We start from the raw sequence: 72,089 nt of genomic DNA, 5'->3' as shown, positions 1-72,089 counted from the left end.
TTATTATATAAGATAAAAATTTTTTACTTATAAGGGAAGAACTTGACGAAACCAATTGCTCATTTGACAAAGAAATGTCCTCACTAGGCAGGCTAACGCCATTTTCAAAGGTATCCATAGCCTATAAATAATAAAATACAGATTGCAACAATATATATATACACACACACATATATATATATACTTATATATATATATATATACATATATATATATATATATATATTTATATACATATATATACATATATTTATATAAATATATATATATATATATATATATATATATATATATATATATATATATATATATATATACATATATATATATATATATATATTTATATACATATATATACATATATTTATATAAATATATATATATATATATATATATATATATATATATATATATATATATATATATATATATATATATATATATATATATATATAATTAGTAAAAAACACTTATCTAACTTTTATCTTCGACTTGAAGTTTCACCATTGCTGGATCATCAGGAAGAGAACTCTTCCTGATGATCCAGCAATGGTGAAACTTCAAGTCGAAGATAAAAGTTAGATAAGTGTTTTTTACTAATTAATTATTGCTCTGTTCTTTAAGAACATTGAGCACTCTATTTGTAAAATACACTAACATAATTTACATATATATATATATATATATACTATATATATATATATATATATATATATATATATATATATATATATATATATATATATATATATATATATATATATACTATATATATATATGCATATAAATATATATATATATGTGTGTGTGTGTGTGTGTGTGTGTGTGTGTGTGTGTGTGTGTGTGTGTGTGTGTGTGTGTGTGTGTGTGTGTGTATTCAGACTAAATCAAAACTCTTCCAATTAAAATATATTTAACCCTTCTAAATGCGTGTATGAAGATGCTCTTAAAAAAGCCGATTTAAAAATTTGAGCTAAAATTTGAAACAAAAATTGCAAAAATGTGAAATAGAAATATAATTTGGTTCCACCCTCTGTACAGCGAAAATGTTTCAACAAATATTGGTAAAACGTTTTTAAAATTAATAGACAAACATTTCTCTCCATCTAATAAATTGCACAAAATTTTTAATAGAAATACAATTAATGTAAAAATATTGAAAGAATTATATTAGGCCATAATTTTTATTATAGAGTCAAATCATTATATTTCAACCAATGGCTTGTGGGGTACCATCTCTGATTTTCCTGATTTTTACATATCATTATCTAAATGATGTAAAAAGGTTAAATGTGCAATTTCAGAGTTCCAAGTGCAACGGTTTAGAAATTATAGCCTTACAAACACTCTCAGGTAGCTCCCCTCGGTTCCTCGAATGGTAAAAATAGACAACTTTAAGGCCTTATAACTTTTTTCTAACTTTCAGCAAGTGGCTCATTTTTTCTAGAACTATTTTCTAGATATTTCTGTCTTAAAATTTGTGATTTTCATTAGCTTGTATCATGTTAGAAAAAAACTACAGCCTCCTAAACTTTGGAAAAATTCTGAAAAATGCTAAATAAAGGCAAAATGAAGTTAACCGTAGTATTTTTCTATTCATCAACAAGTCCTTACATGTTAGTTTTCTAATTAGCTACAATGGTCTACAACAAATTGGCAAAATATAAGCAGCTTGTTACATTTTAGAAATCAGTTTTATCTAAAAATATATAGTCCACTTTACTAAAAAGTCCCATTTTCAGCCATTTGGGGATGGCTCGTAAATTTTTCTAACACTTTGTATTGATCTGATATTAACAGCAAATAAGGCCATTAGATCTAACTAAAAATTAAAATATAAAGATTATATGTATATAAACAAGAAGCTAACATTAAGAATGGGTATATACTTATGTAAACAATAAACATATATAAACTAGTATACATCAAGAAAAAGGTATAGACAATAATAATTATATCTTATATTAAAAAAAACTTTAGAAACATTAAGTTAATGCAAAAATGTTAAGGGAACTATATTTACGAAATCTCAAAAAATCTATAATGATAGTGCTAAGATCTAAACAAGAAGCAAATATTAGACATGTTTGTATAATTATTTAAATAATATTTATAGGAAGAAGTAGTCAACAGGAAAATAATAAAAGAAGATGAGTGTAATTTTTATACCATTTTTAAACTAAACACCAAAAAATATGTCTGTTAAGAATAAATCAATATAAATTCGATTTATAGACTTCTATAGAAATTAAAAGAAAAGAAGCAAATTATACAAATCATAAAATAATTTATTTTTAACAAAGTATTTGTTAATATACAAATAAGTATTATTAATACTTATTTGTGTATTAACAAATTTTTATACTTATATGATGTTTTAATGAACCTGTGAAATGATACTTTAACCTATCAATAAAATCAAAACAGTTTTAATTTAATAGTATTAGATTAAAACTGTATTATTAAAAATGTATTACTAAAAATGTATTAGTAATACATTAATCTTTTTATACTTAAGATTATCTTACTAGGATAAACAAAAAGAGTAAGGTTTTTACATTTATGTTTTTGTTTTAAAAATAGTTAGCAATAATATAATTATGAAAAAAAAAATTTGCTTACTATCTGTTAGAGAATCTATATATTTTTGTAAGTCTTTACCATTTTATCTGTTTTTCTGTTATCTGTTATCTAATAATGAAAATAATGCAGAAAAAAAAATTGTTTTTCTAAGAACTGGCCCCCCTATCCGCCCCCGTATTTATATAGTTCGCTGTTACCGAAAAAAAATTCATTAAAACAGAAATTAGGTACCAAAAGTGCTGCACTTAGTTATATATCTGCTCCCATTTTTTTTTGGCTGAAATTTGGCAGGTAAAAAGAAAATACATGTAGAAAGTAGAATAAATAATAAAAAAAGCGGGCTCAACATTTCTTTGATACGAAATTAATGTGAGAACATCGACTAAATTTTCATAGAAAATTGTCAGCAAAAAAATTCATAAAAAAGTTAGGCAACCATACTTAAAAATAATATAAGAATCAAGCTTGACCTTTCTTCTTTCAAAAAATATCCTATGTTTATATGTGTTTCTAAAAAGAAACACCTCAAAAAAACGTTTGCCTAAGGCTACCTAAAAAAAGTGGTATTTGTAGAATAACACATAGTAAACTATCTGCTCCCTTTTTTTTTTCTTTGAAAATTGGCATTTGCTTAGAAAATGCATGTAGAAAGTTAAATCAATAATAAAAAAAGCGGGCTCAACATTTCTTCTACTATAAAATAATGTGAGAACATATACCGTATTTTCAGGACCATAACAAACCATGAAAAATTAGTAACCATACATTAAAAGCCACATAAAAATCAAGATTAACCCTTCTTCTTTCAGAAAAATATCTAGGCTTATATATGTTTCTAAAAAGAAACACCACAAAAAAACGTTTGTCTGACGCTACCTTAAAAAAAGTGAAAAAAACGTGGAACAAAATTTTAGCACAAAAATCGGCTCCGTAAAACGCGATTTCCGCGTACCTACCTTAGATATTTAAATCGAAATAATTACCGGATAAATTACGTCATAAATACGTAACCTCCGCGTACAAATAATGTTTATATTTATAGGTTCATTATTTGTACGCGCGTACAAATAATGACTTCGATAAACAATATTAAACAAATAATTTATAGTAAAACTAAAATTAAAAGAAAGTAGTTCATTGAAAAATAAACAAAATATGAATAAAATTATTTCAGTTTTTCAAACTTAAAATAATTATTCGAAAGTTGTTTGAAAATTGTTAACTTGTATAACTACTAGTTCCTTATTTGTTCTTTACTAATGTTAAATAAACTAACTCTTAATTAAAAAAACTAAAAATTTTTATCTTATTTAATAACATTTATTTATCTTTAAAAAAGCAAGATATTATACAAACTTATTGTTTAGAATATATTTTGTTAAACAATAGAGAAATTTACGTAAATATGTAATATTGCCTTTTTTTTTTTTAATTATTGTTATGTAAAACCAAAAATTATATTTGAGGCATGTACATTTCATAATATTTAGATATGTAAATGACATATAAGTTCGTAACAAAAATTTCTTCATTTGTAATCAACCGAAACCGTCGCCATCTTGGGAGGCCAAAACTGGCTTCAAAAAATTTGCCGCATACGCTATCCAGTTATATTTTGAGATCAGTGGTATATGTTTACATCAGAGACGCGGTGGCACCTGAAAAGCAGGTACGAATTTCCAGAAGCGGTCAAGGAAAATTATATTTATACTAAAAAATGATTTTCATGGATACAAAATATTACGTAACTCATTTGTATCAGCATAGTTTTTTTTATGTCTGAATGGGTCAAATTCCACATTTTCTCATGTTTCTTTGACAAGAGAACACGATCCCCAATATGCTCTATTTTCTAGACGAGTTTTGGCAAATTTCAGTTTGCTGAAAACTCTCTCACACTCTGCTGAATTTGTTGGAATTGTACTAAATATCTTGTTTAGAACTGCAACAGAATGGAATACAACATCTAACATAATCTTCAGCATAAAATTGTAAATGGTGAGGAAAGAAAGCAAAATTTTGTTATCCTTCTCTGAAGCCTTTCTGTAGATCTCCACCAAATTAACCATTTCAGAAGTGAATTCATTTAAACTGATGCCAATTTTGAATTTTTCAAGCACTGATTGAGTATTTACATGTGAATTAGGGTTATGAAAATTATGAATAATATCTTCACTCATATTCTTCAATAAAAGATGTCTATGCTTTCTAAAAATTTCCGCTATGAAGAAAATTTGTCAACAAGAACTGCAGTTGCTGAATCCACTACATTTTAAATCACTTCTGCCAGCCTTTAATCTTTAGCCATAGTAAGCCGCGCATCTTCTGTTTCATCAAAGTCCAGTTGTTTCTTTTTGAGAGTCCTATTCTCAACAAATGTTTGCTATTCAAGCTGAGCTTAAGTTGCAATTTTAACAACATATAAAATAGCATTTTGAATATCACTGCCCCCCTTTATACCAGTGATACGTCGACAGACATTATAGCAAACAAAAAATCAAGTGTTTCTCCTTGAAGAATTTTATTTAGGGGACCCAAGATAGTAAAAATTTCTTTGAAAAGACATAAAGTCGCAATTTTACATATTATTGAAATCGGGATAAAGACCTTGTGCTTCACTTCAAATATTCATTTTAAGTTCCATGTCATTTAAAATTTGTTCGAGGCAATCAATTACTACACGGTATAGTGTCAGCAGTCGGTCTGTAGCCTTTTGTAAGGCACTGAAACGAACACTGTGGGTAACAGCCAGTTTAATAGACTGATTCCCATCCTCAAGACGAGATTTGCACTTCTCAAAAATATTACTTCGTTTCATTGAGTTTTCCTATAGAAAATTTTTAATTTCTGCACATCATCAGACCTGTTTTCTGTTCCAAAAAAGTGAACAAAAACAACAGAAGATTTTGCATAAGCTTTCATAACCAGATTTGTTTCATGAGATCCACAATAAATATTTGTTGCCATGGGAGAAAACTGCTTCAAGTGTGTTGCAACTCCTTTCTTTATTTTCTTGCAAATCGCTCGCACCATCAAAAGACATACCTACACACTTTTAAATATCTACGATAATTGATTTAATTTTATCTTTGATTTTTTCACTTATTCCTTCATCAGTAGTTGTTACAACGGCCTCTTTTGCAGCAAGCGTAACATAACGTAATACAATAGAAGTTTACTTACAGAGTGTAATACCATTGGTGTCATCAGCTGATGGGGAAAAGAATACTGAGTTATTTACCTCGTCTGAAATATCCATCTTGAATATCTGTGTCATAGTATGAATTTAGCTTGTTTTGTGTATAATTAAAAAGAAGCGTAATTCTTGCACCCCTTCAAGCAGATTGTTTTTCAGTACTGCGAACATTTGAAAGTTTTTCATTCAGCACCTTATCATACTGACTAAGTAAATTTAACAACTTTAAAAATTTACCCGCGCCACATTGAAAGACTTCACTTTTTTAGAGTCATTGTAAAATTTAGATTCCTTATTTCCACGTAAAGAAATACTCTCTGCGATCAAATACCGAATAGCATCAACTTGTATTAGGTATTAAAGTATTTTCTCCGCTTCTTGACGTTTTTTGTTCAGATGTCTCATGGTTTTAATATTTAATATTTTATCAATTGTGGAATCTGATAATGCATGTACCATTGCTTCAGCAGCAATTTGATGGCTTTTTGGGGTGCAATGCTTTGTTAAGATGTGACTTAAGTTTGACCATTAATCAAACCCATCACGTAAAGAACTTTTGTCCTCTCTTGATCCAAAGCATAAAAAAGCAATAGTACAGAGTAAGTTAGCCATGACCTTTTCTGCGCAATTTCAGTGTCATTAAGTCTAACTGATTCAGTGTAATACTTAGATAACCTTGAATGTTTTGTTGGCTGTTTTGGTCCTAATAAATTAAATTGCTTTTTATCAATCGTCTTTGTATTTTTCAGCTATAGAAATTTAGCTTGATCATTTCATTGACACTTATATCGTTGTCTGATTGCTTCTGAATAATCTTTTCTACTTGCGTTAGGTCCGCCGCTACAGTAACAGGCACTTTTTAGTTACCCATTTCTACAGGCACTCTCTCAGTAATGTTTCGGTTTCTGAGTGTGTCTGAAAATTGTAGTTCTGCTCCTTCATCTGCTGCAATTATGACATCTTGATTATTGTCAGTTTCTTGTATAGATGATTGGTCACTAATCTCTGTTATTGGCTCTGTTTCAATATTAGGCTTACTTGTTATATTCACAATGGATGTTGATGTTAATTCTGCATCCTCTGTTGCTGTAAGTGATGTCCCAGCTTTTCTCTGTATTTGTGGCACTTGCACTGACGCAAGACCTACCGTTAGCTTTAATGGTTTTGGATCGTTACCAGCTGGTTTCAATTCATGCTGTTGTTTTTAGCATTTTTTTCAGCACCAGATTAGTATTTCCATGTTGATTCTTTCTTTTTATGTTCCTTTATTTCACCGGAAACATAAACAAATATAAAATTAAAACTAGTCCTATGATAGAAACCAGGGCATTGGTTTCTTTCGTTTGAGTTATAACAACTATTGGGTTATGGTATACATAGTTGCACTATTCATAAATTCCATGGACCGATAGGAAGTGGACTGGAGCATATTGAGTAGTAGTGAATGAAAGTAATAACAAAAATTCATTAAACACACAATATTTTTATCAAACATATATTAACCATATTTATCAATGCAAAGCAAATGAATTCATGAATTTTATATATTTGTTGTTTTGAACTTTTCAATAACAATTTTCACTTTTTTTCACAACCTAATCGATCATTTTCATTTTCCAGCTTTCCTTTTTATATTTAGCTTTCTTCTTTATATTTGTATGTTGATAAGATATATATTTTTTTACTTATTTACTTTAAAAACTTTAATTATTATTTTTAATTACTATTTATAAGTAAAGCATTAAAACAATTACTTTTTTACAGTATAAAATCTATCAATTTTAGGTCAACAACGTTTTTTGTTATTATTATTTAACAGCGATTTTATTTATTTACGCTTAACAAAGTTTGTGTCGTGAAAGCAAGTTAAATAAAATGTTGTAAAATATGTCCTGATAGAAAATAATAGAACTAAAATAATTTATTTCTGTTTGAGGATAGCAGTAGGGAGTCAAATAGTGAAATGTGATGGAAATCAAACTTTTTAAGGGTTTTTTAAAACGTCTGACATTTCTAAAAAGAACCAGGCTAACCATCTATATTTATGGTTTTTTTGTTGTTTGACTTTTTTCGACTTGATCAAAAACATTAGAAAAAATTGACTAACCGAAAAAAAAAGAAGTACTTATGAATATTTTTCTGAACATAATTTTTATGAAAATGGTTTTAGAAAAAAGCTTGTTTTGAAGAGGAGGGGGAGGGGGAAGGAAAGGCCTCCGACCCACTAAAAACAGCTTAATTATAAACTGGAGCTTGCCATTATTTGTGAGCTTTAAAAAATCTTTTAAGGAACTAGATCAAATTAACTGTGACGTCATAAATTTGTAAATACCCCTTCCTTCTGTCGCAAAGTATCACAAAGTCTAAGAGGTAACCCCACCCCCCTGCCTCTTTAAACGTGACGTAATTTGCACGCGAGCCTAACTGCTAGATTGCACTGACGTCAATATTTCTAAAACTGTGATTTGCTTATGCCATTTTTTACAAATAGCTTGCGCTTATGCGGGGCTTTAGTTTTTGTAAAGTTTTTTGCCACACTTATGTTTGATTGTGTTTTTGCTGGTTTGTACTTCGTGTTTGTACATACGCAAATTTTTGCTTATGACTTTTGCATACACCTTATTGAAACATTCTCCCATTGTGTATTACACACATAACAAAAAGCAATTCAAAATAACATATAATAACAACAGCAAAATAAAATATATTGTAATTTTTTATTTATCAATTTCATATAATTTAAAAATGATGTGTTATCTGGATATGTAAGGATAGATGCTTTTTATTTAGATGTATATTTTTTTAAATTGAAAGAAAGTTCAACCAAGTTTTGGTTTTATGTAATATAAAACAAGAAATTTTGTTAGGATTCTTATTATAAGGGTTATTGAGTATAATTTTTTAATGTAAAAGTTTTGATAATAGTATTTAAAATAGAAAACTCCTTTTTGAAAGAACTTTGATAAATTTCAGTACTCCCAAAGTGTGCTTGAAGTCGCAGCAATGCCAATAGCCTTAATAACTCCGTTATTGTCTCCTTGCAAAAACTTTCCATTTTCAGCGCAGATTATCATCTTGTTTTTACCATAAAGTCGAAAATTAAACAAATCACCATTGCCTTCATCAGCAATTAAACAAAAATCAGCATCAATCTTCCAGGATTTTCCAAAAACAGTTTTTAATCTATATTTTCCAGAACATTCAAAAACTTGCATAGCATCATGAATACCTCGATTACATTGAATCTTGTTTGTTGACGAAATCATACCAATATAACCGTTTTCTCCACGAAATACAATTATTGGACGGTTTACAAGCACCAGAGTAAACAATGAATTTACATCACTAGGACTCTCACCAACCGGTGATAGTTGACCTCCTGATGAGGAAACTAAGTACTTTCCATTAAATGACTTTAAGGCAACTTTCTCGCTGTTCCATTCGAGTTTAAAAACACTGTTTGCAGTTATTTCTGTTGCTGTTGCGGTTATACTTTTTTCAGTAGCTCTCCAAAATTTGGCTGTTCTTGCGAGAAACGTTACCTTGTCAATTTCACCATTACAGAAATCTATTTGGAAAGTTTCTGTATCTTCTGGTTCGAGAAACTGGTTAGCTGTGACATCAATTCCTTAAATTAAAAATAGACATTATAATTATTATATTTATAATATAACTGTTAATTAAAAATTGATATATTTGTTAATTAAAAATTGATATAATTGTTAATTAAAAATTGATAAAATTGTTAATTAAAAAGCAGTAACAATGTATAACAGATTGTAACAAACAGTAAATAACGTTGAAAAGTTTAATTATAAATATAAATACAAAAGATTTGAAAAGTTGAAGTGGAAGTTCAAATATGGAAAGTTCTTTTTTGACTCTCAGTGAAAAATAAGAAATAAAAGTTTTGCATATTAAGTATATTTGACCAAATAAAAAACACTTAAAAAAAACTGACTAAGTGTTACGTAATGTTAAAAAAAGTAGTTATTGTTATCTATTTTCAGTTATCATAATTTGTTGTCAGTTATTGTAATTTTCTTTTTAAGTGCCCCAAGAAGTCTTATCAGTCCTATCACAGAGCACCACGGAAGAGCATTTAATAGGAAGCTCGCGCCTTCTTTCAAACCGATGTCGCTGAAATTTCCCTGTGATGGGGTTCGAACTACGGATCTTATGTTTCTGAGGTAAATGCACCGCGGCTGCTCATAGTCAGTTAATATGTTGTCACTTACCCTAAGGTATTATTGTCAGTTAACTTAATTAAAATATTGTTCAATTATCTCAACCGCTAAAACTTATTTCACTTTGTTACTAAAGATTTAATTTTCAATGATTTATTGAGCTCTAAGCAACCACTTTGTTTTCTCTAACATTACAAATAAATAATACCAAAACCAAACCTTATTTTTTTACATAATTGAAATAGTTAGAAGAATAATTTAAATAAAATCTGAACAAAGGTTTAAAAACAGTTTTGTATCCAATGGTTAAACTTCTTACCTTGTTTGTTGATTATTCTAATATTTACTTCTAAAGTTTAGTAAAAAGTTAAAGATAAAAAAAAAAATTTAAAAAAGAAACCTTGTCTTATGGACAGTTTTTTTCCATTGCTAGCTAATAACAAACACTGCGCTTTGCTTTCATTAAATATAAACTGCTCATCTTTTCCAACTACTTGTTTGGAAGCGATTAGTTTTCCATTAGGTCCGTGTGTTGTCAAATATTTTCCGTTGGAAGCTCGCAATCCAAACATGTTACTATAGATATATATTGTAAACCAAGAACTTTTTGAGAATTTATCATCTAGCTTTCCTGTATTTCCATTTAAATATCTCCCAGAAGAATCTCTTAAAGCGTACTTCCCACATTGAAACTCAACGGTAATAACTGCATTTTGACCCCATGCAATATCTTCATTGGCACACAACTCTCCATTTTCTGATACAACATATCTTTTTCGACTTGGGCTTAAAATACAACACTGAGGATGACTGGCAATATGTATACTCCACAACGCTTCGTCTAAAATTTTAGGTTGTGTATAAAGTCTTTCAGAATTTCCGCAAAGATATTTACCAAAACAATCTTTGAATGTCCATTGACCTTCTTCATTTATATCTACATCAAAAATAAAATTGTTTGATTTTTCTTTGCTCTCGCACAACACATCACCCATTTTTGTTGTTTCTAAATAGTTCGAGTTTGGACTTTTTATATAGACTTTAGTGCTTATTTCAGTCTGCTCGAAACACCACATTTGTTTACTTCGAAGAGAAGCCCCAGTAACATTAATTTGATTTCCAAACTTTTCAGCTGTTAGGTATTTTCCTTCAAAGTTTACCAAACCCAAAAAAGTAGCATTAAACTGATCTATCGAAGTCATGCTGATGTAATTTTCTTTTATAAAATAATACACAAAAACTAAGAAATCAATATTAAAAATAAAAACAAAAATTATACTTTGTAATGAAAATAATACTTTGTAACTTCTAATTTTTATATTATATGGCAATTCCCAAGTGAGTTATTTTGATAAAAAAAAAAATTCAAACAAAACCAAATTATCATTGGATTGCCATATGTTTAAAATTTTTAAAATTTGGTTAATAATGTTATGTGTTATTTTTTTGTTTTTAATTCCAAATTAAAGTCTTGCGTCATACTTTCTATATAAATGGTAGCTAAAACTATATTTTGATAAAAGCGTGGAATTGTCCTCTCAAGTAACGATAACTAATTTGATTTAAGCTAATAATTTAATAAATAGCTAAAACAATCTTTTGAATAATTTTACGCAAAATAATACTTAATTTATACAAATATAAACATACAATTTATTATCATAAAAAATATATATCTAAAAATGTGACGTTTCGAAAATCAAAATGTCCCGTAAGTAACGGTGGAATTGCCCTATAATACTTTTATAAAAATCTAATTTGTTAAAAGTTATAATTATTGTTTTTGTTAAAACTCAAGGAACTAAAGGCAATTTAAAAGAAAATATGCGAAGCAAGAAAATATGCAAAATAATTAATACAATGAGTCTTTTTTTTTAAATAGGAGAACGGTATTTTAGCTAAAAAAAACTCTAAATATTATGCAATATATATTATACGATGTAAAAAAACGGGCAATTCGGCCTTTTACACATAAGCAAAAATACTTAACGATAAAAATGTTGTCTGCTTAGTAATTTAATAAAGTAAATAGTAATTATATATAGTAAATGTAGTAATATATAGTAAATGTATAGTCCTTAAATATACATTTAGAAAAAAACTTTTGAAAACAGTGAAACGTTTAAATCGTGAAAATTTTAACATTTTTTTTTTAAGTCGAGTTCTTTTATTTAGTCTTTTAAATAAATTTTATTAAAAAAAATAATAATAAGCGTTATAATTATTGAACAAATTCTTATATTTAGAAAAGTATTGAAAAAGTAAAAAAATATTTTGTTATTTTAAAAATCAAGAACTAGCGTAAACGCCAGTCTTAAAAAATGCTTGACTTGCTTTAAAAATGCTTGACTTGCTTGCTTTACAAAATAAGTTGTTTGTTGCAGAATCGTTCCTTCCATTGCAAGTTATTCTTGGATGTTTTAAAAAAAAACTGTTCTGCTTTTATTTTAATAAAACCACGCCAAAATTACCACATGTTCGTTTTAGATAAGTCAATATATTCAAAATTGATAATGGCTTATTTATTTGGACTATTCTTTTAAAAAATTTTGTTTTTACTCTCTCAGATTTTTAAAACAATGGCCTTTGAAATACATATAAAAGCTAGATTTGTAAAAATAAGCTAAATTACAGTTATAAATATTTATAACTCAAACTTAATTAAACTTTATTTTTACAAGTTTGGATTCATTTTAGGTTTGAAGTATGATAAGATAGATTGCGGTTTTAGGACTGGTGTATCGTGTGATAAGGTAGATTGGGGTGTTAGGACTGGTTTATTCAACATAAGTATTATTATGAGCGTGATAAAGACATAAAAAAAGATTCACATAAGATTTTTAATGACGTGAAAATGGTATCTTCACCTGAAAAACTAACTTTACGCATGTGTGAAACATATTTAATGCATGGTTTTCATTTTTGACGCACACGCTCACACTTTACAAATTGTTTGTGGATGATCTTACAAAAAAAAGCCGCATGGTTGTTGATATATAAAAGTTTTCATTTATGCGTTTCTTCTTTATTTAGTGTGATTAAAAATGAAGAAAATTATTTTTGTTTATGGCTGTTCTACAAATTACTTATTACAGAACTAAAAGTTGAACGAATCAAAAACAATTCTTTTTGCTGCTGCTAGATTTCCAATAGAAAGAAAGAGAGAATAAAAAAACAACATAAAAAATAAGAAATAATAAAAATATAATAGAAAATAAAAAGGAAGGAAAACGTATTGAATAAAATTACGCGAACTTAAGTGCCAACTAACCGTGCACCATACTCTAGTCCAAACTTTTTTGAAAATGATATTGATTTATTTTATCACAAGATTGTTTTCACTTCAAGATGGTTTTTGTGACACATTGCAAAATTAAAAACGTATTTTTTTTTTGAAATTATTGCTTTCGTTTCGGACAGTAAACTTTGCGACTTTAAAGACTTTATTAACTATGTAAAATTAAAACCCAATCCACAGTGAGCCATAAAGACCGCCAGGTTCAACTTTTCCCCACCTCTAATTTTTTTTTCATATTAAGACAAGTGCTGGTTAGATATGTTATTTTTTTGTATTGGACAAATCTAAAGTCGATCAGAAGTAACATAAAAACTTATTTTTTTACCCTATTTACCCCCCTTCAAGTGATAAAGTTATCCCCTTTATGATAATATTACCTCCTTTCAAAAAAAAAAAAAAAATTAAAATTAATCTTTCATTATCCTCCTTAAATCATTACTTTTTCTTACTAATCTTAAATTGAAGTGATTTAAACTCCTTTTACACTATTATACCAATAGGTAAAAGAAAAAAAATACAATAAATGCAACAAAAATAACACAACTACTTTTATATTACAATATTTACATTTTATCCAAGCAAAAGGTTGCAACAGCAGATTTCAATCTTTTAGCATAATCTTTATGTTCAATCCTTCGCTTGTATTGAGACCAACTTGGTTTGAAGGCACTATGAACAGCTTCTCCAGTCTGTTCAGCATATGATCCCAAAGAACAACAATTAAACTTTACAAATGGAAGAATATGACAGATAACTATATGGACTTTCCAGGTAACCTTCAGCTCTGTATTTAAATGCATCTTTGCATACTGCTGTAGGTCACAAAATGATACTTTAAACTCTTCAATAACTGAAGAAGCATTGCTTCCTAATTCGTATCCAAAGGTGCACTCTTTAACCTTTTCAAACTTTCTGAGGCAATGAACTATAGGCAATAAATTAGTTTGAGATGCTAACACATCTCTCTCTAAAATATCTACTTTTTCCAGAAGTTTATTGGAATTGTTCCCATCAAAGCCTATCCCATGATAACCTCGAAGTAAGATATAATGTTCTTTGAGCCAGTTTTTAAAAAGAGGCCAATGATCTAAAAGTAGTCTACCAAGTAATGTCACAATCCCCATAAGAAGATGTAACTCTGGTGGAGGGACTAAGTGATTAATTTCATCTTCAGCATTTTTGTCTAAATAAACAAGTCGAGGACTAATAACATTTTAAAAATCTTTCATCTCTAACCGCTTTGCCCCATTTTCAACAAATAAGTTGTACCAATGATCAAAAGAACCTAACGTTCTTGGAGTACCACTTTCAAGGGAACATTTGCCTTCACACCACAAGCAGGCATATTTACTTGAATGAGAAGACAAACCAAAGATGCTGTTAGCACATTTTAAGTCAAATGCAAGGTGATATGTAACATTATCCAGATTTAATCTACTCAAGATTTTCTGCTAATTCCCATTGTCTTCACAAACATCTTCAACAATAGCAAGAATAAAACACCTTATAACTCCACTGTCAATGTAAATCTCATTTTTATTAGTTTTATCAAAGACATTTACAATTACTTTCAGAAATCCTTGACCTCCATCTATTGATATACGTATCATACTGGAGAGAGGATCAATTCCTCTTTCAATTAAAATACTTAGAATAAATTCAGAAGTGTCATGGATAAATACTACATGTCTTGTTACAATTTCATCATTCCAAATAAAGTTCTCTTGTTCTATTTTATATTTAGATTCAATTTCTTCTTGTAATGATGTCATCATACTAATTACATTATTCTCCACAACAGTAGATGATCCCACATTCTTACGGAGACTTGATATCAGTTTTTTTGTTTTATTTTTTGTCAATTCCAAAACAGAAGTTAATTCCATCACTGTTTGAAATGATATCTGATTAAAAAACTTTCTAGAAGATTTATTATCTTTAGTTCCAACAGTTAAAGTTAACGGATTTCCACCTTAAAGATAAAGTGTAATAAATATATGTATCTTTAACCTACCCCTACTCTAAATTTACAATGCAAACATTTTGAAAAAATTGTTAGCAATCTATACAATTGCTTAGTTACAAAAGCCTCATATCTACTGAGTGTTTTATATGTGCATTTAATTTTTATCTGAACATATAAACCCTTTTTAATTATTTAAAAATGAAAATAAAAACCTAAACAACTGTAGATATTTTAAAGGACTGGCCTCTCTCAATGCCTTCTTGCTCCATTTTGTTTTTTATTATGCCTGAAGCAACTTTCTCACATGTGGGATCAAGAGTTTCTGCCAAATTAATTAAATTCAAAACAGCCTGACTAGAACAACAGTTGTTATGACATCCTGAAGAATAAAATTTACTCTTAAAATAATATACGCCAAAAGACTTTTTATTGAAGTTTATAAATGAATATTTGATAACTTTTAATTTACTTATCAAGTAACTTATAAATTTTTAACCTCTTGCAAGGAGAGTAAAGCAGCAGCTGCACATATATTTTTTCAGAGATTCAACATCTTTTGTATTAACTTGAGATGATTGTATAATATCACTAAGCTCAGTACTACGTCTAATCCTTGGTCTGTCAACCTAATTCAAAATAGCATTTAATAAAAAATCTATATCTTTATATGTATTAATCATTTAACTTAAATAAGTTTAAAGTCATATACCTGAGAAACTTTACTTATCCAGTTTGAAAGATAAGTGTTTGATCCCTTTTCCAACAAAAAGATGTTTCTTCTACAACTTGAACAAATTACATCCGGACAGACATTAAACTCTACATTGTACTCAGGCCAAATTAACTCCTTGATTTTATTTGCTACAGATGGTTGTACTTTTACTAAAGATTTTGAATATTTACCTTTTTTTTCCAAACAGACTGCACAAACAGACTGTTTTAAGTCAGCCATCTTTACCGTGTGTATATTATTTTACTTGAATCATTTCAAAACAATTAAAGAAAAAGAAGCCGAGATAGACGGATTGCATTATTTTTATGACTAAATTTTTAGGTTTTTCTAATTTTTAATACTTAAAATACTAACTCTTCTGATCGACTTTAGATTTGTTCTGCACTTGAAAAAGACTTACACAAACTGCATTTACTTTAAAAGAAAAAAAAATTAGAAGTGGGGAAAAGTTGAACCTGACGGTCTTTATGGCTCACAGTGAATCGGTCTTTGAAGTTTAAATCCTATTTCAACTGAGTGAGAAGTACATACTGCAAGAAGAAAAGTACATAGTGTTGTTAAGAACCCCTCTAAATTTGAAGATATCTTACAAAATTTAAGCACGAAATAATAAAGCAATAGTTAAGAATAAATAAATGAATTTAATTAACAGAAATAATAAAATTGACAAAAATAAGCTCATACAATTTGGCAGCTTTTAAAAACTTCATAAGAACTATGTTATAGTTTTAAATGGCCTTTTATTTTAATATTTAAACGTATTATACCAAAAGCATCGAAATCTGGTAGTAATTGTTTTTAAACCAAATTTTTTGAAAATTTAAACGATGGGTATTATTCTCCGCAGCGAGGAATATTGTAAAATTAATTTTATTGTTACAAGGAAGAGTTGTTTTTGGAACAGCTTTACAGGACGCATATTCTCTTAAAAAATTATTTGATATATCATGATAACTTCTATGTTTAGTTAACCCAAGTACAATGAAAATAAGGAATAGACTGTAAAAAATTAATTCTACTAAATAATTTGTACAACAAAATGCATACATAATAATAATATAATAGAATTTATTTTTATTATTTTGAATTAGTTTTTATGTTACTTCAATCACGGCCTACTATATACGACCGTGTATGTCCGGCCTACTATATTATACGACCGTGTATGTTACTATATTATACGACCGTGTATGTTACATCTTAGAGGCCGATTTTAAGAGGCTTATTTTGAGATTTGGTGCGCCTCTTATAAATCGACCAAAATAGGCTGATTTATAAGAAATGAAATGACAAAAAAAAAACAGTACAATCTTAAAAGAATTATATATATATATATATATATATATATATATATATATATATATATATATATATATATATATATATATATATATATATATATATATATATATATATATATATATATATATATATATATATATATATATGAGGTGTTCCATGAGGTCGGACAGGCATGTAACCCACCATCTCAGATTTTCTTCATACTTTGTAAAAATAGTCACCTATTTAGCATAGAGTACCTTACAAAATTTTAGCACTGATATCAAATGGGTTTTGAAGATATTGTTACTTTAAAATCAGCTATTTTTAGCAGTTTTTTTTTGTTCGGAGGCCATTTTGATTATACTATAGTTTTTGTTTTACAAGTTACTGTTCAACTAAACATGTGATTAAGCTGAAAATTAGCATCAGTATAGTTTTTTAGAAAAGGAATCAGAATATGATATTTGTTTTTAATGAAAATATTTAGAACTATATCAATATGAGGATTGCACTTCACCTACAGCTATTTTTAAAATTTTAACAAAGGCGGAAAGGAGGCTTGGTATCCATGGTAGAATTAATGTTTTTAAATTTATTTTTCGTTTTTATTAAAGTAGATATATTAACGAGTGTTTTAGAGCAAATTTTTTGAAATTTTTGGTAAAAATATAAGAGCATTATGTGAAAAAATAAGTATTACAGGTCTATACTCATGATTTCTTTTTAATGCAATTGACATTGACAATTTTCATAAATTATCAAAAATTATACAATAGAAAACTTTTCTTTTTTTTTTTTTTTTTTTAGGTGCCCCAAGAAGTCCTAACGGTCTTGTCACAGAGCACCGCGGAAGTGCATTTAACCAGGAAGTTCACGCCTCCTTCCTTACTGTGACGCAAGTATATGTCCAGAGCTCGTTTCGAACCTGGGTCTCCTGCTTATAAAGCAAGCGTTCCAACCACTGCGCCACGGCCGCACTCAGTTAACCTATTATTTAAAGAAACTTTAATTCAAATATTTCTTTTTTAAATAATCTTATGCTTTCTAATAAATGACATATTGTGTCATCTTTTACTAAAGCAAAAGGAACACTCAATATTAAAATGCTAAGACTTGGTATTAGTCTGAAATATTACCAGCTGTTGTTCTTTCTCTGTAGTTAATCATTAAAATAAAATAAAAAAGTTATTATCAAAATTTAAAAAATAATTAATAGTTTGAAAATTTTTTTAATTTTATTTCTAAAATTATTAAATTATCTAAATTATTATTTCTTAATTTTGGCAAATTTTTTTTCATTTATAATATATTTGTAGGTGGTTTGCGAGAAACTGATATTCGACTGGCAAAAAATATGTGTTCAATTGGTATTGAAACAACACCTGGTTTTAAAATGTGTCCTTCATGTCGAAATGAAGTGGTAAAATAAAAATGATTGTTCTACTATACAGGACCACAATGATGAAGATGATTTCCTGGAACAAACATTTTTTGATAAAGATATATAAATTGCACAAGAAAAAGAGTTTGAGCCGATGTGTGAGAGCTTGCATTGTCATGATGAAGAAAAATCTGACGTCTCTTGTTTGTTTTTCTTATTTTATCAAAGATTTCTGGCAAAAAGATGGTTGTGTACCACTCGGAATTTACTGTTCTACGATCCTCTAGAGGCACTGTTGCAATATGACCAGTTTTTCCGAAGAAACAGGCCACCATTTTCTTTGAAGTGCTTTGTGCGCAAACAACTTCTGTTGGATTTGGTTTATCTTGGAACACCCATACAGTCGACTGCTGCTTACTTTCGGGCTCGAATATATACGAATATATCCATGATTCGTCACCTGTCACGATTTTATAAACGTCTTTTGAAGCACCGCGATTGTGTTTCTTAAGCATTTCTTTGCACCAATCGACACGAACCTTTTTTTAAGCGATTGTCAAATTATGTGGGATCCAACTCAAACATAACTTTCGCACAGCTAAGTGCTCATGTAAAATCGCATATATGCTGGTGGAGCTAATGCTTAGGGATGCCTCAATCTCACAATAGGTTACATGACGATCTTGTTTAATCATTTCGTGCACAGAATCGATGTTTTCTGGCACTACAGTCGATTTTGGACAACCTTCACGAAACTCGTCGGACAGCAAACTAAGACCACGATTAAATTCACTATACCAGCGATACACAGTGGTTTTTGATGGAGCTTCATCACCAAAATTCAAATTAAGTTGATTAACGCACTCTTGTTGTGATAATCCACGTCAAAAGTCGTAAAAAATCATCGCACGAAAATGTTCATGATTCATTTCCATTTTTTACCGAGGCGAAACTTTCAACTAAATATAAAATAAACAAATAGCGTTCGTATGACAAAATGTTCTGAGTACGTATATTGTCAAAAATGTCAAACTTTACGATGGAACCGTCAGATGGACTCACATGACATCAGTGTTGCCAATTCCAGAAATATAAATAGCGACCCTCGTATCTCATATTGTATCATATATTGTATCATATATTGCTAAAGTTGTATCATATATTGTATCATATATCGTATCATATATTGCTAAAGCACAAGGTAAATAATTAAATACATTAAAGTCATCTATACCCATAACTGAAATTATTGCTTTGGTTGATTTTGCAGAAAACTTTAAATTTGTCATACAAGACAAAATCCGGAGTTACCAATATATCCTGTAGTTATTTATGACAAGAATGATAAGAGTGCTACTATAAGTCAACCAAAGTCTTTATGTTTTATATTTGATGACTTAACACACGATGTTGGGTTTATTTATTGTATAGTAAAAAGAACTGTCCAATTTGTACAAGAAATGTTTCCAAATACCACAAAAATCCATTATTTCTCTGATGGTTGTGCTGGCCAGTGCAATAATTGCAAACATTTTTAAAATCTATGCCATCATGTTAAATATTGGGATGCAATATGAATGGAACTTCTTTGCAACATCACATGGAATTCACCATATGATGACATTGGTGGAACAGTTAAAATATATATATATGTATATATATATATATATATATATATATATATATATATATATATATATATATATATATATATATATATATATATACATATATATATACATATAATATTAATAATAATAATTAGAGATTAAAGTGCCATTATTTACAACAGTCACAATAGTGATGAAGTAATTCAGAAGCACTAAAACAAGTTAGCTATGAGTTTGAAAAAGCGTTTATAAAAAGTTCATATTTTAGTCTTTTTTTAAATGTTTCTAAAGAGGTTGAGTTTTGCGTGTTCATAGATAAACCATTCCAAATTCGAGGTGCAGTCATATAAAAAGAATTTGAGCCTAGAGAAGTTTTTTGTTGACAACGTGTAAGTTGACAACTGTCTAATGATCTAATTTTTTGTTTTGAAGTTTGGACTTCTAGGAGTTCAAATAAATATGCAGGAGATTTAGATAATAAAATTTTATATGTGATAACTGATATCTTATAGATTATTCTTTGATTTATTGGTAACCAATGAAGAGATTTCAGCAATATTTCTGAATTTAAATGAATAGGAGAACGGAAAACTATTCGAGATAAGCTATTTTAAATTCGTTGGAGTTTTTTAATATTTTTTTGATAAGTACCAGATAAAAGACTGTTACAATAGTCAAGCTGAGTGTTAACAATGCCACATGCAATTGTATTTGCAGCTTCTTTAGTCAGACATGGAAGAATGTGGCGAAGTGCACGAATATGGTAATTGCAGGATTTAATAGTGTTGTTTATGTGCTTGTCCATAGAGAGCGATGAATCTTGGGTGACGCCAAGGATTTTTACTGAACTTATCGTAGTTAGTGTTGTTCCAGAAATAACAATTTTTGTATCATTTTTATGCTTGGTAATTTGTTTTCTAGATCCAAATAAAACAGCTTCTGTTTTATTTGGGTTGAGCAGAAGTCCATTTTCTAGAAACCACTTCGTTACTGCATCAGTACACACATTGATTTCATTAATGCTATCTATGCCTGGGTTGATGACAGTATAAAGTTGGGTATCATCAGCATATTGATGAAGATTGGTACCGAGTTTAGCTATCAACGTTGGAGTTGCATCGGAAACAATATGCGACGTTTGGAACGGTTTTAACTCCGTTGGCTCAAGATATGTTAGCTAGCTGAGATGTTATATTTAGTTTAAAACTTACCAATCTAGCTGTGTAGTTTTAGTGAGACATGTTTCTTTAAGGAAGATATGGTTTAAAGTAAAAGAAAAAATATTAAGGAGCTTATAAGTGTAATTAATACCATAACTGATATGCATGCTAGCAAATTTTCCTAACGTAATTAACTTTTGGAACTAAATTGTTTATTTTCTTAAGCTTAAAAATATTGTTGATTTTATAATTTATTTTGTGACTTTGATTTAGTAATACCCTATTTGACAAATAATTTAAAATGATGTTGTTGTGCAACGTTTGAATTGATTGAAACACAATATTTAATAGTTATAAAATCATCCTTAATCAACGAAATTGATTAAGGATGATTTTATAACTATTAAATATTATGTTTAATAAATTTGTCAACAAAATGTTTATAATAGTATTGGAGTTAAATCCCGGTACGTTGAACACCGGTTTATCTCGACCTGTTTTCGTAGGTCCCTTGAAAGCAGAAACAATTGTTTTGCTTTGACTTTCTCTTTAGTTTAGCCAGAGACTGTCTATGTCTCAAAGACGTCATAAGACAACTGTTAACAACCTTTTTAAAAAACGCAAACTTGTTTGAAAAAATGAGCTCTGGGCATATTTTGCCCTATCTGTAAGGAAGTAGGCGTAAACTTTATTGTTAAATGGTCTTCCGCGGTGCTCTGTGACGAGACCGTTAGGTCTTCTTGGGGCACCTAAAACAAAAAATTAAGAAAAAAGTTAAGAAAAATAAGAAAAATTAAACTTTTAAAACTTGAGTAACATGTGCTTAAAGTTAAAGAAATTTTTCTTTAATCTGTGCTTAAAGTTATTTTGAAGTCATTTGTATATACAAATAAACAAAAAACTGAAAAACAGCGTTCATGCTTTTTTCATTTTGTTGTTTATTTGTATATACTATACTATATATATTATATCGTAATAACTTTCAATTACTTATTAGTAAATATTACTATTATGCTGATTAAAAACATTAGCCCCCGTCTGTTCAATTCTTTATTTTATAAAGATCGTTATAAAATTTTTTTGTTTAACTTTAATTTAAATTGTAATTAAGACCTAAAAGTCGCGATACTTTAAATGGCAAATGTTTAATCTTGACTATTGTTTTTACTTATTGGGTTATCAAGAACGCACTATGTGTTTTGGGGTGGCCAAAATGCAAAAAAAAGTTGTTTCAGATTTTTGAAAACTAAATTCCTACTGCTTTAAAATACTCAGATTATGGAAAATACAAAATATTTTTACTCTGGTGATAGTAATCCCAGAGAAAGTGACCATCAAAGTCAAAAATGGTTGCCAAATTTAAGTTTTCAAAAAAATATATATATTTTTTTTTACTTTTTTTTTATTATTTATTTATTTTGCCGTTCATAAATATTACAAAAAAGAAATTACAATAAAAGAAAAATCCTGGCCGGAGCAAGAAGAAGACAGGTTGTCATATCACCGAGCCCCGTCACACAAAAATTTACATGCACAATAAATGATAAAAGACAAAAAGACAGTATAAATACAAAAACAAAAACAAATCAAATACTTCAGCAATAAAATAATTTGTTGCTAACAATCTTCCAGCAGAATAATTTTAAAAATAAAAAAGTAAAAACGACAGAAAATCATGAAAGTTATAAAAACACAAAAAAAAAATGCGTTGTTTAATTAAAAAAAAACAAAAAAACAATATATGTAAACATAAGTATTTGGGCTGATTATTTAATATCATCAAAAATATGAACGAAAAAGACAATTTTATTTTCGTTATCTTTTATACTAATGGTTAGAAACCATTTTAATAAAAGCTAAAGAAAGTGATAAAGATTTAATTTATTTTCAAGCGATTCAGTCCAAACCTTTAAATTGTTTTCAAAAAAGGTATTTGAAATCTAATATATCGAATTCCATGTTCAGTAAATACCGTTTTGAATCATCCTTAAAACTTTGCAAAATGCAGTTTAAAACAAAGTTTTGTTTTTTACTAAAGATTGGAAGACATTTTTTCCAAACTAAAGGTTCCCGATATTGAATTTGGTACGAACTTAATTTAAGAAGGTTTATGGGAACCACAAAGTTATTCACTGAAAATTTGGTTGGATATTTATGGGAGATTTCATTAAAGTAGCATTGAAATGTTACTGGAGAAAACCCAAGTTTTGCTTTAAACATAAATAACATTACTTGATGAATATTAAGCTTATAAATATTTAAAGCTCCAAACTGACGTAAGAGAGGTTTGCATTGTGTTTTTCTATTTGCCCCAAATACTATCCTGCAAGCATGTTTTTGTTTACTATAAATTTTTTTGAGTTTAGTGTGATTAATGCTACCCCAGGAAATGTTATAGTATGAAAGATAACTGTGTATAAACGAAAAGTATAAATTTTTTAAAGACTCGTTATTAAGAAAAGGTTTTGTTCGGTATAACATGGCAATCTTTTTTGAGATCTTACCTTCAATATATTTAATATGAAATTTCCATGACAATTTTGAGATGCACTCCCAGAAAGTTTGTAGTCAATTCCCTTTTAATTATTTTATTATTGATTAAAAGATTGGGTAGTTTAAGAGGAATATTCTCGGCTTTACTAGGTTTATGGAATAGGATAAATTTTGTTTTCTCTACATTTAATGATAGTCGGTTACTTATAAACCACTCGTTGATCTTATCTAATTCTTCGTTAAATATTTTAAAAAGAACAGTAATATCTTTGTGAGAATAAAACAAATTAGTGTCATCTGCAAATAAGATAGTATTTAATACTTTTGATAATAAATATTAGTCATTTATATAAAGTAAGAACAATAATGGTCCCAAAATAGAACCTTGGGGTACTCCACAAGTTATTAAGTTGTTTATTGAGTCTTTTGTTTCTTTACATACAAATTGCTTTCTGTTAGTTAAGTATGATTTAAACCAAAGTAAATTTTGATTTTTAACACCATAGTTTTCTAATTTTTTCAAAAGAATTTCATGATTTACTGTGTCGAAAGCTTTGGATAAATCAATAAAAACCCCTATTGTATAGCAATCACTATTAAATCCATTTGATATATGCTTAACCAATTCAATTATTGCATGGTTAGTAGAATGATTTTTTTTTAAACCGTATTGATTTTTATATAAAATCTTATTTTCAGATAGATATTTATAAAGTCTGTTGTACATAATGCGTTCAATTAGTTTAGAAAAGCAGGGTAAGACTGAGATTGGTCTGTAGTTTGAAATATTGGTCTCATCGCCAGATTTGAAAATAGGTGCTATTTTTTCAATTTTTAGTTTATCTGGAATATGACCTGATTTAAGGGAGAGATTAAAAATATGGAATAATGAGGGTTCGTTAATATCAAAAACAGATTTAATTACATTAACATTAATTTGATCTATACCTGCACTTTTATTTTTTTAAATCGGTTAAAATCGGTTCTTCCATAATTAAATCAGTTGTTGCAAGATGTGAATCAAATTTTTTTTGACCAACTGGAATTTTCGCTGCTAGGTTTGGGCCAACATCAAGAAAAAAATATATTTTTGTTTTCTTGCAGTGTTCCGTGAATAATTTTTAATCTGCTAATTTATTTATATATTAAAGAGTATCAAATTATATACGTCTTAAGATGCTCAATAAAAATTTTTTTACTTTTTCAATTTTCATGATGTTTTAAGCCAAAAAAAAAGTTTAAATCACAACTTCCGTAAACTCGCAAAAAGTATAGAATCGAAAGGTATCGACCAAACTATTATTAAATAACGTGGAATTGAGTCTTTTTTCAAGATATTAAAAAACTTGCTGCGACTTTTTGCGATTATGCGAAAAATTGCTATTTGAAGTTTGGATTATAGCCATTTTTCAATTTTTTGTTTTCCCATGATATATCCATGAACAAAAGAGGGAAATATAAACAATGCTTTACTTTTCATAACTTCTAAAGTTTGTATGAGTGATGGTAAACAAGAAAACTTGATACAAAAGTTAAATGGAGTTAAATCGAATTATCAAAGGTTTTGGAGAGATTCATCGAGAAACACAGTTTTTTTTGAAAAGAAACACGAAAAATAGTAAAATCAAAAGTTTGAAATTGACTTTTCGTCATTAGAATTGGCACAAAATATAAAAGGCCGACCAAAAAAAGGTTTTAATGATATGAGTAAGAAAAGTAAACGTCGGATAATTGCAGGAGAGTGTACAAATTTAAATTTTGATTCAATTGAAAAATCATTACTTATAGTCCGTAGAAAAGCATATAATCAAAAAGGTTTTTTTTTTACTCAATGTGTTAACGTATGTCATCAAAAATCATAAAGTTCACATCATATGTTTGTTCAGTTGACAAATGACAACGATAAATTGGCAGCAAAAGAAGCCGCTGCAATAATAATTAACGTAGATCTTAGCGTATCTGGCTATAAACGAATCCAATAGGCATCTAAAATAAGATATCCATCTTATTCAATAGTTGAAAAAGCACTAAAGTTGTGTGGTTCACAGGATAATCACTTGGAAGTCAGTGATTTAAGAGTCAAAGTAGATTTAAAAGCACTTATGAATCATACCGCTGAAAGAATTGTGAAAATGAGGCAAAAATAAATAATGGATTATTTAGATATCAATAACATACTAAATGAAAATATGTTGCTTTTAAACAGTTGGGGTATGGATGAATTTACTGGGCAGGCTTTGTACAAGCAAGAGTTTTCCAATTTTGTTGACAGTCAAGATTCAAGCATGTTTGCAGTAGCAGCAACACCTTTGAGGCTTAGTGTGTCAAATTCAAAAAATGACTTTTTGTGTGCCTCTTATTGGAAGATTTTGTAGGCCAATTGAATTTTATTTCATCAAAGAAACTGCAATAGTTGTTTTAGGAAAAAAATATCAAATGGAAAATAAAATTTTGGATTTGCATTCAGTGAATATTGATTTGGTTAATGGAAAGTTTGTTATTATTGATTTCAACTTTATTTTGTGTATGATTAATGGAAAGGTTTTAGCAATTATACCAAACACATCGTCAACGCAGTGTTGTTGTATTTGCGGAGCTACACCAACTGCAATGACTTGTTTGAAGAACTTTTTAGTGGATTTACATCAAAATAAGGTGCACTTATCTATGGGATATCTCCGTTACATGCTTGGATAAAATTTCTAGAGTGTCTTTTACATATTTCATACCGACTCGAAATGGAGAGTAATTAAAGAATTCAAGACAGTCTACGATAACAAAAAGAAATTTATCCATCTCCGAGTTGATTTTCACACAGTTAGTGGAGCAGGAACATCTACCACCGGAAATATTTGCAGAAAAGCGTTCTCTGACCCAAAAGAACCAAGCAAAATATTAAGGATTGATAAGACAATTATTAAAATGTTCAGAAATATCTTAATTGCAATAAGTTGTCAGCAAACATTGAATCCAGAGTTATTTGAGCTATACTGTAAAACAGTATATCGTCGATATTTAGATGTATGATTGGTATAAAATGCCTTCAACAGTTCACAAAGTTCTTGCGCATGGAGCAGAAATAATGATAAACTCGCCAGTTCCCTTGGGAGTTTTAGCCGAGGAAGCATCTGAATGCCGAAACAAATATCACAGACGACACCGTAAACTACATGCTCGTAAATGTTCAAGACAAGCAAATTTTAAAGACGTCTTTAACCGTGCAATGAGATCATCCAATCCTCTTATTAGTTCTATCTCCATGGAATCTAGACGGACGAAGAAAGTTGTGCTCAAACTTCCAGAAAAAGTAAAGAGTTTTTTAATTTTAGAAGTGGACAATAAGGAAACAATGAAACTGACAGAACTAGAATCCTCAGGCTTAGAATTATCGGAATCAACAGAAATTATTAATTTAGAAAATGAAATAATGAACGATTTAGAAGCTACTGATGAAGATTATTTGCAAGATGAAAACATTGACGTGTGAAATAAATATAGCAATATTAAAAGTAAAAATTGTGAAAAATTATTACTTTGAAGAAAGTTTTTTAAATTTTATCTTTTTAAAAATTAAAACAAGTATGTAACCTTTTGTAGAAGTGCTAGTGTCCTCTTAGGTATTTATGGCCAACTATACAGTTTACTAATTAGGTCTGTGACGGTAATGGGTTACCTTTACAAGTTACCTGCTCCAACAAAACAATATAATTAATAATAAACAATATAATCAGTGGCGCGGCTAGTTGTTCGGAGTTGTTCCCTAAAAAAACAGTCATTAGAACCCAATAAATTTAAAAAATTTTCCTTTATTGAGTTTAACTATAAAAAAAAAGAAAAAAAAATTCGAAATTTTTTATAAAAAACTCTTAAAATTAGATCAAAACGCAGCGCCGTCCATGTGTTTGAACTTAATAAGTTAATAAATTGTTAGTTTAAATGACATAAAGATAAAAAAATTAAATAAAATTTATTACTTTTTTCAAAACTATTTTTGGCCACCCATTTGTATAAAATTACGACATAGTAGAGCGTTTTTGAAAAATTTGTTGTTTAACGAGATTTTTTGTTACCTTATATTTAACATATTTTCCACAATTCTCGTCAAAGATATATTTTTGTGTTTTTTTTTTAGTTTTTATACCTCCACAGTACAGTTGTAGTATCATCAGTGCTTTATTATAGAAGGAAGGGGGAGCCCTATAGCCCTAGGCCCCACGATTTTGGGGGTCCCGATTCAAAGTAAAAGATTTTTTATTAACTCTGAAAATTAAATCTTTTATTAACTTAAAAAAGCCAAAGTTAAATTTACTAGATTATCTAATTCGAAACAAAAACATAAAAATAAAAAAAAGACTGTCAACAAAAACACTGAATTAATTTTTTTTTCGTTCTTGGACTAACGGAGGAGCGCTACTCACTTCTACGAAAAAAATGACTAGATTAGTAGTAGCTGCGTCTTATATCAAAAATCAAATGTTATATTTTGTACAAATTGCTACAAAAAAATTTGCCTTTGGAAAATTATTAATGACTTGAATAATTATATTGTCTTTCAAAATGTATTAACGATAAAACTCTACAATTCTTTTGTACTTCCGCACAAAAGAATTCTTGTGTGAATGCTTATAAAAGCTGTAGCGCTAAACTTGTGAAAAAGAAGATTCAATAGAAAAAAAAAATAGTTTAACACTTCTCAGGTTATACAAATATTTTTAATATGCTAAGAAAATATAAAAGTGGAGCTTCTATAAGGAGATTAAAGAAAAAAAGTGAGTCAATGGTTCCGAAAATGGCATTTTTTTTTTCATCTAACCAAATCAATATGCAATTTCCACAAACTGTAGAAAATAAAAATGATGAAAGAAAAGATGAAAACAATAATACGGAAAATGAGGAAGCCTGCCTCGATCCTTCAAATAAAGTTCACGAAGTTGAAAGTGTTATAGGATTGTCAAATAACGGGAATTTCTTAGGCGTGTTAGAACTGTTGACTCAATTTGATCCAGTTTTAAAGCAACATATTGACACTTTTGCAATTAAAGACAAAAGTAATGTATCTTATTTGCCTAAAACTATTTGTGAAAAGCTATTTATTTAGTCTCAAAAGGTTTTAACGCGTAATATTGGCAAAATAAAAAAAGAAAAATACTGGGGATCTATCGCAGATTCTACTCCTGATATTTCTCACGTGAATCAACTTTATGTGATATTTCGTTATTATCTAAATGCCCACGTGTACGAGCGATTTTTTTGTTTTTTACAAATTAAAAGCCACGAAGCTAAATCCTTGATTACTGACGTTGCCGTGGACAGGCATACGATAATGCAAGCAATATGTCTGGTAAATATTCTGGATTACAAGCACGTTTAAAAGAGCGGAGTGAATTAGCTTTTTATATCCCCTGCACTGGACATTCTTTAAGCTTAGTAGGACAGTGCAGTGTCAGTGAGTGCATCAACTCTATCAACTATTTTGGCGTTCTGCAAAGTTTGTATTCATTTTTTTGAAGCTTCAACACACAGATGGGAGTTACTGAAAGGAAAGCATGCTACACACAAGCGCCAATCAGATACATGATGGTCAAGTAGATCAGATGCTTCAAATAGTTTAGTAGAAAATTTTGATGGGATTCATGCAGCGTTATGTCTTACAGCTTAGGATTTAGAAGAAAAGTCTGATACTCGTCATAAAGCTGTGTGTTTTTTAAATATGATTACTAAGCCAGAGTTTGCATTCACGGCTGTACTCTGGCATCACATACTTATGAGGTTTAATGAAGTTAGAAGTTTCTTCAAAAAGTTGAATTAGATTTGCATACAGCAAGCAGTATGCTTCACTAATTGACTTTGTGAAAAACTTACGAAACGACTTTGCGAGATTTAAAAATGAAACGAAAAAACTTAGCTCGTTTATTGAAAAGTCATTATTGACAAACTTGTGACACAACTAACTATAAGAAGTGATGGTTACAGCCACATAAATAAGTTATTTGGATTTCTGTCAAAGTTGTTAACTATTAGTATCATGGAATTGCAAGCTAGCACACAAAAAAAAAAAGTTGTTGAAGTGTACTCAAAGGATTTAGAAGATAGTTTAATTTTTGAAATATTACATATTGTATCATTATTAAAGTTGCAACCTCCGGGGTTTTTTTCTCACAAAATAGATAAATTTAAAACTAAAAATCGATTCCTCTGAATATTTTAAATTGGATTGTTGATGTATTTCCAAATGTTTATATAGCATATCGTTTCTTTTTAACCATTCCCATAACAAATTGCGAGGCTGAGAGATCATTCTCTGCTCATAAAATAGTAAAGAATATACACCGATCAACAATGCTCCATAGTCGTAATATAGCAAGATTAACTATTGAATCAAAATTGTTAGAAACTATGGATTTCAGTGATGTGATAGCTGAGTTTGCGGAAAAGAAAAGCAGAAAGAAATCACTTAATTCAATAAAATATATATAAAATATTAACTTAAATAGATATCAGCGATAACTTTATCAATAAAGTCTTTATTTTACTCATTATCGTCGTTGCCCATGAAAAGGGACCTCTTACTTTAAAATAGCCACGGGCACCGTAAAGTCTTAAAAGTCTTCACTTTGTTATTATTTCTAAGAAGGTCTACCAAGAAGAGAGCATTTAATTGTTTTTGAGGTTAAAGTTTTTGAAGGATTTATTTTTTATAAATTTTTCATATCGGTTTCTATACAGCTCTGTTGTTAACAACAACATAATTACACTTCATTTATATAAACGAAATAGGCCTAATTTACAAAAAAAAAGCTATATTGGATACATAAAACCTCCATACATACGTTCTCATTAAAAAAAGGAAATGCATAAGTTATTATTATTATCTTTTTTTTACATTGAATTTTCTAAAAGAGAAAAGAGGTTACTTTGGACCTTTTTTCTCTTTTAGGGTCTCACAGTTAATTTGAACGTAATAAGTTGTATCACAGTTACTTTGAACGTAATAAGTTGTATCATTAAGTCAAGAATGATTCTTAGGTTTGAGTCAAAATGGCTCTGTAGAGATTTTTTTAAGTTTTTTTTATAAAAAGATTAAATTAAAAAATAAAAAATGCGTTCTCAATAAAAAAACACCAAGTTCTTATAAAAAAAAACTTAAAAAAAAGTATTTAATTGTATTAATTTTAAGTGCTTCAAAATTAATACAATTAAATAAAGTAAATCAAAGGTTAACTAAATACATTATTGATGTCGCATTATAGGATCACGCGTTTAATTTAGAGAGTGTGGTTTGGTGCATTGTCAACACAAAAAAACAATAACTGCGATTACTAAAAACGAATTAAGTGCTATAAAAAGGTTTATTACAATAAAACACACAAAAATATTTGTGATATGTAAAGGTCATTTGCTCAATAAACTTTTATTGTTCGGTGCAGTTTGAAATATAAAATTTTTTAATTTACTTACTCCAACTAAGAATATTATGCAATATTTAAGTATTTATCGGATTTGAGCTCATCGTCAATTTAATTAAGTTCTATGTTAATAATAAACCAATATTCAGAAAGCTTTTATTTTTCACTGAAAGAAAAAAATTATAAGAAAAAAAAAAAAACCGCAAAGATAACGCAACATAAAATTATGAATTTGAAACGTTTTAGAAAAGCATTAAATCGATCAAAGTAATGAATGCTGAGGTAATATTTATTAGTCAGTTTTTTTTAACAAAGACAAACTATCAAACAGTTACAAAATACAATTATTTGTTTATCTACTAAAGAAGTATATATATACATATATGTATATATATCTTTGCATAACTATTTATGAAAATTGTTTATATAATCATGTGTAAAAACTATTAATAGACAAATAATGATTCGTGCTTGTATGACTTATGGTTGATGTAGGTATGTATTTCTTCGACGAAAAAAAAATCATTTTTATCCCAAAACATTCATTCATATATGTGTTAAAAATACCATGAAATTAAAAAAACATGTATTTCCATTGTTAGTTTTTAAGTGTCGAGTAGCAATATTTGGTTTTACAAAGCTTGATATTGTTTTCAAATATGTTATTTAAATGTAAATTTTATTATATATACTTTTGAATGTTATTAATACAAAATGATACAAATATAGGTCTTTGTTCCTATCCTCACTTCATACATCAAATTACATTGCAATTCAGCTAGTCAGCTGACAGTCTTCATTTAATAAAGTAACTGCTCGTGTATGATGTTGCATGATCACACCGGTAAGTTCCAAAAGGAGTTCACGAGTGTGATTATTTGTGTGAGACTTGCTTGCTCATAAAAAATCAAGTCATGATTTAGTTCGTGATTGCTCGTAAAAAACTAAGTAAAATTAAAAAAATATTAGCTTAAAAAAGGTAAATTCCAATGCCTTCTTTTGTATGTGTTTTTTATTATTGTTGTTAACAGCTATTTAATTTATATTCAAAAATTATTTTAAAAACAAAATATGTTTTTAAAATAATCCAGCAAATTTAAAAATTATAAGAATATATAAGAAAAAGTATAAAATGTAGCAAACACTAATATGCTCTGATCAACTTTCAAACAGCTATGTTTATTTTATAGATTTGTACCCACGCGTAAATATTTTATTATAAAGATTTAATGAAGTCACTATGAAAAGTCTTGTGTCACCACGCTACTTCTATTCACTATAAAAATAAAAATAAACATTATATTGTCAAGTTTAACACATTATTTCTAACTGCTATGAAGTTTTTATAATTTTATGTTTATTATTTAAGTTATTTTATAACAAATATATATTGTAATATTAGCGAATGAATGAATAACTGTTATAAAGAGTTATCTTGATTCAAATCACTGACGTCATAGGCGATGTTGAAAACAATTGCGAGTAAACTTGATTTAAAATTTTTAAGACCGGCGTTCTTATTTCAATTTTGTAAGTTTTAAACATGAAACACTAAAAGACCTTTAAATGCCCTTTAAAACTAGAACTAAACGTCACAATTACTTAAGTTTTACATAAAGACTTGAAACTGTTTTAACCAACTTCAAGAGTTTTTAACCAACAGCATGTGTAAAGTATATTTATTTATAAAACTAAGCTGCCGTATTGATGGCTTCCTTATTAACAGATTAAAAAAAAAAAACATTTATATCTTAATAATTAGCAATAATAATAATCTTGAAAATAATTTAAGGCATTGTATTCTATTGTTGAAGGTAATTTGAATACAAGGTACATTAAATGCAAGCTTATCTCCAGAATAGTAAACAACTATTGTTATTATCCTGCAAACATTAAGATTTATTAACATATTTTTATGTAGTGAAACATTTTTATGAAGTGGTCTCTTAAGATTTCTGGTCACTATTGTGTATTTTTTTTTAAATACTTTTTTTTTATAATAAAGTAAAAAGTTTTTACTGTTTTTAACACAACAAAATGTTGTCATACACTCAGGAGTGCCGAAAGCCTTCACGCCGGCCAGGACTGCAACCCTGATTGGCGAACTTATTTTTCTAAATATTTTTTACTAATTTTTGATCGAATATAAATTTTGCGGGAAAAACATGACAAAATTATAGAAATCCAAAAAAATTTATCGACTAATTTTTCATAACATAGAAATTCTTCTCTTTCAAACACTAATAGGAATGTGATATCAGAATATATATGACTATATAACTAATTTTATTTAAAACAAAATAGGTTTTGTATTCTGATATAAATATTTACTATTTTTGGATAAAAATATTTAAGTTAGTTGTGTGTGTGTATGTGTGGGTGGGTGGGTTGTGATTAAGGTGCTCCCAGAAACCTTTACGCGTTTATAATAGAGCACTGTGGAAAAGCATTTAATTAGGAAGTTTGCGTCTCCTTTCTTAACAATGTCACTTATTGGGTTAGAACTGGCGTCGAAACTGGACCTCTTTGTTCTGAGCCACAACTCTAACCACTGCGCCACGGCTGCATAATGTTCATCTATACCTGTCTCCTGGAAATGACAATCTGATTCTATATGCATAATGGATACAGATAGTATATTCCTACCCGTATTAAATCTAATCCGTCTTGGAAAGTCAATCTGGTCAAACATGATTCTATCTATTTTTATTTCTTTTGTTAAGTAATAATAAAATATGGGTAATGCCTTTAAACAGCAACCGTGTTTTAATTACAATTTTAATTTAGGTATTGTAGACCTATATTTTTTTTTAAATCAGAAAACAGCATTTACCATAGGTCATAAATTTTGACCTATGGTAAAGATCGAGAAGGCTATAAAAATCTTTTATGGTCTTCTTAATCAATTTCAACATATATATATATATATATATATATATATATATATATATATATATATATATATATATATATATATATATATATATATAGGGTCGTCCCGCAGAGGTCTTAAAAGATATGTGTGTATGGGGGGCTTGGGGTGGGTGAGGGGGAGGCAGGTGACGTGTTTGGTTTTTGCCGAGTAATGGGTTAGATACCCTTTATGACAATCCGATATACACACACACACACACACACACACACACACACACACACACACACACACACACACACAAAGGACTAGTAAACCAGAAGTTAAGGCATCGGTAAACAATACATTAAAGATTAAATAAAACACAGTTATTAGTAATTTGCACCAAAATATTATTTATGAATTACAAAAACATGTGAACATATTTTATTTTTAATGAGCCTAACTTACTAAAAAATACAGCAGAATTAATGACAAAGGAGATAACGTTACTTAATTGTTACAAGAACAATTCATTAAACTTGAAAAAGTCATACAAATACTTTTTACAGAATGAAATTATGACTACATCGAATTTGCTATAAGATCCAAGAAGCTTTTTCTAGCAAAAGTGCTACCGTGAAGCTTCTGTTTTATATCCGTGATATTCTGATTGCTTAAGTAACATATAATTGTTTACTATCAACGTTAAAATAAAATTTCATTGTAAAGGGTTTATTTATAAACTTAAAAAAGCAAGCTAATGACCATCAAAATACGCAATAAGTCTTAGTAGTTACCCCTTTATATTCAAAGGAATCTCAAAGATAATTAATTATCAAATAGTTTTTTAAGAAAACATAAAAAATTTTTGAAGAAAAAAAGAACTTACTCCAAGAATACGTTCTAAGATGGAGAGCTTGTGATATTTATACGCATGCTCTAATGTACTTTGACTGCTGATAGCTAAAAAGAAACCGATGCTAATTCTATTATAATTCTAATTCTTATTGAGTTAGTTTTCGCAAATACCTGGCATAAACTATCACATACGAGGTGTTTTCCTTAGTTAAAAAAAATGAATAAAAAAAAATACAGTTTTAACAAAGTATTTGCCAAAAAACTAACAGTGAATCAAAATTCAGATTGAAACTAAACATTATCCTAAAATCAAATTGTGGTGCGATTCTACGTAAACTCGAAACAAATCGTATTAGTCACATTGGACTAGAAAAAGCTAAACCATTTCATAGACAGAAATTTTCCAGGTCTTGACATTAAATTAGAATAATATATTCAACACTGTAAAAAATCTTATGCATTTGTTAAATAAAATCCACCGGAAAGGCTTTAAAACATAAAATACTCCAAACTAATATTATTATGATCACTTTAAGCAGTTCACTCGCCTCAAAGGCATTTTTCACTTGGTAAAAAAGGTTCCAATCCACATTTTTTTATAAAAGATTTTAAAATAAGCTAATTTACTTAACTTTAAAAATCTATTTTTTTAACAAAAGTTTTAAGCTTGAACTGCTAAAAAAGAAATTAAAGAAAAGATATATAATGAGGTATTATACCCCATAGTAATAAACGCGGAGTGTCGATCTACTTCTGTAGTCGACTAGTCCCGGTCGATAAAAGGTGTAGTCGACCAGTGCTAGATTTGCCCTTCTTATTACTAATCAATCTTTAATTCTAATAAAGGATATGTTTCTAGTCTTCAATAAGGTAGCTCTAAACAATATTACATTAATGAAAAAAATTTAACTTAGGGGTCGTCTATAAATTACGTCACACAATTTTTGACCGTTTTCGACCTCTTCCCCCCCCCCCCCATCTTTTCGTCACAAAATCTTAACACTTTATTTACATGTTTTGTATGAGTCGAAAACCACTTACCTCTCCCCCCCCCCCCTCCCCACAGAGTGTGACGTAATTTATGGACGACCCCTTACACAATTTAAATAAGTTTTTTATATTTTTTATTGTTTATACTATATTCAAAGATTACTTTGAAAAATGCTTACACTTGCTAAGCTTACAATCACACAGTTTTAATTAAAATTTGTTTATTATAGGATTGGTGTAAAAATGTTTCATCAAAAAACTATACGATATGTGACAAAGAGTATTTACTTGGTCATAATGTAAACGAAGACAAAGTTATTACAATTGTGATTGGTCTATTAATTATGGTGACATGTATCTTTGGTAACTTAGTTTTGTGCCTGCTACTTTATAAATACCGTCGGCTAAGAACTGTTCCAAATTGTTTTATTGCATCATTATCGATAAGCGATTTGATGGTGGGATTTGTTGCCATTCCTCTTTGGATTTCAGTAGAATTAACAACAATGCATCATATTAGTAACACGTCAACTTGGTTGCAAGTTATTGATATTTTTTGTTGCATATCATCAATCATTAATTTAGCAGCCGTCAGCGTTGAAAGATATTTTGGAGTCCGTAAACCGTTAAAACACCGCACTTTTATGAGTGCCAAAGTAACAAATTGTTTTATTGCATCTATTTGGATATATAGTGGTTTTTTAACGCTATTTCAGTTAATACCAGGCTTCAAGAATTATTTAATATTTATATTTATAATGGGGTTTATGCTTCCTTGTATAATGTTATCCGGATCGTATTCTGGAATTTTCTTTGCTGTTCGGTATAGAAAACGACGCAGGAGGTCGTCCTGCACTGTTAGTGAAATATCCATTACAAAATCTCTTTTTATTGTAACATCTGTTTTTATAACATGTTGGGTTCCATTTTTTGTTTATGCATTGTTGTTCAGTTATAGTACTTTATCGTTTGTTGACACGACTCACTTTGTTCGTTTTGAAAAGTTTACAAAATTGTTGCATTATTCTAATAGTGCTCTAAATCCAATTATCTATGGAGCATGCAACTTAAATTTCAGAATATGTTTTAAAGACTTATTTAAATGTTTGTTTAAACAACAAGATGATGTTAAAAGCAATACTGACGAAATGACGCAAGATTTAAGGAGTTCATTTTTTCGTCAATCAACAGCTGAGCGACAGTCGCTCCACCGTGAGTATTTTGACTGCAACGGAGGTTATTCTAGTAATATTCAAAAAGAAAGTCCATTAGTAAATAAAACTCGAAGAATTTCTAACGTTCCTTTACTAGATGATATTACAGAGGAATCATGCGTTATTCAGCAAGAAAAACAGAAAATTGAAAGTACACCACAAAACAATGAAACTGATGTCGAAACTAATAAAACAGAAACAAATATCAAATTACAAGGGTTTTCTAATCGATTAAAGAAATCACAAGAATCCAAGCTATAAAAAATTATAAATATTTTTTATACTTGAAAAAAATTTATTTAAATGGTTTTTTTTCTACAGTTAAATGCATATATATATATATACATATATATATATATATATATATATATATATATATATATATATATATATATATATATATATATATATATATATATATATATATATATATATATATATATATATATATAAAATTACGCAGTGATATTTTTATGCTAAAAAATGTTGTCTTTCAGTCACAAAATATTTTGTAAACTAGATGTAAATAACATTGTTTTGTCTAAAAATGGTTTTGAGATTCAATTACACAATGTCTCTATCAGTGTAAATATCGGTCTTACCTCCTGAATACTTCTCTATCAGTGTAAATATCGGTCTTAACTCCTGAAGTATCAGAATCTTAATCCAAACTTTTTATTTATAATATTCTTGAAAACTTTAGCTAAACTATTTGGCTCTAATACCAATAACGAATAACAACTAAAGCAGTTATTTTTATTTTAGTCATAGTCTAGAAGTCATGGTCTTGAAGTCATGGTCTTGAAGTCATGGTCTTGAAGTCATGGTCTTGAAGTACACACAATTTTTGTCCAATTATTGTTTTTGCTCAGTCATAATATTTATTCTTATTCCGGTTCAATTTAACTGTTAAAATTAAAATTTCAGTTCTAAAAATTTCTATAATAAATGCAGCAAGTATATTTATAGAGAAATTTTAATGTTACTTTTTACATTAAGAACATGTTAATAGAAATTTTTTGGTTAACACATATGCAAAATAATTCCGTACTCTTTTTTTTTTCCGTTCAAACTCTTTTTGAACAAAGAAGTTTTGTTATTTATCTCAAAACCGACTTGTCTTGAAATAAAGACAAGTCCGACAACAGCATTGGGCGTGAAATACCAACAGCTAATGGCCCTAACCGTCAATACTTATTTTTTCTGTTGATAACTTAAGCCAAACAATTAGGCATTCACTGTGTGTGATGTCTTGATCCTATTTCCGTATTTGGAGTATACATTCAATCAAAGAACTCATAATGTTGGGTTTCACTGCACTAATCTTACGTTTGAGGAGACGCCAGAAGTTTTCAATAAAATAAATTTTAGGTAACTTTCCTGACCAGTTAAGCAAAATAACGGTTGCTTGCTTTAGGAACTCAGTAACCCTTGCAGCCATTTAGGGTAGTAATCTTAACCGCAGAATTTCATTGTATTGATCCTGGGGCATGATTCCATTTACGATCTGAAAACAGCCTGAAATTTGAACAGAAATATCTCCCGAACCAAAGGTGGAAAAATGTTAAAAATTTTGTACTCAAGTAAAAGTACTGTTACTTTAGTGAAATTTTACACAAGTGCAAGTAAACGTAACTGGTCAAAAAGTTTGCTAAAGTAAGAGTAATAATGTTTTCAAGTACGCATTTCTTCATACAAATAATATGATATCAAAATAAATCATTTAATACTCATTTTTTCAGTTAAAGTTTTTACTTTGTTCTTCCAAAATTTGAAGAAACATACACAATGCTTCTAGAAAGTAATATCACACTCGTTACTTTTTTTTATAGTCAACTTTAAATCAATATAAATCGAAAACCAATTTTAATTTCAAGCTAATTTTTTTTTAAAAAAAAAGGTGAGACTAAATAAAATAAATATGTCAAACATTTGTCAACCTATTTTTTTTCCATGAATTAGAAGTTTGATGATTACCCTGAAAAAAAAAAAAAAGTTTGCAAAAGTATTAGCGCACTCAATTATAATTTTTTAACACACTAATTCAATTCCTTTCAGAAATAATTTTTTTGATTCTTGTTAATTTATCTTTTCTGATTAAACAGTCAATAAAAAATGTGACGACGAAAATGTCATTTTGAATACAGTTAGTTAAAATTTCAAAATTGCAACAACAAAAAAATGGGTTTAAAGAGCAATTGAAATAAAAAATCAATTGAAAAAAAAGTGGCTGGCATGAACTAAAGTGGTCTCAGCAAATGAGAAATTGGACGTCAGCTAACAATCAACGAATGCAGCATTAGAATAAAGCTCAAAAATTATAATGAGATTAGCACAGTCAAAGACGAAAGTTGCTCTTGTTCTTCTAAAAAGATGTCAAAAAGCAACAAAAATAAAGCAATTATGCTCGCTGAACGCAGCTCAAACGCGAGCGTAGCTGAAATTGTCTCGCCTGAATACAATAATATGTGCACGTCAAGTTACCCAATCAACTAGGGTTTCTCAAAAACAGTGGTTTTTAAAATTATAAAACAGCTGTTTTACTGTTTTATAATTTTCAAAAACAACTATTAATAGCTGTTTTACTGTTTTTGAAATTCTCACCCCTCCTCCTTTATTACCCCTACCCACCCTCCTTGCATTAAGCAGGCAAGAGTAAAAATTTTTCCAATAAAACATATCCTAAAATAGACTTTACATTTTATAATAGTATTTCAAAAATATAAGAGCTGGTAATGACTTATCTGAAAGTCGTGATCTTATTTTTGTACAAAAGTTGGCACATACCTCCGCATGTGCCAACTTTTAATAGTCTTTCAACATCTGTAGATGTAGACTTAATTGTTAATAATGCACCAAAAAGCTTTTGTAAGTTTTCTGTACTCTGGTCTGTATTCTTAAAAGAGTAAATTCAGCTTTTAACCACCTGAAATTGTCCTGCCCAGAAGGGACTATTGGTGATTCATTTTTCTTCAGCAACAAATTCAATTCCTCTTGTAGAGTTAAAATTTTATCTAATGGGTTACTGGAAGTAGTTTCAATAATATTAACGTCATGAACACCAAAAAGTCGAGATGCCAACATTCCTGCAAAAGTTATCATATCTCTGGATGAGGTTATTGTAGAGTTCTTCAGACAGCGTAATAAATTCATGACATGTTCAGGTGTTCATCAACTCTAATTCTCAAATTATCCATCAATTTTTTGCTAATTTCACTGATTACTAAAGAAATTTTCTCAAACATAAAATCTAAAATTGTGTCAGCGCTCAACAGAGTTGCATTTTCTCTACTAAGATTCTTTATAGCAAATTTAACGGGTTTCATTGCCTCTAGTAAGCCTTTCAAGGCATCGAAGTCTACATTATTGGCTAAACTTATATCTGCTTTAAATTCTAATAAAGTTTCTCGAATTACCGTCTCTGTCTTTAACAATGGCTTAAGCATTTCTGGTATTGTATTCCAACGAGTTTTTACATCAAGATGAAGTTCAATTTCTTTTTCAAGCAGAGCCTTGACTTTTAATTGAAAAACTTGATTTCGAACACTTGACAGTTTGATGTATTTTATCATTTTGCGTGAGTTCTTAACTAAATTATTGTAGTAATATAATCTTCACAATCATCGTTTATAAATTCAAAATTAGTGCCTATGTCAAAAGAATCATTTTCATTGTTATTGTGATCAAAGGGGTCGCTTAAATCTTCAATATCATATTTTTTTCGTATAAGGTGTGTCACATACTCCAAGATGTATACCATGATCAGGGTTGGCATTAAAAAACCCGCCCAATAAAACCTGGGTAATCTGGGTTTTATTTTTTTAAAAGATATTTAATAAGTTTATGAGCTATTATAACCAACATAAACATTATAACAACAATATCATTAACTAAAATAATTATCATAATTAAAATATCATTAACTAAAATAATTAACTATTATCATTAACTAAAATAATTATTAACTATTATTTTTAAATTATTATTAACTATTTTTAATAACTATTATTACCAATAATAACAGCTATCAGAGCAGGTTTGATAATATTTAAATCATTATCACAATTTTTATTCAAATATTTTTAAACATTGAGATTTTTTAACCTTTTATGTTATTCACCTCCCAAGGAGTTGTAGTGAATGTGAGTTGAATGAGTTGTAGTGGCCAGAGAAGACCATCATAGTCAAGGAGGCTACCTTATTGTGGTTACAACCCTCTCTAACCTCTTTAACTCCTAAACACAAACCTTTATATACAAGGCAGCTGCGAGGAGAAACAAGTTTCTTCATTTGAATTTCAAGTTCAAATTTGACACTTCAGTTACTAACTCCCATTCTCTAGCCTTCTTTTTCCAATTTCTCATTGACATTTTTAATTACATAGAATAATAATTTAAATTTAAAATAAATCAATACATATAGATTTGACGTGAAATATTTTTTTTCTATTACAGTTTTAAACTATATTTAAAAATCTTTTTCAAAATAATTTGAAAAATTCTCGTTATAAATTATTAAATAACAATATATAAAATATATTTTAAATAAAGTTAAAGTAGAATATTAAACTAATTTTCAATATCATTAAATAAAAATTTTTTTACAGATACGAAATAAAAATAAAACTCAATAAAACCCAAAACTACCCAAAAAACCCACTGGTCCGGGCTTTTTTAAAAAAAAATCCGGCTTTTTACCAACCCTGACCATGATTAAGACAAAATTGACTTATAACATTTAAATTTCGAACATACTTCTTGTTTACAGATGCTCCATCCTGAGTAGATGCAACCAAATCTTTTTCCATCGATATTCCAAACACATTTAGATGTTGTTTCATTATTTCAACCATATCAAGCGCACTGCATGAACCCAAAATTGGAATTAATTCTGTTTTATACGTGATATTGCTGTTTTTGCTTTTTCGTAAAAAACAGCTGTTTTACTGTTTCTGTTAAACAGTGTTCAGAAACCCCACGATCAACGATCAGCAAGCTGATTAAGAAAAAGCAACTCAGTTTGTACCTAGCAACAAAGAAGCCACTAATAAGCATCAAAGACCGTCTAAGCAAAGAAAGTGGTGCAAAGAAAGTACTGCATGGATTGTAGAGCTATAGTAATCGGAGAACTCTAATTTCTCGGAGAACAGTAATTTTCTCGGACAAGTTGAACGCTGGTTAGGGAGCACTGGTTTCTTACATAATGTTATATAAGAAGCCAGTGTTGGCTTGGCTTCTTATATAAGAATTTATTATATATAAGAAAATATTATATATAAGAAGCCAGTTTTGCCCAACAGCTGTTTTTTTTTAATTTCCATGGCCAGTCTTTTTTTTTTTTTTTAATTTTATTTAGATGCCCCAAGAAGTTTTTACGGTCTTATCACAGAGCACCGCGGATGAGCATCTAATTGAAAGTTCACGCCTCCTTTCTAACCGATGTCGCAAAACTTGGCCAGAGGTGGGGTTTGAACCAAGGATCCTTTGTTTCTCGGGCAAGTGCGCTACCACTGTGCCGTGGCTGCTCTAGTCTAACCCAGCACGGTGTTCACGGTTAAATTTATAAATTCTATGTCAAGGTTCAGCCGCTTCTTCTTCCATTAAATCAAGTGAAACTGTTAAATTAATGATGTTTCACCAGTATGTGCTAATATTTGGTGAATGGAAGCTGGAAATGGAAATGAAAGAATGGACCTTGAAACAAGTCTGTTTCCTTATAACTTTCATTAATGTTTTAAGTTTTAATGTTTTTGAGTGAAGTTAGGAAGACATTCCATTTCAAATTTTAATTTTTTTTTTAGAATTTTAAATTTAAATTTTAAAAAGAATTTTAAAAGAAAATTTAAAGCGAGGATTTACTATGTTTACATCTCATAAAAAGTACTAGGAAAAAACATGAAAAAAAAGTTGTTTTTTTTAATTATATATCCTAGTCAGATGCGATTTTACGGGAGGGGGTTACACCCACTGACAAGGTAATTTTCAAGTTATCGTCGGTTTTTTTACGAATTTAGTCGGCTATTTGACACAATTCAGTCGGTTAAATTTTCGTTTTGAGGACTTTTTTTTTTTTAAGAAGCTAGTCGGAACTTTTGAGGATTCAGCCCCCCCCCCCTACCCTCATTTTATTCGTAAAATTGCCTCTGCTCCTAGTTACAAAACTATTGGCTTTGAAGATGATCCTTGTATTTAAGAAAAAAATTATTTATTTAACGCATTTTTTTCATATATGCATAGCGCGCATATCTTCGCAAAATATAATGACAATTCTACAATGCTTCCAGAAAGTATTAGCGCACACGGAATTTTTTAAATTTAGTCAACTTTAAACAAATGTTATTCGAAAACAATAAAAGACTATTTGAACTTTTTTTTATTGTTCAATGATAAATGAAAACACAATTACCAAGTGTTTCTTTTTTATTATCTTTAATTTATTTAGAATACAGTAAGAGTGACAAATATTAGATAAAAAAAGGTGTGCAAAAATATTAGCGCACTTACAATCTTTCGAAGATTCTAAAAAAATTTAATATTTTATACGGCCACCTTTGTTTTTAAGACATGCGAAGACTTTATGTGGCATGGCATCTATAAGTTTTTAAATTATATCTTGTGGCACGGTATTCCACAACGCTTGCATTTGAGTCTTGAGCTGCCAAGCAAGAAAACTTGCTTTTTTACAATTTGCGGTCCATCCAACTCCAAAGATTCTCAATAGGATATTTAATAGCATCCTCCTCCTTAAAACCTTGACAAAAAAAAAACAAAAAACGAGGGCTGTATTTTTCGTTTTTGTATTTCCTGACTAAAATCCTTTTCTTGTAATGGATAAGTTCATTTATATTAAAATAATGGATAATGGAAAATATATAATAAAATATATAACATTATATAAGAAGCGCTGTCTTCTTATGTAACGCTATATATTTTATTTTATTATAATAATAGTATTTTTTTATTATATATAAAAAAAACTTATTGAAAAATGAGAAATTTTTTAGATAAACTCATTTTACCGTATTTAAAGCTGAACTCTAATTGTATTTCACTATATTGTCGGGGATAGTACAAATCCGCGTAACTAGCATTGGCTACTATATTTGGATATTATTAATTTTAATACCAAATATCTATCGTTAACATTACAAAAAACATTAATAATATTCTTAATACTAAAATGAACCCAAAATCTCTTAAAATAAAAAAATATATAAAGTTTTAAATTTCTCTTGTAAAAAAACTGTACTGTAGATACGCGGTATTGTCCTATGCTTGTTACGCGGTTTTGCACTGTCCCCGACGAAATATTTCTGAGCCTCTCGCCTGTTATAGAATATACAAATAATAAAAACAACAGAGTCATCATTGTGAAACTTTATAGTTTTAAAAACAAAACAGCTCTCCTTGATAAATTTTTCGAAATGAAACTCTTTTTTACAAACGAAGATTTTTGTAAACAAATAAAAAAAGTGTAACTAAAAAAAAAGTTGCTAACCGAAGTTAAAAAGTCAGCAGACGCAATAAAGTTAACAGACGCAAAATACTATAAAATTTACAGAAGCTAAAAAGTTAACAGACGCTAAAAAATTAACGGACGCTATAGACTTAAACAAAAAGGAAAGTATGCTAAGGTTATACTAACAGCTCGTAATGTTTAAACAACTCCTTGTATTAAGGTTTTCTAACAATAATAATGTATAAATAGAAAGTAAAAATTAAAATGAATCAAAATAATGCCAATAATTTTGATTTGACTTCTTTTGATTTGTTTCAAACAGATGAATTTCGAGCAAAACACAATTTTGGATTCACATTATTCAATCAAACCTAATACTTTCAAAGTATTCAGTAAAAGTTTCTTAACTCCGTAAAATTTATCACCTTGGTTTTTAACATAAGAAGCTTAACAAAAATTTTAATTTTTTTCTAAGACTTTCATAGTGAAGCTTTATTAAACCTTGGTAAACAATAGTTTGTGTTAGAATTTTTGTAAATCTAAAAATGTTTAGAGATTTTTACATTTTTACTATGAAAAGGTCCTGAGCATTTTTAGTTCAATTTGCATGTCAGAAACCTGATGCAGCTCTTCTAATGACAAAACTATAACACAAACTACTGTTTACCAGAATTCAATAAAGACTCATTAGAGCGTAAAGAAAGAAAGCAAGACCGCGGCTTACTAGTTTATTGGTTGAGCCTATGTTAGGCTTGATATTATAAGGCCTGACATGAGTTGTTCTGGCCTTCAACAAAGAGCTTTTAACAACAAAATTTTTAAACTTATTTAATTTTTTTTGCAAAATCGATAAAAAAAAAAGGTAAATTTTAGCGAAAAATCATAGCAAACCTAATCTCAAGAAAACCTAAATCGTTTTGAATAAAATTTAAAAAATGTTTTCTTACATACTGCACTTAAAAATAAGTGAAGAAAATTAAATTAATAAAGCTAAAACTCATTTTTGTTTTATATTTATGATCATTTTATTAAACAGTGTTCTTTTAATTTTTTATTTTTTAGTAAAGCAGCCATTTAAATATAGGACAAAGTAAAAAACTGTATTGTTCATCCTCTAGAAAATATTATTAGGAATATTTCCTGAAATTTTCCATAAATTGATAACTTTTTGGCCGAGTTATGATGTTTGAGGTGAAGAAAAAAGAAGAAAAATTCTAAATGTCATAAAAACAAATTTAAAAGTAAACTATTGTTATCAAGTTACATATCTTTTTCTAGATGAAAGCTGATCAACCAAGTTAACACCATCTAGGCTACTTTCTGGGCAACAGAAGCATGCATTAAAAAATAACTCTAAGCGTTTAAAGTTCATAATAATGTTATAATTCTCATTTTCATAGGAAAAACCTGATTACAACCTGTTCACAACCTGTTCACAACCTGTTCACAACTTGTTCACAACCTGTTCACAATTTTAGCTCCTCGCAGGCTATTGGATTGAAGATTGTTGTCATTTTCGGAAAGTTGTCTTTTTCCATTTTTATCAATTGTGTTTTTTCTATTTATAAAGTACATTACGATGTTTCTTTCCTCGTTTCAGATTTTTACTATTTCCCATTTATTTAGTTTAAATCAATATGAAAATCAAAAAGAATTATTATTATCATAACACGGCAGCTTCACTCTAACAAGCACACTGTTAAACAACATTTACAAGTTACTATACCCCATAATGCATTTTAAAATTAGTTATATTTCACATAAAAAGTTCTGAAAAATAATTATAACTTCAAAACCTCCTACTAATGAACTAGATAGATTTGTAGTTGTTTCAATACGTTAACGAAGGCGTCGCTAAAGACTTAATTGTTTACGAACCAAAAGAAAAGGTTAAATGTCACAAAAAAGTATAAATCAGTTGGTAGAACCTTTTTTAAAAAACTAAAATAGAAGACAAATTTTTCTATTAGATAAGATAATGTTTTCTTTGTTTTTTGTTTTGTTTTAAACTAACTTTTGTTTGTGTGATGAACCACCATGGTTAGTTATTTAAAAATCATGAATTTAAACAACCAAGATAAGTTTGATTATAGTAATGCAACTTTGCTGATATAATTTATTAGATATAACCTGTGGAGTTTTCCTGGGTTCTATCCTTAGATCCTTTTTCTTTTTAATTTAGATTATTGATAATCATAAAGCTTCAAATTTGATAGCACTCTCATTTGCTAATGATACAAACCTCTTTTTATACAATAACAGCATCAAAATATTTAAAAATATGATTATGTAGTGGCGTCGCCAGATAGTGCGGGCCGCATCTGGTAACACCATCACGACGTTTGGGACACGTGGCTATATAATCAAGATTTATGCTTTAAGTCAATTTTTTTTTTTTTTTGTAAAAGTTACACTTTGCAGTCAACCTATTTCAAAACATTAAGAAAAAATATAATAGCAAAGATATTAAAAGTCCTTATTGTAGCAAAGATAGATTATGTTTCTATTTTTTTATTTCTATTTACTTCAAACATAAATGTTTGAAGGTAATAGAAACATAAAACATCTGGTTAATATTTTTCAGATTAGTTATTTACTTTTGCTTGTACTGTGTTATACAGGATATATCGTAAAAGAGTTTTTTTTTTAAATACAATATTATATAAATTTAATACAAATACATGTCAACATTGATGCTAACAACCAAATCTTTAATATTACTTAATAACTTAAGTAACTTGGTCAAACCGTTGGCTTCAAACATTTAACGATAAGTTTAGAACAAGTTAGCGTTTTAATTTACTTAATATCTTAAAACTTTAGCGCTTCCCATTTCAAAAGACGCGTTTTTGTTTCAAACAAGCTTATGTAAAATATTGTTGTCCCATATGATTGCATAATTAAGTTGCGTTAAAATTTTTAAACATAAAGGAAACTTTTGGAAGTAAAACATATAGTCATAATAATAATAATAGCAAATATATTAAAGACATGTTTTGTTTTTATTTTTGTTACTTAAGGTATCCTTTTTAACCCCTTTTTAATCTTAATAAAGCCAACGTTTACTAACTATTGTTTCGATACCGTAAATATTGATTTGTTTCGTATTTTGCAATTTTATGTTCCACCCGCGGTAGCTTTGGAACGTGGCAAAGCGAAAACAATTAAAAATTTAAAAATATTTTTTTGATATCAAGATAACTCTTTTGTAGTGATTTGAAATGGTTCAAAATGAGCTGCTTCAAAAAGCAGAAGATGTAGCAGATCAAGTTCTTAGGCATTCTAAACATATTTTACCACATTTAGCCAGATTTTGTCTTGTATCAACTTTTTTTGAAGATGGTATTCGTATGTGGTTTCAATGGTATGAGCAACGAGAGTATATTGATCACCAATGGAACTGTGGATGGTTTTTGAGTATGTCCTTCGTTGTTATTAATTTTTTCGGGCAATTGATTGGGTGTTTTATGATTCTTACAAGAAAAAAGGTTGAAATTGCTGTAGGTCTGCTTTTTGGAATAATTATTTTACAGGTGAGCTGTCTTGAATTTAAAGCTAATATTACATGTGCAAGTCTTACATAAACAACATTAAAAATATTTTTTCAGAAAGTTTTTATGATTTTCAAAAAAAATAAAAAATTAAAAATAAAAGTTTTTTAAAGTTGTAAAAGTTTAAATATTTGTTCCACATAGTAAATGTTTAAAATGTTCGCACAATCATTTGTTTTGGTTTTTTTAAGATAATATTTAAACAGAAAAATTGTTGACTAAAGTTAAAAGACTTGACTTTATCCTGAAAATTTCTTTTTTAAATCTATGCTGTTTTTTTGTTAACTGCATTCCTATCCAGAGTCCAAAATCCTTAAGTTTCAGTTAAAATTTAGCTATCTAGGGTTTTATAGCTTTTAAGAATTAGAAAGAATAAAGTAAAATGTTTTAAAACTTTTTTGATTGAAAATGCGGGATCATACATATATTTTCATAACAAAAGCTAAATTATTTTAACCATGGATTCGTAGAACTATGGTGTTTCTCAAATGATTTCCTGCGCTTGCACTACTGGTTTATTGTGTTTAATTTAGTTTGCAGTTTATTTAATATTTTGTATGTTAAGATTATTTTGCACTTATCCCATATGTTAAGATGTTGTAATGTTAAGATGTCTTAACTGTTAATTGTTAAAAATATACAAATCTCTAAATCTACTTTCTTTATCTATAGAATATTTCTTTTTGAATCATATTTCTAAAGGTTTGCAAACACTATGTTGCCATTTAATAAAATACCTATGAATTTACACCATCTACACCTCAAGGTAACATCAATACACACCTATTCTTCTCCAAAGGCTTAATTTATGTTAGGTTTGTCTGATCGTATGTCAAATATTTTTTAATTTTATTTCAAATATCCTTCAAAAAAATTGAATAAAATTATTGCACTTGTAATAAAACTTTGAAAGTAGCAAAAATTAATTAAAATAGGAAGTTTCTATTTTTTAAAAAAAGAAAGGTAAAAATAAATATGGCAATAATTATTTTTTGTTTTGTTTTTTGTTTCTAATTTTTTTTATTTTTTTGTCATTAAACATTTAACACAATAAATAAAACTACTTTTCAGTCATTACAACTATGTAAAAATTTAGTCAGTCCTGAAAGAATATTAATCAGCTTTAATACTTGGTTGCATATTTTTTTGCATCATTAACCAAATGGCACATGCGAGGCATGCTTTCAACCAGAAGTGTTACGAATAATTCATATTTATTACTAGGCTTTATATATTTGAGTTTAGTATCTAATATAGAACACAGATTCTTAATTAGATTAAGATCAGATAATTTTGCTGGCCACTCAAAGGTTGGTCTTCCAGTTTTTTTTTTATATATCTTTTATTATTTTTGGTTTTCATTTTTCCAGTTCAGGTGATCTCTGCACTGTTTCATTTCATAACATGTTCCTGTTTATGAAAGGCTTTTTTATTTGCAGCCTACCTTTTTTCATGCAACAATAGTATTGTTGCATTAGTGTTCAAGGTTTAAATTTTGTATTTTCTGGCTCACTGATATCCTATGGTTCTTCAAGGTTTTTGTATTATCTGGCTTGCTGATATCCTGCAGTTTTTCAATACTTCCCCAAAAATGAAATACTTATCTTTTTCTGTAGTTTTTTGCTTTCTTTTAGAGCCTGACTTCTTGTATATTGCATTTTCAGACAAAAATCTATAGACAATTCATTGAAATGTTTACTATGTCTTACCTACAGAGGTTACTTTTTTCTTTTTTTAATTATTCACCTCCCCAAGGCCAAGAAGGCCACTACAGTCGAGGAGGCTACTTTTGTGATTACAACCCTCTCTCAACTCTATAACTCTGAAACATGAACCTTGACGAACAAGGTGGCTGTGTGGAGAAACAAGTCTAGTGCATTACTACCAGGGACGTGGTGGGGATTGAACTTGGAACTTCTCGCTTACGAGGCACTGTACCACTACACCACTATCGCGTAACACTACTTCAACAAATAGGTGTTGAAATATTTGTTATTTTATATCTAAGAAATAAAATCTAAAAAAATTTACACAATATAAAGTTATATGATTTTTTTAAATCATGCTGTCCCTTTTTTATTTTTTTGAGGACTAGGTAAATGTGTGTATTATATACATATACATATGTATGTTTATATATTTTCTTGATTGTCGTCTTTAACTTTTACCAAAATGTCAACTTTATGTTTTAAAAAAAAAAATTAAAAGACCTGAATTAGTTCTAAAAGTTGTTTTTTTTTATAACTTGATATGTATGTTCTACTTAATTGTCAGTCAATGTAACAACACTCCTGTCATGTTCTACCTATTTGTCAGTTGATGTAGCAACACTCCTGGCATGTTCTATTTATCTGTCACTTGATGTATGTAAACATTTAAATTTAATGTTTTTGACAAACTTTACTTAGTTTTGTCTTGTTTATGTCAAAGAGTAGTTAAAAGCCATTTTTTATAACAAACAATAAGTTTAGATGTCAAACTATATAGGATTATATTAAAATAACTTTGGAAAATACACTAACAGCAAATTTTATATTTTAAATTTATTAGTACTAAAGGCCTTTCAAAGAATCATAATTAGTGCTATTTTTTTATTGTTGCAGAATTACTATATTCAAAAAAAATATATATTCAAAATAAAAATATATTCAAATACTATATTCAAAAAAAAATTATAATTAAGTGCAGAAAATTTCAATTAAATGTATCATGCTTTTGATTGTACCAATGCTTTTCATACGATAACTAAAAACTCTTATTGAGTTTAAAAAAAATAAAAAGTTGGAAAAAAAAGTTTAAAAAAATATTATGACCACATTGACAGGTATATACATGGTTATCAAATCTATCAGTGGATAGGTTCTACAGCTAGAAATATGTCATTTTGTGCATAATCTTAATTGATGGTTTTACCAGTATATATGGTTTGTTAATTAGATGTTAAACATTTAACTAGAAAACATTTCACTGGTTTTATCTTTTTTTTTTCTTTTCTTTTATAAAAAAATGTCCGGAGTTCCATAATTTTACTCCAGTACTCCTAGGACTTTAGACTCTAGGTAAAAACAGGTGCTCTGGTCTCTGACTTTGCATCTCTGTTCAGAAACTTAAACCTTGTTTTTTAATGTTTTTTTATGAATAAACACTTGTCATATTGTTCCTGAATCTTTTTAATGAATAAGAATTTTATTTCATAGCTCAATGAATTTAATATTATTTTTCCATAAAAAGTGTTTTGGATTTAACTAAAAATTTAATTCCGTTTAAATCTGTTTTTTCTAAATTTATTTAAGTTTAGAAAAATGGGTGTTATAGTTGAAAATTTCAACATTGTTAAAATTTATTTTTTAATTGAATAAATAATTAGATATAAAAATATAACAATGTTATGCATTATTTATACATAGTAATTTAATATTGTATTTATTTTTTAATTAGATTTAGTTTTTTAAATTGGATTAATTAAAAAGTCGACGAAAAAAAGCAAGAAAAATTATAGCTTCTAAATTTATAATTGTTGTTTAATTTTTTGCTAATTGTTCTTGGAAAAAAAATTGAATTAAGTTTTCTGTAACTCTAATTTGACAAGTTTAACTATGATCTCCTTTTTAAAATTAGTGAAGTTATTACTCCTTAAAATAATTAGTGAATCTGTTGATAATCTGTTAAAAATTTGCACCTAAACTTATACTTTATTCTGTTCTGTTTCAAATTTTTTTGTTGTTGTTTTGCAAGCATTTTTATCTTTAATTTTATATTTTAACACTTTTGTTTGTGCCAGATTTTTATTGCTTTAATAAAAAAAATTTTTGTTTTAAATTTTTAAAAATCAAATCAAAATGCAGTAATACTACATATTTTTTATGTGACAAAACCTTTTTTTATGTTATAGTTTTTTTCACATATTTTTTTGTGTCAGAATATTTAAATTTAATTGAATATTATTACAATTTAAAATAATATTGCATTATTTTTAAGAAACTACTACTAAGTAAATATTAGTTATTTTGAACTTTTTGAACAATAATAATTAAAAGAATAATGATAAAAAGTAATGCTTTGAGTATGTGATTAATACTTTGTCTCTCTGAATAAAGGCTACTGTTTTCTTGTTCTGCAGCCCAAGAGGCAAATGAGTCAATCTGAACACTTGTGAATAAATGCTTATACAAACAGGGGGGTGTAATGCTACTTTTTATATTTTAAATCCTCAATGTTACTTAGTTAGGTTTATTTATTGCTATTATCATTATTATAATCACTACTACTGTTATATATGCTGATGTTATTTACTTATTTTAGACAATAGCATATCAAGTTTTTACTGATATCAAGTTTTTCATGAGGTGAGAATTGTTAAATATTGGGAGCTAATACATTTTTTTTAAATTAATTTTTATTTTGTTTTTAAATAAATTTTAAAAATCACCCTTTTTTACTATAATAATTAACTTTGGACTAAGAATAAACTCAGAACTCCTTTTCCAGGCTCCTTTTATGATCATTTGTATTCTTTTTTTAATCGCCAAAAAAAGATTTCGATGTCTTAATAAAAAGAATGCAAAGTAAACTAGTAGTAAATGATACTTGTATTTCTTTAACAGTTGCGCTCTTTATATATGCATTAATAATATAGATATATACAGAGCGCAAATGAATAAAATTTTTAAGTTTTAATAGTTTAAATTTTTTTAAAGTTTTAAACAAACATAACGATTCTACAAACCTAAACTTTTCAAAATGGTTGCCTTTTGTTTTGTTGAAGTTTTGACAATGTGAGAAAAAAATAATTAACAAAAGGATATTGTAGTTTATTTTTTATAATTATATATTTATGAGTAAAAATATTTTAATCTGATTTCATTTTATGTTTCAAAATTAGGAGTTTAGCTTTATCTGGTGGACTTCTATTACTACTTGCTGAATGTCGCCAGGATGCTAAAAGTGTGTTTGCTGGTGTTCCTAGTTTGGATAATCACAATAAACCGAAAACCTACATGCAGCTTACTGGGCGTCTGCTTCTTTTGCTCATGTTTCTCACACTTCTAAAGTTTGATATGGGGTTTTTTCACATCTGCTTTAATTTGGTTGGTACCATTCTAATTATGCTGGTCACTGTAGGCTACAAAACAAAGTTATCTGCCCTTGTGATGATTACTTTCTTAATGCTCTTAAATGTGTATGAAAATGCATTTTGGAGGGTGCCGGAATGGAAAGCCATGCGGGACTTTTTAAAATACGATTTTTTCCAAACCATGTCTGTGGTCGGTGGCCTACTATTAGTCGTCGCTTTTGGACCTGGTGGTGCAAGTCTTGATGAACAGAAGAAGAAATGGTAAATTTAGAAAGAAAATGTCACTTGTTTTGGGAAGCGTCGAGGGAAGTTTAGGTTGATTTTTTTTCTGATATAAAATTATTATTCAACGAGTTTATGTATGTTTTTTAATTTAAAGCGTTAAAAAACCACGAAGATTTATCTTTTTCTTTTTACAAAATTTTATATTTTATAGAGTTCTAATTATTAACAACTAATAATAATTTTTAAAAATTTCAGAAACAATTTTTTTTTTTTTCAAGTTTTCTCAAACAGACCAGTCTGTAAATTAATATATAAGTATAGTTTGTCATGCTTCCCGTAAAAAAAGAGTTTTTTTTTTGAAGCTTCTTCTATTGTTAACGGCTTTGTTTGAGTATTATTGAATATTGAACTATTATGTTAGATAGGTTTTTAATTTTTAGGAAAACTTGCGTGACGTGCGTTTTTAATTTTTTTAAATTAAGCGGCAAATATTTTGATAAGTATAAATATTAAAGTATATGGATATGAATAAAATAGTACCGTATTTCTTAATTATTAAATTATGGTTACAATAGCTTCATTATACATTTACATATCGTGGGACACAAACTTAAAGAAATATAACTTTGAGTTGATCAAAATAAACTTCGCAGTTTAATTATATTGATGTTATATAAAATGTAGTTGAAAAAAAAAAGTTTTAAGATAAAAGATAAAAGAGCAATTACGATTTTAATTATTATTTTAATTTAAGTTAGGAAATAATAAAATAGTTAGTTAAAAAAAATTAAATACAATTTTTAATTTTATTTTTCATTTCATTAATTTTATTTACAGTTAACTAAATAACTTGAAATCATGCCAGTATTCAGTTGTTAGATTAGTACAAAGATTATTTACAGTTAACTAAATAATTTGAAATTGTGCCAGTAATCAGTTGTTAGATAGTACAAAAAAATTCTTTACCGCAGTTTTTTATGACTTAATGTACATTTGAAAAAGCTAATTACTGTATCAATTTTCGAAATATTTCCTTTATTATTTTGTTGTTTCATTTTTGTAAACAAATTAGCACTTTCTAATTCATTCATTCCTTTTACCTAGTGTAATTTCCAAAGTTTTGATTAAATTCATGATTTAGTTGGAATTGTTTTTTTATTAATATTTCAAGTGTCATTTTTACTTTATCTGCATTTTTTTTAATAGGAAACAAAGTAATTGCTAGATCTCCATCACGTGTAAATGAGACTCGACGTTCCAGGGCACTATATCGTCGGTTGGCAAAACTCGTTAAGTACAAAAAATAGGAAAGATGTTTTTTTACACCAAATACATTAAAACATAATATCAAAAATAGATATGATACAATAGGAGAAGGAAACTTATTTGCCGTTTAAAAAAAAAAAAAAAATCTCTCTCGCTTCTCTATTTCATATCCGTGTTCCTGTACAACAAAGTCCAAAGTAATATCCAAAAATACTAAATTTTTAGAATCAAATAAACTGAATTCTCTTAAAACATTTAAAAAATCTCATTTTAAACACAGATAGTTTTATACACTTTTATTAATCAAAAAAACAAACGTAAAAACTATTAAAACCTTAACAAATATATATGATTACAAAAAAGGAAGAACAGGTAGGAAAATTCTGCCTACAATTATTATGTTTATTTATGTATGTGAACTATATGCCCAATATAGTAAATCATGTACCAACATTTATGTGTATCCAAGTAAAATGTTTAAGATTTAATTAAGCAATTATTTTTTTATTTTTTTTATTTTTCTTGAGTTCTTTTTATTTTTATGCTATCCAAACAGACAATAAACTGAGGACATTATTTAGTCTATAATATGAATTTATTGGTAGTATAAGATAGTATACCAAGTATATGTAATAATGTAGAGTGGTTTCTTGATGGAAAGACCATCGGTCTTCTGCAAGTTTCCCACGTTCTTAAAGTAATGATGACTCGTTACAATACTTTTTTTTTGTATATTACAACAGTTATGGATTCCTATTATATACTATATTTTGTTAACGATTTCATATATATATATATATATATATATATATATATATATATATATATATATATATATATATATATATATATATACATATATATATATATATATATATATATATATATATATATATATATATATATATATATATATACATATATATATATATATATAAATATATGTATGTATGTGTATATATATACATATATGAATATATAACGAATTTATATTGATTAAAGAACAAATTAAAAAAAAAAACATCTTTTCAATAAAAAAAATCATCATATCCATAGGTGCATTACTTTATCGAACTCCATTAAACATAACGCTAATAAAATGAAATAATAATAAAACTAATAAAATGCTTATTACTCAAATGCTGTTTTTCGTTACTTAATGAGTTTTTACTGTCACCCGTCGGTAATTTATGTAAACGTTATGGCATTATTGTATTACACGTTAAAAAAAAAAACCCGTCGTATTTAAAGGGTCGAGCAACTCCTATTTGCACTAACACATCCAATTGCACTAACAGATATTCAGTTAAATTAACGGATTGAAATCTGTTAAATCTTTATTATTATTATTATTTTTGTTGTAGGTGCCCCAGGAAAACCTAACGGTCTTGTAACAGAGCACCGCGGAAGAGAATTTAACTTGGAAGTTCATGCCTCTTTTCTTACCAATGGCACGAAATATTCTTAGAACTCGCTTTGAATCTTGGAATCTCATGCTTAAAAATATTAACACTCTTTAAAAAAAGAGTTAATATTAAAAAAAAAAACCATTAATATTAAGAAGAAATTAAACAAGATAGAATAGTGATACTGAAAAATAATTCTTATGTCTGTGAATATTGGGATTATTACATTTTATATTAATAAACATCGGTGCTTATTGTGAATATTGGGGTTATTATATTTTATACTAATAAACATTGGTGCTTATTATTAAAAAGTTACATTAATTACATAAAAGTCACATTCATTAACAAAAAATAATTCTTATGTCTATGAATAATGGGATTGTTACATTTTATATTAATAAACATCGGTGCTTATCATTAAAAAGTAACATTAATTACATAAAAGAAACATTAATTAACACCTGTCTGAAACAAGGACTACTAGGTATACAAACTGGGAGACCTATATTGCTCAATTTGTGAGTAAATTTCAAAAGGGCTCTAATTAGACATAGAAAACTAATCAAATATGAATTTGATTAGTTTTCTATGTCTAATTAGAGCCGCAGTCATTAAAATAATAACATTTATAAATAAGATAGCATGTATTGTATATAAGCGTACTTTGACATATGGGTAACGTTGACAATGTGGACAACATTGTGTTAGATTTAATTTTTTTGCCTCTCACCAATCGATAAGAGGTAAAAAAATAGAAAACTAATCAAATGTTTAAGTTATAATACCATTTAAAATGTGTTTTTATGATATTGCTTCTAAATACTAAGCGTTTAAGATTATTATATAGTATTCTTTTTCCAAACGCATATATCTGTTTTAGGGAATATTGACAGGAATACTTGTTGCTTTTGTTCGTCAACATAGCAGCCAGTTTAGCTTCTTGCGCATGCTCGCGAAATTATACTATTTAAACAAATGCGGCATGCACTAAACTCTCTTAACCTCTTGCTATTCGTCTGTTATAGCTGTTAATCTATTGTGCTTTTGGATACTTATATTTTTGTATTTTATGTTAAGCTACTTGAGTTATTTTGAAATATATGAGAAGTAATAATCAAATCGTAGTTTTTATCTAGAGATAATACCTGCCCTACAGTATTAATCTCTTTAATGCTTAAATTTTTCTTTTTTAATTTATTTTTGTTCCATAGTATACATTTTCGTGATTACAAAATAAAGATTCGTTAAGATTGAATATACATATAAATATAAAAAATCACAAAACATTAATAATAAACAAACTTCTGTAATACGAACTGTAAGGAAAACGCGTTTAAAAGATATATTTAAGTAACGCGGGAAACGCGTTTGAAAAATATATTTAAGTATATTAAAAAATAAGAGTTTATATAAGAAGCTAGCAGTAAACAAATTTAGAAAAAATTAGTAAGTAAATTTTTATACTTTAAAATACTCTTTTTAATAGTTTTTTTTAAAGCCATTTAAATTTTCAAAGTCAATATTATTTTGATTAAAAAAATAAATACTTATTCCAAATATGAGGTGCACGATAAGTAATTTTAAATTGCTCAAACTTTTGCATGAAGGCGCTAAAAGGGTACTATTAGAGCGCAACAGGTATTTATACTCTGGCTTTTGTTTATAAAGACTCTAGAAAATTGAAGGAGTTTTTTTGCATTTTGCTATTATACATAAGACTTAGAACATTATATATATTTAGTTCAAACAATGTTCAAACAAATGTAAAGACATCTGTTGAAAAAGAGGCTTTGTGTGTTCTTTTTTATTTTTAAAATTAATTACTCGTATAGCATGCTTCTGTTTACGATAGAGAGGTTCTAGTTTGCTTTTATAAGTACTACCCCATGCTGTATTACCGTAATTTAAATAACTTTGAACAAAGCTATAGTAGATTTGTTTGAGTAACGGTTTTTTTAATAAATGACGTGATCGGTATATTATTCCGATACTTTTAGATATTTTACTACCTAAATAGGCGATATGTTTATTCCAATTTAGATTTTCGTCAATAAAAACACCTAAATATTTAGTAACATTGTCCCTACTTATTTCTCTATTTTCAATAAACAATTTTGGAAGAAAAGATTCGATTTCTTTTTTTTATAAGAAGGATGAAATAAAGAAAACTTTGTTTTACTTGAGTTAATAGAAAGTTTATTTGCTCTAAACCATCCAGAAATTTTTTCTAATTCTTGATTCATTTCTACGCACAGTTCGTTTATAATTTATCCGGAGATAAAAAAGTTGCTATCATCACCAAATATTATAGTTAAAGTTCTTTTTGATGCCCGATAGAGGTCGTTAACATAGATTAAAAAAAGCAAAGGCCCAAGTATTGAACCCTGAGGAACACCACACTTTAATATAGAAGAATTAGAGAGTTTTAAATTCATAGTATATAGATTGCACACGTTTACCTAAGTAGCTTTCTATCCATTTGTTCATTCTACCCCTTAAGCCATACAGTTAAGCTTTTATAATAACATTTTGTGGTCGACTGTATCAAAAGCCTTAGAGATACGTATAAATACACCTAATGTAACTTCTCCGTTTGTAAAAGAGTTTTTTATTTCATCAACTAGGTGAAGGATTGCGTGTTCAGTTGATGGATTTTTTTGAAAACCGAATTGCTTGGAGTAAATAAAATTATTTTTTTTAAAAAAAGTATATACTCTATTGTGCATAATTCTCTCAAGTATCTTTGAGAATGTAGAAAGTATTGATAGTGGTCAGTAATTGCCTATTTCACTTGTATCTCCTGATTTAAAAATAGGTTTTACTTTCGCAGTTTTCAGTTTTTCAGGAAAGATACCTTCCTTTAAAGAGTGTTTAAGTATTTTAAATAAAGCTCGTTTTGGCAGTTAATTACTATGTTGCTATTAATATCGTCGATTCCGGTTGCTTTGTTTCTTTTTAGGCTTTTAAAAGCATTGTCAAATTCTAACATGGTTAGTTTTTTGTTATTCAATTCATTTTTATTACGATCTAAATATTTATCAAAAGATTTATTTACACTATGAATTTGGAATGCAAGTTTAGATCCTATATTAATAAAGAAGTTGTTAAACTCATTTGCAATGATGTTTTCATCATCAATTGTTTTGTGGTTGATTTTTATAGTTTTAGGAAAGCACGGTTTATTAATTTTTGGTTTACCAATAATTTCATTTAAAAATTGCCATGTTTTCCAAGAATCTGTTTGACACTTTTCAAGTAGTTTATAATAATAACTAGCTTTAGCGGTCTTTTTACATTTCTCAAAGAGACTTGCATAATTCTTGTATTCCGATTTTGTTTTATTGCATTTTTTTTAAGGTACTTTATATATAATCGTTGTTTCCGCTTAGATAATTTTTTAAGAACTTTACTCAACCAACGTGAATTTATGTCTTTAAATTTGATTGTTTTTACTACTTTGGGGAAGTGTTTATCATAAAGAAATAAAAAAATATCTATTAACGTATTTTACATTGAATTGGTACCATTTAAGGATTCTTAATCTGACCAGTCAATATTGGCTAACTCACTTTTAAAGTTAACCTTGCTATTCAAACATAAATGCCGGCTTGTGATTGTTTTTTTTATTTATTTTAATTTTATTTGAGGTATTTATTAAAACAAATATCGGAATGTGATCCGATATAGATGTTTTAATTACTCCTTTCTTTAAGGAGATTTCAAATAAAGAATTTGTTAGTATATTATCTATTAGTGTTGCCAATTTTTTGTAATTCGCGTTGGTTCATTTATAAGAGCAATTACACCAAATCGAAATAAATTATTGTAATAACTTTGTGTTTCTTTATTATTTTCATAATTTAGAGCATTAAGATCAAAATCTCCTAGGGTAAATAATTTTTTTTCTTCTTGGAAGCTTTTCAAAATAATATTTTGAAGATGATTTGAGAATATTTCTGTTGATGTTTGTGTCGATTTATAACAGCATGATATTAAGGTATTTTTAGAATCATTGTTAATGATTTCAATAGAAACAAATTCCCTGTCGTAATCAGATATGCATAGGTCGTTTCGTAATTTATACCGCAAATTATTTTTGATGTAAATTACAACACCCTCGCCTCCTTTTTTCGATTTCCTCTGCAAATGCACTCCTTCATAGTTATTTAATTGAAAAAGCGTGCTTTCGTTAACTTTGTCATCAGTTAACCATGTTTCGCTTAAACAAATAATATTAAAAATAAAATTGCTTTCCTCTAAGAATATTTTAATGTTTTCAAAATTTGCTTTAGCACTTCTAATATTAAGATGAACAAGAGAAAGGCTCTCATAAGGATTAACATCTTTTAAATACTTATTTATTTCATCTGGAAACATGTAAGGTGTTTCCATATTCATTAATGAAAAGTTATCAATAAAGTTTTTGTCAAGGTTATATTTATCAAAAGTTTTTTGATCATTTATTATAAAAACCTTATCTGAAATGTTTTCAAAAAGACTTTCGTATTCATTTTATAGGGTTTCTGTAAATCACAACATGGGCCGAGAATTAAGCGAAAGTTAGCAGAATATCTTACATCTGATGAACTTTTCATGATTACATAAATTAGAATCAAACAAAGCAAACCCAAAAAAATTAATTTTTTTTCAAAAATGTATTAATACATCAAATGTCAACAGATCTATGAACCGACATTTGCAGACAGTTCCGCACCTAACGATATGGCATAATACTAATAAATTGAACCAAACACAAAAAGTCTGTTAAAATAAACACGGCGTTACTTTTTGGCCAAAAATCTCCCAACGCGAACTGTTTGCGCGACTATCAAAACTAAATGTCGAGTAGACTGAAATATTTTTACGTTTGGTTCAGTCTACACTAAAACATGCAGTTAAGTAACCAAGGTTCATGGCATAATTGGACAAAAAGAAAATGCTACAATGTGTTAATACGTTAAAATATAAGTTATATTTTTAGTTCATGGAACAATATATGTATTTTTACACATTCTTTGTATTATCTAAATCATGATAAATAAGTCAACAATAAGATGCTCGATAAACCACTATGTTACCTCTTTTATACACATAGCTTTACATTTCAAATTGATACTTCCATTTATATCTTTCGTTTTAGCTTGAGATTTTGAAATGTAATATATATATATATATATATATATATATATATATATATATATATATATTAATAAGAAAATATCAAACAATACGAATTCTCTTAATACAAATAATAATTTATTTTGAGAAATTTTCACTGGGTTATGGATACCAGCATCATCAGCTCGTAAAATATTACAAAATTTTTGAACGTTCAACGTATTAAGAGAATTCGTATTGTTTGATGTTTTCTTATTAATATAACATACACTCTTATACACGATGTCTACACTGAAATCATATATATATATATATATATATATATATATATATATATATATATATATATATATATATATATATATATATATATATATATATATATATATATATATATCTTGAGATATCGTATTTTTTCTTGTAAAAATTAACATTTTTGATTTTCAAAAAGTCTTTAAGGTGGCACACAACTGAAAACAAGTTTTTTTGTAAATAATCAAAATTTTGATTTTTTTTTTTTTAATGACAATTATTTTATATTAAAATAAAATAAAAAACAGATAATTTTTTTTTTTAATTAATTTTATTATCCATAATGGCCAAAAATGGGTTGTAAAACATGTGTTTTTAGTAAATCTTCAAAACCTAATAACTTAATTTTGCCTCAACTACTGAAACTAAAATTTTGAACATAGCTTCCTAATCATATTTCACCCTGTTTGACCGTGGGAATTTTTATAATTTAAATTATTTCATGAAATATTGCATTTCTAACAAAATCACCTAATATATATATGAAATATCAATAAATTCAGCACTATAAACATCAATATTTCACTTTCTATAACTTTTTATGAAAATTCTGAGGGTTAAATGAAGTATTATATTATGATAAACAAATCCTGAAAATTGTATTATGTAATTCTGTTTTGTTAATGAGAAAATGTGTTTCAAAGTTTAAAAAAATACATATTGAGAAAAAAGCAAAAATAAGAAAAAAATATATAACAACATAGAAATTATCAAAATCCACCAGAGATGTAACTATCAGTTGTTTCTTTTATTTGCTGATCGTCTATGAAACCTTTTTTAACTGCTCTTATTTTTTTTCTCTGCATTTTACTTTTATCCGTTGACTTTGACTTCATATGTCGAATTCTGGTTTTGTCAACTTTACTTGACGAAGCTAATGTAACAATTCCACTCAAGCCAAAGTATTTTAAAACTTCTAATACACCATTAGCACCATCATTATAATGCAGCACTGCTGAGTATGTTCCCATTTCAATTGTAGACTTACTAACAAATGTGTGCTTTGGTATGCGAGACCATATAATAGAATTTAATGCTTCATTGGCATTTTGCGTCGTTCCATGCAAACATTTAATTAGAAGATCATCAGCCTGAAGATCCTTGATGATTGGTAAAATAAGATTCTTAATCCAGATAGGTATACATGATTTTGATTTGTAATTTGTATTATTTAGAGCCCAATATTTGCACCAACTTGCCAATCCTCTTGGGCAAAACTGATGTTGCATTTGCTGGTTTTCAAAGTTGGTAAAATGAAATAAAATAGCATAAACTGCCTTTTTCATAGCATACAAGTTGTTGACATTTTGACGAATGGCCATGCCATAATAGTTTTGCATAGAATTTATACATTTTTCTGTTAGGTTACCTCTACCTGATAAAGGTGTTTTAGTGCCTTTGTGTGCTTTGACTAAATTTCTAAGTCGTGTACCCAATCTTTTTTGCACATGACCTACACATTCAAGTTTTATTGGAGTGATGTCAAAATCCTGGTAAGGGTTTGAGTTTTTGACATCTTTGAATGAAGAAGTGTATCCATCACCTAGAAACTCTTTATAAATTAGATTATTTTTTTTAACCGAGCGATTAAAAATTGTTACTGCTCCTGCAGACTCCATACTTCCAGACGAAGATTTGTGATTTATTTCACATTGATGATCAATTATCCAACACTGATATTCTGGAGTTCCTTTTTTACTGTTCCACATTTTACAGCCCATGCAGTACTTAGACAAAACTTCAATATCAATGCATTTATCCCCAGAAATCGCAGTAACTACACCGTGCAATGAATTGTGACCGCGTTTCTGCCATGTACCATCAATTGAAACTCTTACACATGGTATATCCTGAGCAATGTCAACTTTTTTAGAGTCCTTAGTCGCTAATAACATACTTTTCTCTGAAGCACTTTTATAAGCTACCATAATAGTTTTGTTTAATTTTTGAAATCCATTTTCAGATATACATTTTAAGTTCATGCAAGATGAAAATGTTTTTATAGCTCCATAACCACAGCCTACTTCTCGAAAAGCTATTATTGCACGAATATTAACATCATATGGTGAGTTAGCTGTTACTGCATCAAATTTAGCATTTATTGATTTGTTTGATGAATTAAATCTTTTAACATAATCACAGTGTTCACATTTTAATTGAAACAAATGTGCAAATCCTTTTCTACTGGAATCAACATCTGTTAAAAGTAATGGCTGAAAGCAGTTGTTGCATGCAGTTTTAGCTATAAGTTCTTTAAGAATTGAAAAATTAATAAAAACAAAATAGTTATCTTTTCCAGAATCAAATGTATTCGAGTAGTTGGGTTTGATTTTCCTTTCACTAGAACAGCTACTTGCTGCTTGAGTTGTGGACGATGTCATCGTCGATGATAAGATGTAAGAAGAAGATGATTTTTTATTTCCAACAACACCATTCCATTTTCGTTTTATCCTTCTTGATAAATTTTGTTTAGTTTTATTTCCTTGTTTATTCATTTAAAAACAACTTTATTCCAACTAAATTGAAATCAATTTTTAAATTATTTGGTATAAAATGAGAGAAAAGTTACAGTATAAAAGACTAACATTAACAGATTAAAAACACTCTTGTTCGTAAATAAAATTTTGAATTATGACTTTTAAAACTGAAAACTAACAAGAGTCTGCGTATAACAAATTAAAACCAAGTTTGTGATGGTGTTTTACTGTTTTGAATTCAGAAAAACTCCTATGACTGATGGTTGCTAAGGCGTTGTTAGGGAATTTATTTTCAAGTGTCATCTACTAAAATGATATTAAATCAACTTTTATATCATTTTTGAGACTAATTTTTTTTTTATATGTTCAAGGAATGGTTATAGAATCAAAATACCCAAAAATCTAAAAATTGATTTTTTTCAAAAAACTTGCTTTTTTTCAGTTGTGTGCCACCTTAAACCTAAAATAATGAATTATCTTTAAAATCTCTAACTAAATATGGACCTAATATACTAAGGAATATTTGTGGAATTTTTTTATAAATAAAGTAAAAGATAAATCTGAGTTTATCTCTGATGTTTCTATGTAACTTTTTGACTACTTTTCAGAAAATTGACAGCAATAAAAAAAAAAAAATGTATATTTTAATATTTGATTTAAAAGAAACTATTTTTTAATGAAAGCTTTATCTTATATGTTAGAATGTAGATGTCATAGCAATATTAATAGTAGTTATAAGTGTAGCTGCGTTAACAGCAAGTGAATTAAAAACTCACTTTGACAGCTTTTAATAATAAACAATAATTCAATCCAAAAAATTTAAACAAAAGTAATTTTTAAGTTAACTTTTGACGCTAAATATAAGTCTACTTGCTCTTGAAATTGTTTACATTTGTTGAATTGACGATTTCCAATGCTAATGTGTTCCATAAATTTGCTGTTCTGTTATAAAAACCTTTATTTATTTGTCACTTGATATTCAAAAAATTTTTTAAAGATTTTATAGTTGATAAAATAAATTTTATTAAAATAATGTTTATTAGTAGGTATAAATATTATATATATAAATTAGTATGAAAAAATGTTTACAAATATCTTAACTTGCAACCTGTAACTAACTACAAATTAGTATTGTTAATTTTTAACCGAGAAATGTAATCAGATCATTCTATGTCATAGAATAATCTTATTGCATTTCTCGGCTAACTTCATAGACTATGAAGTAAGTTGATGTTTATTCTACTTTATCGTGTTATTAGGATATTTAAACACACCTAATATTACATTTCATTTTATTTGGCTGAGATAAGCAGACTTGGAGGGGGAAAAAAACTGCTTGAAAATTTTTGAAGTTTTATCTTTTTATTATTAGATCTTCATAATTGTTTATATTGATTAAAATTTTTATTTTTATATTTTTGTTTCGTGTTTTTTTCTGTTTTTTTTTGTACTCATCCACTTCAAAGTTATGTTTTCATTAAATTTTAAAATTGTATGCAAAAGATCTGGATTTTATTATGCATTTTTTTTTTGTGTATACTTGTATTGTAACTTCATTTAATATTTTTATGAAGGATAAATTTTTTACTTGGTTGCATATTATTAACTTATTATTAAGTTATAGTTAAATTAATAAACATTTTTCTTCTTGAGTTTTATTATTGATTTCAAGAGTTTAATTATTGAAAGACTTCCAGGAATTTAAAGCCTGGTACCAGGGGTGTGGAGTCGTAAAAAAAAAGTACCAACTCCGACTCCGACTCCAACTCCGACTCCAAAGCAATATTTTTGAAAAATTCTTTGAATTCTTTAAAAAAATATTTCGCGATAATTAAAAAGTTTTTTTTTGCCAAATGTTAATAAAATTCTTTGAAGGTTAAATATTTTGTACATGCACGTGCAATACCGAGAAGTTTTACAATTGGAGTCGCAGTCGCGATTTTGTTTAGCGACTCCGCTACACAAAATAAAAAAATTTGTTCAATATAAAAGTTAGCTTGAAAGCCTCTAGCCCATTTCCCACTGGGGTAATTACATATTTTCGCTTTATTATCCAATTTAAAACTAGGATTTTGAAACTTTGGATTATGAAAGTATTTTACTTAACATTTCCTTAAAGGAACGTTTAATAAATTCTTCTCATAATAAATCATAATATTTTAGTTTAGTTACATTATAGCTGAGATATTTCCTAAATCATATATTTACATTAAGAATTAAACCCACCAGCTGTCGGAGTCGCTACATATTCTAGTTTGTTGTTATTGTTAAGTGTATTTGTATCCTTTGCTTCAAATTATTTTATTCTTTTGTTGTTTCAATATCATTATAACGTATCAATACTAGTTTAACAAAATATTCTAGTTTAAATAGCAAATATTTAAATCTATTAATTACAACCTAGATGAGCTACGTTAGTAATCGTTGCAGCCCTTGTTGCCAAATATCGCCCTTATATCGCCAAATATCGCCCTTATATCGCCAAATAGTTTTCAATAATATGATTTATTATTCTGCATTTTCTTAAATATTTTTAAGATTACGTAAATAGATTGTATGTTTTTTTTGAATACATAAATTTCCTTTTTTAAAACAGTATAAATTTATAAAACACTTTAACTAAACAAAGTTTAACTTTAGATGCATTTATTGACCTTTCTGATGCACTAGTCAAAGTTGATACAAAATATTAGCAAAAACACTTAGCATGTACGTCATAAAAGAAATGTCAAATGAGTGGATAAAGAATTTTCTAAGTAATCGCGCGCAATCCATATATTATGGAAATAATAAAATCACAAGTAGATCTTTTTTAATCTTTTGAAGCGCATAGGGTCAATATTTAAGTTTTTACTTTTCCTTATATACTTTTATAACCTCTGAATAAATATATCAACTATATGCTTCGATACTTCGAAACTATATTTTCGATACTTTGAAACTATATACTTCAATACTTCGAAACTTTTCGATTTGTACGCTTAAGTTACTTAAACTAATCTAACATTATCTGAAGTAGTACCTTTTTTATTCTTAATAAAAAAAAATAAACTAAACATATTTTTATTACTTTATGAAAATATATAAAACCCTAAATATATTTAGAGTTTGGTTTAACTTTAAATAAATACTTAAAGTATTGCATTCTAATACAAATTTTACATGAGTAATGTTAATATAATATGTAAAATTAATATGAAAGTCCCCTTTTTCTTTTTGACATCAAGCTCTAGCTTCTTAAAATATTTTCAATTACCTGGTCATATATTGACAATATACACATTATGCAATATGGATATGAAAACGCACGAACAAAAAAAGCCTTTTTTTTTGACATTCAAACTCTCTTTGAATGTCAAATAGACTAAATTTGTCTTTTGAATAAGTAAAAAAGTGAATTGTGAACCTCTCTTATGCAAACTTGGAGAGTTTAATGTATACAAAATTAACATGCATCTTGTTTTACAGTTTATGTACAAAATAAAATATGGACCACCCATATTTTAATCTTATTTCAGCGAAATAAATAAAAATTTAAATAGTTAAGTGGTTAGAATATTGTTATTATTAATATTGTTAGTATCCGACGTATATCTTTTAAGAGATAAGGATTCCACACAGGGGTACATGAGTCTAAAATTGGTTGAGTATAAACTTTATAGGCTCTTATAAAAAGTTGAGAATCATTACTGATGAAAGACTTTAAGAGTAAGTAAGCACAAGAACTTGCTTTGCTAGCATTATGAGAACAGTGATTGGAAAATTTCATATCGGAAGAAATAAATATCCCAATGTCTTTGATGGAGTCAATTGATTCAATAGGCGCATTAATATCTAACAAATATGAATGTACTGGTAATGGATTCTTTCCGTATCGTAGGTGAAAACATTTTTTGGTAGATATATTGAGTTGATAATTGTTTGACCATTGTGAAACTCTCTTTATAGTTTTGACAAGGTTGATATTATTTTCGTCTTTTCTTGCTTGGTACAACTTGCTATTGTCTGCAAAAAGCGTAATTCCACAATCCCCCTCAATACATGAGGTTATATCGTTTATAAAAATTAAAAATAAAATGGGTCCCAAAACAGTTCCTTGAGGTATTCCACTTTTTACATGAATGTTGTTTGAGTATAAATCATTGATACAAACACGTTGAGAACGATTTGTCAAGAAGTTTGTAACCCAATTTAGCAACTCATACTTGATACCGTAACAACGCAGTTTAAATAGTAACTTAGGGTGAGATAGAGTATCGAAGGCTTTTTCGAAGTCTATATAGGTGATATCAACTATCTTTTTATTATCAACAGCAGTGGTCCACTCATTTAATGTTGTCAACATCTGTGTACATGTGAATCTACGCTTTAAGAAACCGCACTGATGCACAGAAATGAAATTATTCAGGAGTAAATAACTTGTAACGCTTTCAGTAATTATTGATTCCATAATTTTACAAAAAATACATGTCATGGAAATAGGTCTATAATTTGTGGGTAACGACGGGTTTCCTTTTTTAAATATTGGACATATTATTGCAATCAAAATGTCTGTAACAAATGATTTTAAATCGTTTAGTTGTAATTTTTCAGCATCTGATGAAAAATTTGATCCAGATATTAATTATTTCAATGACATTATTACGGATTGTTCTTATTACTATCCTAACAAATTAGAAGAATTTTTTTATAATTATACAAAAAGCAATAAGTTTGATCAACTAAGAATTCTTCATATAAATATTAGAAGCCTAAACCGCAATTTTGAAAATCTTCTCAATTTGTTACAAGAAACCAACAATTTTTTTAATATTATTTGTTTAACCGAAAGCTGGATAACTGAAAAAGATTTAAAAACTACTTCAAATTTTAATCTTCCTTACTTTGATTTAATTTCTCAAGAGAGACTTATCAATAAACGCGGTGGAGGAGTTCTTATTTATGTAAAGAAAAATATTGCGCATTATATTAGGAATGATTTGAGTGTTTCTGACGGCGACAAAGAAATTTTAACTATTGAAATTCTAAACAATCAATCACAAAACATTTTACTGAGCTGTTGCTATAGGCCCCCAAATGGTGTGGCCGAAAACATGAGCATGTATTTTGAAGAAAACCTTTTCAAAATAGGCATTCTTGAAAAAAAAAAGAATTTTATTCTAGGGGATTTCAATATGAATTGCTTCCATTACTTTACGGACATTAAAGTTAAAAATTTTTATGATTCTATTTTTGAAATGGGAGCCATTCCTTTAATAAATCGCCCTACCAGAGTAACTCCTAAATCGGCTACTCTAATTGATAACATTCTAACAACTGATATTTTTAACAGTGACTTAAATAAAGGTATTTTAAAAACAGACATATCTGACCACTTCCCTATCTTTTTTATCATAAACAACTCTAAAATTATGACCAAAACTAACTTAAAAGTTAAATTACGCAACTTTAACCGAAAAAATGTTGAGCAATTTAAAACACAATTATCATTACTTCATTGGAAGAACATCGACTTTAGTGATAACGCAAACAAAATTTACGATGATTTTTTTAATACATTTTACTCAGTTTATGATGCCAATTTTCCTTTACATGAAAAAACATTAAATCAAAAAAACATTAATTCTCCCTGGATTACCAAAGGTTTAATAAAATCATCAAAAGTTAAGCAGAAATTATACATAAAATATCTAAAAAACAAATCATTCGCCAATGAGAAAATATACAAAGACTACAAAAATCTTTTTGAAAAAGTTCGAAAAAACTTAAAAAAACATTACTATTCTAAAATTCTCAATAAAGCCAAAAATACTTGTAAACGCTCCTGGGAAATAATAAAAGAAATTATCGGTAAATCAAAACCGTGCTCAGGTTCCCTGCCACACATGATCAAAGTAGATAACAATAATATAATTAATTCTCAAACAATAGCTCACGAATTTAACAAATTCTTTGTTGAAATTGGCCCTAAATTATCTAAATTAATTCCTAACACTGAAACATCATTTAAAGATTTTCTAGTACCGATGGATAATTGCATTCACTCGGATGAGTTATCTAAAGAGTTACTATTTGATGAGTTCGAAAAAGCCTTCAAAACACTAAAAAAAAATAAAGCAGTTGGACCGGACGAAATCAATGGTAACATAATTATAGATTGCTATGAACAATTAAAATATATTCTTTTTAAAGTCTTTAAATCATCAATCGAACAAGGAGTCTTTCCTGATCAATTGAAAATTGCTAAAGTTATTCCACTATTTAAAGGTGGTGACAAATCTGACATTAGTAATTACCGGCCTATTTCTATCTTATCTATATTTTCAAAAATACTAGAAAGAATCATGTTCAATAGAGTATTTAATTATTTTAGTTTAAATAATTTATTATACAACAATCAGTTTGGCTTTAAGAAGAATAACTCAACCGAGCATGCAATTATTCAGTTGGTACGTGAGATTTCCAATTCTTTTGAAAAATCTCAATTTACATTAGGAATTTTTATCGATCTTTCAAAAGCATTTGATACTGTGGATCGTGATATTTTACTTTATAAACTTAATTATTACGGAATAAATGAAAGAGTTAGTAAATGGTTTCAAAGTTATTTATCCAACAGAAAACAATTTGTTTCTTGTAATGATCTTAATCATACACAGTTTTTAAATGTTTCCTGTGGTGTTCCGCAAGGTTCCATCTTAGGCCCTCTTTTGTTCTTAATATATATCAACGACTTGCATAAAGCATCAAATCTTCTAAGTATTATGTTTGCTGATGACATAAACTTATTTCTATCTAACAGTGACATCTACCTACTATTCTCCGTTATGAACAAAGAACTTCAAAACATATCTAAATGGTTTAAAAGTAACAAATTAACATTAAATGTAAACAAAACAAAATGGATTTTTTTCCACCCGCTCTCCAAAAAACGTTCTCTACCCCAAAATTTACCAAAAATTTTTATTGACCATAATGAAATAAAAAGAGATTCTGTAACTAAATACCTGGGGGTTTTCATTGACGAGAACATCACATGGAAACATCATATTAACTATGTCTGCTCGAAAGTTTCAAAAAGTATTGGAATTCTATATAAGGCGCGTACTCATTTAGATAAAAATAATTTAACTAAACTTTATCATTCTTTTATTCATAGTTATATAAGTTATGGAATTATTGCCTGGGGTAGTACTGATCAAAGTAAGTTACAATGTCTCCATCGCCGTCAGAAACATGCGATCCGTGTAATTAATTTTGCGGATCGGTTCTCAAATTCCTCAATATTTTTCAATCAAATGAAAATCCTCAATGTTTATAAACTAAACGTATATAAAAATTTATCTTTTGTTTATATGTGGAAGTATGATTTATCTCCTTTAATTTTTAAAGACCTTTTTATTTTGAAACCTCTAAGCAAGTTTAACATGAGGAATAATAACTATTTAAATAAACCACTCTGTCGAACAAAGTTCAATCAATTCTGTATCACATATCGTGCAGCTCATCTCTGGAACAAAATTATTTTGCCTAACTTCGGCTTACCCCTAACTTATTCTGTTTTTAAAATTAAATTAAAAGATCTCATTCTCTCTATTGAAAATATCTTAGAATATTTTTAATTTGTCTTATGATATATAATAATTTTGAAATGTATGTTCAATCTTTGTTTTATACATTTTATATATTTTGTTGCCAATTTTTTTCTATTTGTCTCAGTGCTATTTTAATATTTTTATGTTAATTTTTTACGTTCTCTTATTGTAAAAAGGCGTTTTTATAATACTTTACGTACTCTGTTCTGTAAAAGGCTTCTGACGATAAGATCATTTGATCTTCTTTTAGAAGCCTTGTTTGTATTTGCAAAAAAATATGTAATTTATATATATTACGTCAAATGTAAACAAAAAAAAAACAAAAAAAAACAAAAAAAAAAAAAAAGTTTTCCAGAAACAACAGAATTGTAAGGAAACATAATATTATTTA

General features: G+C 27.9%; 5 protein-coding genes across 6 annotated transcripts in view; 2 read left to right on the top strand and 3 right to left on the bottom strand.

Moving 5' to 3' along the window:
* Window positions 1–121, bottom strand: part of LOC136076100 (uncharacterized) — a 2,868-nt gene extending 2,747 nt beyond the window's left edge. The window contains exon 1 of the mRNA XM_065789565.1: window positions 28–121. The gene's annotated coding sequence lies outside the window, so the exon portion shown is untranslated. The remainder of the gene's footprint in view (window positions 1–27) is intronic.
* An 8,356-nt stretch (window positions 122–8,477) lies between these two features.
* Window positions 8,478–11,256, bottom strand: LOC100198011 (fascin). Its single transcript, XM_065791132.1, has 2 exons — window positions 10,367–11,256; window positions 8,478–9,407 (listed from the first exon to the last, which is right to left on the bottom strand). Exons 1-2 carry the CDS (start codon window positions 11,166–11,168, stop codon window positions 8,749–8,751), a joined length of 1,461 nt encoding a protein of 486 aa, XP_065647204.1. The 5' UTR covers window positions 11,169–11,256; the 3' UTR covers window positions 8,478–8,748.
* A 2,532-nt stretch (window positions 11,257–13,788) lies between these two features.
* On the bottom strand, window positions 13,789–16,191 carry LOC136076992 (uncharacterized). 2 transcript variants are annotated; one of them, XM_065791131.1, is made up of 4 exons: window positions 15,940–16,191; window positions 15,727–15,856; window positions 15,443–15,609; window positions 13,789–15,236 (listed from the first exon to the last, which is right to left on the bottom strand). In XM_065791131.1, the coding sequence occupies exons 1-3, from the start codon at window positions 16,180–16,182 to the stop codon at window positions 15,443–15,445; spliced, it is 540 nt and encodes a 179-aa protein (XP_065647203.1). In that variant the 5' UTR covers window positions 16,183–16,191; the 3' UTR covers window positions 13,789–15,236. The 2 variants fall into 2 exon arrangements, with proteins under 2 accessions (XP_065647203.1, XP_065647202.1); XM_065791130.1 differs by having other exon boundaries at window positions 13,789–15,609.
* Window positions 16,192–31,259: 15,068 nt separating this feature from the next.
* LOC105850553 (octopamine receptor) lies at window positions 31,260–37,517 on the top strand. The gene is made up of 2 exons (XM_065791129.1): window positions 31,260–31,579; window positions 36,230–37,517. The coding sequence occupies exons 1-2, from the start codon at window positions 31,568–31,570 to the stop codon at window positions 37,472–37,474; spliced, it is 1,257 nt and encodes a 418-aa protein (XP_065647201.1). The 5' UTR covers window positions 31,260–31,567; the 3' UTR covers window positions 37,475–37,517.
* A 10,265-nt stretch (window positions 37,518–47,782) lies between these two features.
* Window positions 47,783–53,692, top strand: LOC100199052 (surfeit locus protein 4). The gene is made up of 3 exons (XM_065791128.1): window positions 47,783–48,204; window positions 52,525–52,568; window positions 53,105–53,692. Exons 1-3 carry the CDS (start codon window positions 47,893–47,895, stop codon window positions 53,559–53,561), a joined length of 813 nt encoding a protein of 270 aa, XP_065647200.1. The 5' UTR covers window positions 47,783–47,892; the 3' UTR covers window positions 53,562–53,692.
* The last annotated feature ends 18,397 nt before the right edge of the window (window positions 53,693–72,089 follow it).

This window comes from Hydra vulgaris, chromosome 02 (genome assembly GCF_038396675.1).
Source record: "Hydra vulgaris chromosome 02, alternate assembly HydraT2T_AEP".
Taxonomy (NCBI): Eukaryota; Metazoa; Cnidaria; class Hydrozoa; order Anthoathecata; family Hydridae; genus Hydra; species Hydra vulgaris.
Note: the sequence above shows the minus strand (reverse complement) of the source record. Positions and strands in the feature narration are given on the sequence as shown.

Bases quoted from the DNA above. Each gene is read 5' to 3' on its own strand.
- LOC136076992 (XM_065791130.1), bottom strand. From the start codon at position 16,182: ATGGCTGACTTAAAACAGTCTGTTTGTGCAGTCTGTTTGGAAAAAAAA. The intron at 15,857-15,939 runs GTATATGACTTT...ATTTTGAATTAG, and splicing joins GGATAAGTAAAGTTTCTCAG to GTTGACAGACCAAGGATTAG. The intron at 15,610-15,726 runs GTTAAAAATTTA...TTTATTCTTCAG, and splicing joins CTTTACTCTCCTTGCAAGAG to GATGTCATAACAACTGTTGT.
- LOC100199052 (XM_065791128.1), top strand. From the start codon at position 47,893: ATGGTTCAAAATGAGCTGCTTCAAAAAGCAGAAGATGTAGCAGATCAA. The intron at 48,205-52,524 runs GTGAGCTGTCTT...TACTTATTTTAG, and splicing joins TTGGAATAATTATTTTACAG to ACAATAGCATATCAAGTTTT. The intron at 52,569-53,104 runs GTGAGAATTGTT...TTTCAAAATTAG, and splicing joins GATATCAAGTTTTTCATGAG to GAGTTTAGCTTTATCTGGTG.
- LOC100198011 (XM_065791132.1), bottom strand. From the start codon at position 11,168: ATGACTTCGATAGATCAGTTTAATGCTACTTTTTTGGGTTTGGTAAAC. The intron at 9,408-10,366 runs GTTTCTTTTTTA...TTTTAATTTAAG, and splicing joins AAAACTGTCCATAAGACAAG to GAATTGATGTCACAGCTAAC.